Here is a 72089-nt window from a genome sequence, read left to right on the forward strand (position 1 = left end):
CATTCTGCTGTAGTTCTTGAGGTGTCCCGTCATTTTAGATATGGGGAAACTGAGGGACAGAGGTGGGAAAAGATGAAGTAACAGTCATTCAGGTGGGATTGCACTGAGCTCTTCCACTCGAACAACTATATTCTGGAAAACCTCCAGTGTAGGTGCAGGCAACTGTATTAAAGATTTGGCCGTAGCAAACATGTCGGTGTTGTTACAGGTGGGCCATGTCCTTAGTGAAACAGGTCCCTTCCCAGGGAAATAACCACAGATCGTCTCAAAACTCTGAATATAAAAAATACACTTCTGTGTGGTTTGTTTTCCCTCACCCTCATTTCCCTCATTTGGGCAACACAAATCCCCTATTAATTTCCCAAAGACCTCTTCCACCATGGGGGTTCATTGCAGGTTTGTATTAAGCATCTTTTGACATTTATGAAACCCAGGAAGAGTTTTATGCACTTGCGAAGGCCATGTGGCTGCCAGTGAGGAACTCAACAGCTCACAAGAGCCCTAATTAGTGCCAATTACTTTTCTGATTGAGCCTCCTTGTCTCTGAGGGCCATGTTGTCATTGCAGAGTGAGGCAGGAGGTGCCATTGAGGCATCCCTGTTGACATGGACCAGCCCTACATCACCAGCCTATGGACAACACTGGGCCATGGAAGGCTCTGAGCACCCCAGAACCTCATTTTACACCCCACTGAGAGCTCTTGCAGAGCTCCTCAGGTCCTCTGGCCATGCAAGAGGGTCACAGGAAGGTAACAAAGAGTCAAGACATGAACAGTGTAACTTGTATTCATATAATCATAGAATAGTTTGGGTTGGAAGGGACCTTCAAAGCCCATCCAGTCCAACCCCTGCCATAAGCAGGGACATCTTCACCAGCTCAGGTTGCTCAGAGCCCCGTCCAGCCTGGCCTGGGATGTCTCCAGGGATGGTTCATCCACCACCTCTCTGGACAACCTGGGACAGTGTTTCACCACCCTCAGTATAAAAATTCCCTCCTCATGTCCAGCCTCAATCTGTCCTCTTTTAGTTTAAAACCATCACCCCTTTTCCTGTTATAACAAGCCCTGCTAAAAAGTCTGTGCCCACCTTTCTTATAACCCCCTTTTAAGTACCGAAAGGCTGCGATGTCTCCCCAGAGCCTTCTCTTCCCCAGGCTGAATTCATCCTCTAAAACAGGCTGAGGTGCTGTAAAGCTTTCCTCGGTATTGTAGGAAAAGATAAATAACCAGTCTGTGAAGGAAAAATGCACCTAGGAAAGAGCAGGGTGCTTGTTTGTGTGTGTGTGCACACAGACAAAGAGGGAGAAAGAACAGAGAAACAACACAAACCTCACCCTGAAAATTAAAGCAAAGTCCTTTTTCTGGGGGTTCTCTGTCCTGTGCTCTGCTGTGGGGAGAGAAGTGTGACCGGTGCTCCACAAAAATGGTATGCACAGCATGGGAGAGATGTTCCCTGCATCCAAACCTACCCGACTGTTTGCTGCAATGTTTTCCTGGTGACAGAAGGGCAGAGCATCAGCGATTCTGCTTCTGCTCTGCAACGCACAGCTCTCACCGGGCTCTCTCTTTTTGAAACATATGATGCACTAATGACGCCACCCAGGGATGACAAGCAGCTTAAGACCTGGCTCTATGCTCTGGACACCTGGCACATTAAACTATGGAGCAAGTAGCATGTGCTTGCTTGGGAAAAAGCCATTACCACTTTGGATGGCCACCAGACCCAACTGCTAATCCAGTGCCTTCATATCCCTTAATGCTATTAATATCAGAAAGGAAAGGAAAAAAGATCCAGGAGGAGGAATTGACTCAGGCATTGAAGCATGTTATTAGATTACCGATTCGAACCTCAGATGATGAGCCATGATAGGATAGAGTAAAATAACAATTAATTAAGCCAGGGAAAGCTCATGCAATGTCTAATCATTATAGAATAATTATATCCATCCCTAAATCAGCTCAAACTTTCTTTTCTGGGACTTGAAAATCAAAACTTGTCACAGATGTAGGAGAAGCCCCGCACACAGCACCCAAACTTGGACACCACTTCTGAGGAGCTGCTGCAGCAGGTCAGGGCTGGGTCTCCCTGCCTGGCACTGCCAGGGCAGAAGGACCTGGTGATGTGAGGGTTTGTCCCCAAGGGAGATCTCCTTGTAACTCCCAGAGCTCAAAGTGTGTTTCCTCCTCACACATGAAGGTTGATGTCATTTCCATTGCCTGTATTTTCGCAGCCTTCATTTAGTGTTTAATTCAATGTTGTTGCAAAAGGCCTCCAGAAGGGTTCAAAATCTGGACATTAGTTGAGAGGATCTGTGAGGAAGTCCCTCCTTTGACACAGAGGAGGGTCACAAGCTTAGGTTACCTTGGACATGGACTTCTAGAGTTCTTCAGCAAAGGAAGCTAAATCCTTTGTTATTTGCAGAGACCAACACCTCAACACTTCATCACTTCACCTGCAGAGAGAATTGGGTCCTGCAGAACTTCAGGGCTGCAGAAAAGACAATGAGGAAAAGTCACTAGACCCAGCCATGAGGGGAAGGGTGAGGGAGAACAATCCTTACACTGTTGTCTACATGAAACAGAGCCACAGGGCTCTGGAACATCTCTGTTCATTAAGCATACAGCTATCCTTCCTCCTCCTCAGCAGACCTCTGGGGTCTGCATTTAGCGTGCTTCTGCAGAGCCACCCAGAGACACCACACACATAAAGAGCAAAGGTTGCATATTCATCAGAGGTGGCTTTTGGACTGAGAGTGCAACTGCAAGGACCCTCAGCTTTTATACTAGTGTCCTAACCATGCACAGAGAAGACAGAGCTGCTCCGTGCGGATGCTCAGGTCAGCCACACAGCAAATACTCCAATGTCACCAAAGCCATCCACACTTGTGCAGCTGCCTACAGAAGTAGTGTCAGCACCTGGTCTCAAACTCTGCCCAAGCACAAGAGGAACATGTGCTGCAGTCTCCAGCACACAGACAAACCATGAGCTACTAGGAGTCTAAAATAACATTCTACCACATACTGTGTAAAAATAAATAAAACAAAGCCCTTTTCTAATTAAATAGATGATGAAAGGGAAAGCTAAGAAGAGGTGCAGCTGGGAACCCTTTGAAATAATTAGATCTACCTACTTGGCTCTAAAGTTTTTTTACTATCAGGAACATCAAGAAGGGTGTCAGCAAGGGACCTCCTCATTTCTTAGGTGAACAGCACCGAAGGATTTAAAAATCTATTGAGAGAAGCCTGGGATTCTTTAAATTCACTGAAGCCAAAGTAATTCACCCTGAATGCGGGCCCCGAAGGTGACTGTGGAGCTTAGAATAAGGATGTCAACACGATGCTTTCATCGTTTGCTAGCAGAGCTGGTACTGCACATGGAGCTTGTCTTGACCATTTAATTAATAAAGGGACCCACGCAGCTGGAATTAACGTGAACTTTCAAAGCATCAAAAAGTCCAGCAAAGGATCAAGCTGATATTTTCATTTATATATATTAGCTTATTCTGGGCCATTGTTGCGCTCCTCATTCACATGATACAGCAGCCTCTTATTCACACACACCCCCTTACATATTTCCTTTCATTTTACCTCCACAGTGCTTCTGTGTGATGGGGGCTATCACCAATTAACACTGACAATGGGAGCTGGAAGGGAATTTTAGCAAGCACAGCAGGGATGTTTTTTCTCCCCAAAATCTTTGAGGAAAGGGATTATTTCTCCCCTGCCTTTCTCCCTCAAAAAATTGTGATCTCCATGCCAAAGTTTTTCTCTCATCTTTTTTTTCTATTCTTGGTTTTACTCTCTTTTCCTTTTTTTCTTTCATTTAATGCCAAACAATAGCAAAAACAATCTTTCAAAAATATTTTCATTGTAGTGTATCGAACAGAACTGACTTCAACTCTGCCAGGTCAAAATGTTCACTCCTCAGCACTCCACAGGGTCCTATAAATTAGCCTGTGAGAATCCAGCATTTATTGCTACCTCCAGTCAGTGTAAACCCTGCCTTTCCCCCTCTTCCTGTGCCAAGGGGAAAAGGTCTCAGTTAATATGATCACAAAATAATATTTGATAGCACACTGGTCTATTTATAGACTCAACAGTTGGCATTTTGCTCCTGTAATTCTCAAGCAAGATAGGACTTCTGGTTAAAACAGTCTGCAAGCAGGAGTGACAGGGATTTTGAATTGATGTAGATGGTTTAATCAAACATGAGAACCTGGGCTCAGTGCAGGCATTACTGCATGACATTTTCTACCCTGTATGTTCATGAGAACAGAACATAATTTTCTAATTGTCTCTCCTAGCCTTGAATCCTACTGACCTTCGGTACCATGCATTCATCAACTATTGTGGCTTTCATGGTTAAGCTCTGTAGAAAACCATCATCAATGCCACACTGGATCGCTATTCCAGATGCCGAGAAAGCATGCACTTTAAATACATCTTCGAGTTAGGTGGGAAAGCAAGTAGAAATTGCTTCATATAAGTCCCTTGTTCTAGGGAATGTTACCTCTTTAACATTCATGTCTTCTTTTATTCTCAATGAAACAGCCACTGAGGCCATTGCAAAGATTCCTTGTGATACAAGTTTACAGACCAAGAAACTGATTCCCAACCAATGTCTTATCAAGTAGAGGCCCTTTGGATGAGAAATAAAGCTGAGACTGTAAGCAATTGTGAGCACAGCAAACCACAAACATTTTCTGAAGAGCAGGAGAGCTATCTTTGGTGTCCTCATCACTTTGCTTGTGTGGTGTTCCTCTTGGCTTTTCAGGTGGAGCTTCATTTCTAGTGCTTCAAGGCCATTAGCCAAACCCCTACCTCAAGGACATGCCACATAGGTGCTGTGATCCATGTGCTCATCAGAGCTGCTACATTTCACCACAGAGAAGTAAAGTCATAGTTATTCACTCTTGTTCAATAGCTGCATCTTGGGAGAGAGTGCCAAACACAGTCTAGGGCTGGCACTAGATCATTGGGGATCTAGAGGTGACAATACTCTGAGAGCAGCTGGGGCACCTCATAGAAATATAAATACAAATCCCTTGAAGCAGATTAGAAAAGTCAAAGAGAACAAGAAACCAAAAGAGTAAATGCAACTTGCTTAGCCTACTGATTTAAACTGTTAAGCATGCATCGGATAATTCCGAAACACAGCTGTTCAGTGAATGGATAGCACTCCTTCAGGCATTGGTGTGAGACAGCACCCGACAATATCCCAACTGAGGTGCTTTGCAAATGCTAGGTCCTGGTGGGAGCAGATTTAACCCCCCACATCAGTCGTTAAACTATGCCCAGCTTCCCATTCCTTCTACCTCTTTCACCTTTGATGATTTTTCTTGCATAGGCTGTTGTCAGGTCAGAGCCACAACTGAACTGGAGCCCAGTTTAGGTCTTCAGTCACTCATCCTTCCCTAGGTGGTCAGTGAGGAGCATGGAAGTAGGATGATTTTCCCTCCACAGGGCATTTATTTGCCCCCGGGGAATACTTTCAAGGCAGACACTGAGGAGAGCATGGAGTTTAGCACACCAGGACGAGGCAGAAGCTTGCTAGGGGGTGCAGTTTGCAAATTGCAGGGCTAGAGTTGAATGTCCCACATCCAACTGGAGCTGGATAGCACAACACAGCTCCCCTGCACCCTGAACATTAAATACTTTGCAACTGTTCAGATACCTCCCAATGATGTCTCTCTGAAGTTTGAACTCAAGGAAGTTTCTGAATAAAACACTGCTCAGTGTCGAATGCCACTGCAGTATCTTTTAGTAGAAACCCAATGTCTCTCTGAGAGTCTTAGTTAAATATTTTGGTAGCTATTCTAGTTGTTCCCTTCTACAGCCCGACAAACATTTCATACTGGTTGCACGGCTTTTGGTTGGAAGAAATCCCAGCTTTGTTGACACTGACTTCAGTCAACTTCAGAGAGCCTCTTAGCTCTGCTTTTGGGCTTGTCAAAACGCAGTGAACTGAGACACACTGCCAGCAGGCAGCTCCTTCTAGAAAACATTATTTGAATCCAAATTGTCTCCCAGGCATTTTTTTTTTTTTAATTTCATATTGTGCGAGTTACATCCTTGTCAGAAAAGAAAATCTGGGTTAATCCTTCATTGTTCACATTTACAGAAGATCATCCCCCCATTCCTGCCCCACTGACCCCAAAAATATCCCATTGTGATCATCCAAATGGCTTCCACATGGCAATGTGCAACCAAAGCTAACGTGGTGCTGCTGAATAATAACCATATGCAAAGACAGACGAGCACAATAGCACTTGGTAATTATTTATACTTAGGAAAATAACTTCATAAGGGGCAATTTTTATCTTCTTTTACCTGAATGATCAAAGGCTATTAAGTGAAAAGCTTACACTCCACCTTCTGCCTGTAGTCTCCAGTAGCAAAGCAACACCTCTACTTTTACATGGATATTGATATATTTAGCTCTGCTTAATCAATGCACTCCTGGGGTTCTCAGGTTAGATCTCTTTAAAAATAGTCCACCACTTGCAAAACAAAAAAAAACCCAGAAGAAGCACCCTTTATACATCCTTCACATGTTTTCCACTTTATTCAAAGGAGAAAGCAGGGAAATAGCATAAAAAAGAGAACTTTGCTCTTCACTCAGTAAGACCAAAGACTGATTTTATTACAAGCTCTGATTTACCAGAAGAAATTTATCAAGACCTAATTGAAGATGCTGTAGTTTATAGAAATTATAATCATTTGCTTGTATTAAAGAAGAACCTAGAGACCTCAAGAAGGTGAAAGATCCATGGTACTAGGCTTTGTACTAACAGTGGAAGACATGTAGGTTTTTGAAGAAATTCTGCTCTAAACAGTCCAGAACCAACACAGGTGAGAAAAGAAAATAATTGGAGAAAAAATGTTTTACCCAAGAGCTTAAAAAAGTCAAGAATAAAACTGCTTTTCCTGCCACAGCACTTGGTGCATTGACAGAGCTTCAGGTGGATATCTGGGAGGTAAATATTTGTATTTACTCAATGGTTTAGAGTTACCTACTGATTCAGCTAATTCATCCTCAATTTTTAATTAAGAGAATCCAAGTGTAACTTGGCTGGGGAATGGCATGTTTGTACAGAAAACCCAATAAACTCCAACACATGAAAGGTCCATCCTATCACTGAAAGTAGAGGTGGAAAGAGGAATAGAAAGTCTGGAATAAACATATTGTAATCTGGTTTACCCCTCCAGCTTGTCAGTTGGTAGCTCAGGGCTTTCTGAGCTGAAACTTGGGCATGATCCATCATGTTCAATGGGTACCGGTAATGCTATTCTTCATAACTGTTCAGGTATTTTTAAGTATACTTAAACATTTGTTCTCTGCAGCATCCAGTGGCAACAAGTTTCATAGCTTATTAGGTGGAAAATACTGTCTTTTGGTTGTTTCAGGTATGTCACCTGATAATTTCATTGGCTCAAGGTAGGTCTTGCATTTTGAGAAAATGTGACTAATTCTTCACTCTTTGCTTTCTACTTTCCATTCTTTATTTTGGCGCCTTCAAATTTATTCCCTCACTGTTGTCTGCTTTCCAAACCAAAAAGACCTGGCATGACCAGTCCCACCAGCAGTTCCTTGTGATGGAGAACAGGATATGAACACAAGTTGTCTCCTTCCATGAGTCAGCACCACTTCATTAGTAGCTTCAGCAAATGGCTTTAGCACTGTGCCCACCAAGAGAGGACGGAGGTCATGGAGGTAAATGTCAACCATGCTGGGGAAGCAGGATGAAAAGAGTTCTAAAGAATGCATAGCTCTGAATATTGTGTCTACTTCAGATGTAAATGCTCTCCAAGGCATTAATGGGGGGAAAAAAAGTGATTAAAAAAAATATTGCTTGCTTTTATCATGGGAAACCGAAGCTTCAAGTTTTTGTCCATCATGAATAAAGAGAAAATGGGATCGCAGTTTGCAGAGTGTTTTGAAATTTTCTAATTATTTTTCATTAAACAAGGTCTAGAGTAAGCTGCTGTGTTTTTTCCCCACACTTCAATTTCCCTTATGTCAGCTTCATTTTTGCCTCCTTTTTTCCCCAGCCATTTCAAAAATATCTGAAGATAAGTGGCTGAAATTGAAAATGAAAAGGAGAGGATGAAAGACAGAAGAGGCAAAAAGAGAAAAAAGGAGGGGAAAAAAAGCTTGAAAATAATTTCTCCACAATGCAGATGACAGGTATTTTCAGTGCTCCTTGAAAACGTCCCACCAGGTTGTGACCTCAGCTCCCATGGCCACGCTCAGGGAGCATTTCCCTTTTTCCCTCTTCTTGCAGCCCATCAGACTCAAAGCACCATATGGAAATGACTCATGTTTCTCTGACTGCAGATTTGGGCTGCGATTGCTCTTCTCTAAGCCTCATCAGAGACCAGGAAAAAAACTTCTTTCTGCGAGTGCCAGCAATGGTCTGTACCTACAAAGCAAACACCAGACGCTAGAACGATGGGCAATAGTCCAAATAGATAAGACAACCCTAATTAAAAGAAGTTTTCTTGTGAAAAGCTGGAGATTATTAACAAAGAAATGCTTAGCTGGGCAAAACCCACCACACTGCTATGCAAGAGTGCACTGTACTGTACCATGAAGACATGCAGAAGTACGGTTGTCTGATGGCAAGTTGCAGCAAAATCTGTTATTAACTTGCCCCATGTTGTCAGAACTGATCAGTCACTTAAAAAAATTCTGATTTCTGCCTCTTGCCCTATGTCTGGCAAACCGTCATGTCAGGAAGCTGTTCCCATCCCAAACAGCTCTCAAATTTCCAGTTCATCTTGGCAGAACTGCAGGACCTTGGATCCAGACTGTCCAAAGTCAGTGTCTGCTTGGTTCTCCAAAGCCCATGGACCTCTCAGCCCTGCAAGGGAAAACTTAGTTTAAAAGGTGTTATTTTTCTCACCAAAGACAGCTCCTCAGCTCTTGGAGATCTGTGTTGAAGTGGATTTTTTGCTCCAATGGACTACATTAACTCTTTTCCAGTATTTTGTTCACCTCTGCCAATGGACACGGGTTTTCTCCATAATTGTTCAGTATGCAGGGTGTGCTGATGAGTGCTTTCTGTCTCGGGGCATTTCCTTCCTAACTTGGAGTCAATCAGGGATTGAAGACATCAATAAAGTTTTGGGGGCAGAAATCAAGCTCTAAGAAAACTGGATGCAAAGAAAAACTTCTGGGCTACCGAGAACAATGGTACAATATCACAGAAATCTCCATCAGCATCTTCAGATGTTCATGCAGCAACAGTGAGCAACCTAAATGTACCTGAGTCAGCTGCTGTTCAGAAGAGTCCAGTATAAATATTAGAACTGCACAGATACTGAGAGTGTTTGTGAAGAGTAAGTATTTTTCCCAGGATAAGAAACAAAGCCCTTGAAATACTAAGGAAGCTTTTTACAAGCTTCAGGCTGGTATTATACAGACATAGGATGATTAAACAAGTTACCCTTTAGTGTGATTCAGTGATCAGAAGAGAGAACTGGGAGTCAAGACTTTCCACTTATTCTTCTATTTACCTTTAAACAAATTCCCAGTGGCATCCCTGCTTTTCACAGACATCAAATACCCACAGCTCCTCTACACTTCAACTCAAACTGTGTGTGTTCAGCATCTTCACAGTGTGGACCTTTGGTCTCTCTGGGACATTAAATTAGCCAGTGTCAAAATAGGGGTTAACGCTACTGACCTTCTTTGGTAGATTTTGCACCTTAACTTGCAGAACAATTTGAGATCCTAAAATTGGCTGCTCTAGAGGTGCAGAAATGTTGCAGTGATGCTCCTAAACCAACCCTGTGACAGCTACCACACAGAGAGAGCTGCCCCAGAGCTGAAGGAGCAAAGGGATCCACAGTTACGGCTCCAGGCAGCCTGGCAGGCGAGTTCATAACACAATCAGAAATGCTTTTTTAGCATTGTTTTATCCAAAAATCAATAAAGGAACTCTTTCAAAATAGAAAGAAGCAGCACAGTCCTTTGCTCAGTCTTTGTGCACTTAACACAGTCTGTGCCATCAGAGGCAGAACCTGTACTCTTGTAAGCAGGTGACAGAAGAACACAGAATTTATTTGGGCCACAAAATGTCAACTCTAATATATGTAAAACCAACAGCAAAAGAGCTTCTGATTTCTCCCATGGGGCACAAAAAGTGGAAAAAATATCAGCAAGTCAAATGCAGAACTGACACAGGAGACAGGGCTAGGAGTTGGGAGAGTCATCTTGAGAAAAAGGATGTGGATGGAGAAAGGAGGGGGACAGACAAGAAGTTTTAGATGATTGCTTTTCATTGGCCTAACTAGCAACAAAAACAAATTGGGCAACCTCCCAAGAATTCCTTTTGGATAATCAATCACACATAACAGAATTAGGCAGAGGCACTAAGCAAGTGGCAGGATGCTAATTCACGCTACATTTTTAACAGCCCTGGGTGAATAACTCTCAAGAAAGTATTTCCCAGCTGGAGTTTATGCACTTCTCTTTTCCAAATTTTTATTTGCCATGTGGCCACATGCAGAATACCGTTGTCTCCAAAATTGCCCATTATTTGGAATTCTGCACTAGATTAGTTCTTGTCACATGTTTAGGATCAGTAATGTATCAGCAAAGAGCTTTGTTTGGTGGCTGGAGGAGGCTGGGAGGTCTGTGGGAAGGGCAATGCAAGCAAAGCAGCAGCAGGTCAGTATTCCTAAATTCAGCTATCCAGATCCTAGACTATGTTCATCTCTGCTTCTAACCTATTCAGTCTCTGGTGTACTCAGCAGCATCCTGCTCCTGGCAAGCTCCAAGCAGTGCTCCTGTAACAGCACCACACACAAATGCTCTTGTAGTCATACTAATATTTCTCCTCTCCAGTTGGAGAAAGTCTGATCTTAAAATTAGGTTTTTGCTGGGAACAAAAATAGTCACTCTGAATATTCAGTGTTTATGTCTCGCTGCTTACACTAACATTCCTGCCATTTAATTTGTTTGAAAGACTATTCAGAGGAAACTAATATGTGGCACAAAGACAGGAAGAGCTATAAAATGCTGAAATCCGAGCACATATTCAGTGATGTTATCCACATTATTAGCCTGGCTCTACTATTTAAAGTTCAAGTCAAAGGGGAAGTTTTGTTTTTAAGAAACAAAGGCTTGCACATGTATGGACTGCACTGCCTTTCCTCGGAAGCTCTGCTTGAATCAGACAGGTTCAGCAATCTGCATAAAAATGAAGAGCAGTGATACTGCACTCACAATTAGGCAGATTCAGATCTGATGCAAGCACAGCCAGCACAATTCCTGGCTTTAATGGGAGTTGTTGCTGTTTTTTCCAGACTTGTAGCTGTTTCTAAGTTTGCTAGCCTGTAAGTGTTATCGACCCTTTTACTTTTGGAAACACTGACTTGCATTGGAGTTTCCAGCTTCTGAGACCTTAGATTGGCAGCATTTTCAAATATGAGATCACTCCTGTAGTCTGAAATAGGACAGAGAAAAATCAAGTTTTGACTTAAGTCAAACGTAAAAACTTAAGTACAAATACTAGGAAAGAAAATATATACCACAGCATTTGTATACAACACAGAGCTTTTACATTAAATGTACTACTCTTAGTGGGATATGGTGTTTTCTGTGGATTATTTGCAACATTAAAAGACAAAACATTAATATTGCATGACCTTTCTTTGGAGAGAATAAACAAACAGAGCACCTGAGCTTCAAGTGTCTGTTATTCCTGATTGGCTTGCTGTAAAATTTCCCTTTTAAAACTGAAATAGTGAAATCAAAGTAATTTTGCTGTGAAGAATGTGTGTGCTAACAAAAAATAGATTCCCTGCATAGTGTGTACATAAATAGAAGAGATTTAGCCTAACCTTCTGATCTCAACTTTTGTATCTACACAGTAGTTGCTCAGAATGGGCACTCTATTGTGAGTATTAACTGGAGTGGCTAAGGCAGGCCTGGGGTTGATAATAATAATTTGGTCCCCTGGATGATTGAGAAGCCTTCTGCAGGACTGTGCAGTGCAACTTTAACAGCCCTTTCCGATGCCTAACTAGAAAATCTGTTTCAAAGGGGCTCCATGAATTGTAGGGTACAGTCAATTAACTTGAATATTAATTATCTATAATGAATGTACCCTTCTTCGGGGCTTGAAAAGAAGCAAATTACTTGGAGAGGGACTAATTAAGATGATGTAATCTTGACCATGAAGAATAACTCCTTCCTAGTGACAGAAATGATCTAATTGAAGTATCTCATTAATTAATGTCTCATGAAATTGACTGATAAAATGCCTCTATGAATGTCTCCTGAACTCACGGCCGGCAGAGCATTGTAGCACATACACTCCCGCTCCAGACCCTATCGCTGACAATATAATTAGGCCTTAGAAGCAGGCGGTGCTCAGAAGGATTTATAACTCTGTGGTGTGGATAATCTACAAATGCGAAGTTAAGACAATGCAGCTTGCCACTGCGAGACTTCTGAAGTCAATGAGCGGGACCATAAATCAGGTATAACCCAATGGATGACAAGCGAATTCCCCCTCCCATTGGCTTTGTTGGCCGGTGCTGAGACCAGGCCACAATGGGCCGATAACCCTGTACCAGGTGCCGGCAGCTCCGCACGGCTTCTTAACGGCACCACGTCCACATCTGTGTCGGTTCCCAGCTACATAAAGTTAAATTGCAGGCATGTTATTTTCACTTTTCCCTGTGGGTTTTAACTAATGATGCTACAAGCACTCTTTGAACAATTGGCAGCCGAAACACTCTTCCCCAGAAGGACTTGATGGGGAGATTGCCATGGGTGATAATCAAAGCTTTATCAAGAAGACTTCAGTGGAGAGGCCAACACGCATGACCTGTCTTACTGTCTTTTTTGGAATTTGAAGAAGAGGATTCCTGTTATTCAGGAGTCATGGAAGATGCATGATTAATTCATGCAAGTAGATGAAGTTCACCAGTGGGACCTCAAAATGAGGGAGACTTCACACCTGCAAGTGTCTGTGGCCTTATCAATTCATCTCAGTGGGATGAAACACCCCACGGTGCCCTCTGTAGCTGGGTTCTGGTGTGGTGACCCACACCCCATGGATGCCCAGAGCCATCTCACATGCCAGAGAACGGTGTGCTGAGACATCCGTAACAGCAGCAAGGAGAGATCTCTGCAGAGCTGTCAGCTTTCAGATGTGCAAGGTGCTGAGATAGCACAAATGCTATACAAAAGCTGAGGAAAAGCAGAATATTGTGTCCATTTCTGGGCCCCTCAGTTCAAGAAAGACCGGGAACTGCTGGAGAGAGTCCAGCGTAGGGCAACAAAGATGCTGAAGGGAGTGGAGCATCTCCCGTGTGAGGAAAGGCTGAGGGAGCTGGGGCTCTGGAGCCTGGAGAAGAGGAGACTGAGGGGTCACCTCATTAATGTTTACAGATATATTAATGGTGAGTGTCAGGAGGGTGGAGCCAGGCTCTTCTCGGTGACAACCAATGATAGGACAAGGGGTAATGGGTAAAACCTAGAACACAAAAGGTTCCACTTAAATTTGAGAAAAAACTTCTTAATGGTGAGGGTGCCAGAGCCTGGAACAGGCTGCCCAGCGAGGTTGTGGAGTCTCCTTCTCTGCAGACGTTCAAACCCGCCTGGACACCTTCCTGTGTAACCTCATCTGGGTGTTCCTGCTCCATGGGGGGATTGGACTGGATGAGCTTTCGAGGCCCCTTCAGTCCCTGACATTCTGTGATTCTGTGAAATGCAGAAGAGTTTTAAAGGGGATGTTCTACACCTCTCCAGTGTGCCTGGACTTTAAAACTCACTTGCCTCACATTAGTTTACCATAAAGCAGAAATAATAACCAGAGCTCCAGGACTGCTCATTTGACAACCAGCAAATATGCTAAAAATCCATTTTTTTTTTAATCCTGGTGTTATTTGCAAATTTAGGTCTCTGATTCAGACAGAGAAAATTGAAACTGAGCCTCTGCACAGAATCACAGAATGTCAGGGTTTGGAAGGGACCTCAAAAGCTCATCCAGTCCAATCCCCCCGCCGGAGCAGGAACACCCAGATGAGGTTACACAGGAAGGTGTCCAGGCGGGTTGGAATGTCTGCAGAGAAGGAGACTCCACAACCTCCCTGGGCAGCCTGTTCCAGTGTTCTGTCATCCTTACTGAGAAGAAGTTTCTTCTCAAATTTAAGTGGAACCTCTTGTGTTCCAGTTTGAACCCGTTACCCCTTGTCTTACCATTGGTTGTCACTGAGAAGAGCCTGGCTCCATCCTCGTGACACTGACTCTTTATATATCTGTAAACATTAATGAGGTCACCCCTCAGTCTCCTCTTCTCCAAGCTAAAGAGCCCCAGCTCCCTCAGCTTTTCTTCATAAGGGAGATGGTCCACTCCCTTAATCATCTTCATTGCCCTGTAGTTCTGCAGTTCAGGTGAACATCTCTCAGTTTATCTTGCTGGAGTTGGTCTGCTTTGAGCAGGTGACCCTCCTTCTAGGCAACCAGGACACCCACGTTAGCAAGTGGTAGACACATATCCACCCCTGCTCCTGTGAATGTTTGATGGCATAAAGTGGAATGGAGCCAAAGAGAAATACCAAGTGCATCTCACCCAAGAACAGCTTCTCTCTCAGTGATTAAAGTCATCATCAGGGAGGTGCATGAGCAGCTGCTGGTTTTCTCAGACCAAAACAGTAGCTCAGGTTGGGTCTCCAACATCTTCTGCAAGTCTTCTGAAATAACCACAGCTTTGGAATGTTGGTCTTTGAGCCCTTTATTTTCTGGACAAATGTTCAAACAAAATGCATTCCTCCAGGTTGAATGGAATGTTTTGATTCACGTAAAATGGCATTTAGGGTTATTTATTTTGTCCAGATAATCTGAAGGAAAACATAATTTGGTTTTATCCAAATGGTATATATTTTATTTTTTTCTGTTCTGCACTTCGAGTCTTGAGCAAGAACCTCTAAAACTGGTGGAGGTTCCTAGGTTCCAGTGAAATATGATAAGCAGTAATAAATGCTCTGTGGATGGTATAAAGGTAAATTTGAATCTTAGAACTAACAATGATCAATTTACCACAAGCCTGCAGGAGCTAAAGACCATATCAGGAAACCCTAGAAACACAGCAGCCAGGCAGGCAAACGAGATGAAACTAGGCCAGTCCGAGGATGCAATACTGTTATTTGTTTATGACTTTTCTGTTAAAGTGAATTAAATGCCCACAGCTGATAAAAGGTTCATCTACCAGTACTGGAGCTCCTGAGTATCTCATACTATTCCAGCACTAATTACATTTCATAAAGCTACCAAATATACCATAACTAACATTTATTGGCCAATGAAATGTTGCTGTAAGTTAATAATTACGGATATACGTAGACAATAAAAAGAGGAGCATCAGCCTGGATGCTGGATGGGAGATTAAATGCTTCTGTTCTTCCTGAGTGTTGCTGAGAGGCTAAATTTAAGACTGGAGGCCCTAGTTCCACCGGAAATCCTGCAGAGATAGAGGAAAAAAAAAACCCAAAAACATGACTTTGGGGAATTATGCAGGAGAGGGATATTTGCTGCACCCATCTGGAATATGCCCAATGCTCTGAGACTATGAATCCTTCTCTGTCTCTGAAAGAAGAGCTCAAATGGTAGTACTGGGACTTCTGCTTACACTCAAGCAGAAACACCCACAGCCCAAATGACAGGGGAATGTCCCATGTAGCTGTGAGCAGATAACCCCAAACTCTTCCCAGAGCGCTCAGGTCTATACCACGCACAGCACAAACATCTCTACATCTCTTCCTTGCATTCCCAACACATCCCTCCAACTCTGCTGGTGATGTGGGCACGGATGGTCTCCTCTTTTGGGGCACGTTGGGAGTGGGAAGGAGCCTGGCCAAAGCAGAGCTGCCATTCCTCCTGTGAATGCAAAGCAAATGTTAGACTTGCTGCAGATTTTGCCATGAGCCAAATCAGCCATCAGCAGTTCCCTATAGAATCAGAAACCAAGAGGTCACCTCCTCTCTGATGTTTCACCAGGACAAGTACGAATCCTCATTCTGGGAAAAGCCCAGGAGTCAGTGGCTGATTCTTGTTATTACTTTTCTTTACCCAGATGAATTGGAAAACATCTGGTTAAACCAAAGGGAAGCAGAGGGAGGTATCAGCCTCCTTCTGAGTCTTTATGTCACTTGGCTGCCAGGTCACATCTTCACTCCTGTTGATTCCCATGTAGCCAGTAACCAGATACTGGGGTTTTTTCACCCTGCAGTGCTTAGAGCTTTATCTGAGCTGGCCTGCTTGGGCACAGATTCTCCCTCTAAGGCTCTTACTTCCTTATGTAATGAGATCAAAGCAGACTTAGAAGAGCAGTAAGTAGATGAGGAAGGTCAAAAATGCCATTACCTATAAATAAATGTTCTGTCACTCTGAAGGCACAGCACCATCATGGTTTGGGCAAACCTTCACCTGGCTGAAGGGGTAGTGTTGAGGAGGCTGTCACTCCTTGTGGATGTGTCACCGTGCATGGGAGGGAAGGCTGGGAGAAGAGGGAGAGATCTATAGGGCACTGATAATGTAGGACAATGTTTTCCTGCTCTAGCTACTTTCTGCAAGTAGAGACAGGATCTCTGAGGGGCAGGCCAGGTTTGGTTGTCATCATGACTCCTGTGGTCTTAAAGGTTTTGAACAGAGTAGATGCACATTCTTGGCATCTACTATCACTAAAGCACTAACAAATCCCAGCAAAAGGCAACCTGGATTGTCTATGCCAGGAAAGCACAAAGTGGTGCAAAGCACCACGACAACACAGCCCCCAAATTTATGGGCATTTTGAGGCTTAAAAGATCACAACCACAAGACTAGTCACCCTAACTAGTATGACAGGGGCAAAAATGAACTCGGGAGAAGACAAAGAAAATTAGATTAAAAATGTTTAGGGAACAGCACTAAAGAATTACAAGAAACCACCTTATTTTCACTAATTTTATCTAACTAATTTTTTAGAATAACAGATTGTTCAGAGCTATGTCTAGAGCTGTACTGGTGATGTTGAAGGGGACACAAAGTGGGATCTGCTTTAAAAAATGAACCATTGCACAGTTACAATTGGACACATGCACATGCCTATAAGGAGACACATATCTACACCATCGCCCTGCCTGAGGCTGGGCCCAGGCTTGGTCTGCTACATGACTTGTGGGACACACTCTCTAGAGGACAATATGCAAGTTTCCACCCTGCACGTGCATCTCCCTGGTCAACGGGACAGGTAAGATGCTCCAGACTCAAGACAAAATGAAAATCATGTATAGTCACACTGAGGTGCAAATAGGTCTCAACTGTGGAGCTATGCAGTTATGGCTGTAGGAGTAATGTAAGAGCAGATCCACCAAGTCCTCCTCTGGAAGTCCTCCTCCTCCACTGTCTTTCAAGGCTTGCAGGGAGCAGTCTTCTCCACAGTTGCCCCTTGCTTTTTCACACCTGTGGTCATGAGTATTGTTCTGTTTCTGGCTGACCACTCTTCCAGAGTTGAGGAAGCCACAAGACCACAGCACTCCTGAAGAAAAGAAATAAGTTGGTCACTGATTTGTATTTATCTTGGTTATAGCATAGATATGTCCATAACTGCTCTGTTATCCACAGCTTGTGTGTCCCGCACCAAGGAGGAGGGGACACAGAGATGTCCGTGGGCTCACCCTGACGCACCCTGAGGAGGGTCCCATCCTTTTCATATCCCACCCCATGACTGCTGAGCAGGGTAAAGTCCCCTCACAGAGGCTTCCAATTCTGTACACATTTGAATTCCCAAAGTGACAAGATTTCCCCTCTTAGAGACTGTTCTACGAGCTGAGAAATGCAACAGTATGAAGTGTGACCTAATATTCAAACTAAACTCCCCTTCCCCTCCAATTTTATCCCATTACTCCTAATTAATCCCCTTTGCAGCAACTGCTCTTCTTCCCTGGCATACATAATTGCTGATTGTTGCCACAGGGCTAATTCTTTTTCACGTAGGGTTGGCATAAATCTATTCTATGGAGGTGTCAAAGCATTTGGGAGGTTAAGTTTTGTCTTATTTCAATTCCATGGGGAAAACATTGTAAAACTATCTATTAGTTGTACTATTAGCAGAGAGAGAACAAAGATGCCCTGGGCCAGGCACCATCGTGGTGTAAGAGAGAAAGGATCTCCGGTCTATGTGTAACCATGGCACCATGCCGGTGTATTGGCGTTCACTCCTGACTCCCTCAATTTTCAGGTCATTTCAGTATCATAAATGATGAAACAAGATGTCAGGCATTGGGGAATAGCCTCCTGTGGACGTAAGCACATAACTCCCATTAATGTGGACAAGAGTTATGCACACGCATTGAGCTGAGGATATAGTCTCCAGCTGCAGAGCACACTCGGCAAGTCTGAGTAATCTGTGGTTGATTTTAGTTTTCTCCCCAGAGCTTCCGATGAAGGGTGATGCATGAGAAAGCCGGTGTACAAGGCATTAGCATCAAGGCGCAAGTGAAAGGGCGCTCAATGGGATTATTAGTGCTTATGCAACACAAGTAATGGATGGTGTCCTATAGGAATACTTTACATTCAGGAGTCATGAGTTGAGTCCTTCTTTTCAGTGCAAATCAGGAGTGGTGGTTAAAGCAGAGGGGAGCAAAGCTAAAAGCAGAGGAAGAGCTTTTTTTCCTTCCCTTTTCATGGTCAGGAGAGGTTGTTTCTTGCTCCCTTCTTCATTTAACTGTTGGCTGAGAGCTGCTCACATTGCCCATGTACTCTGCACACTCACATCCTTTTCTATTGACAAAACCCCAGCTCTCTTGCTGCCAAACCAGCTCACCACCAGTGCTCTGGCAGGATCTGGTCATCACCCGCGTGGAGAAATGAGGGTCACATGTAGCAAAGAGAGAAAGAGCTGCTGGAGAAGAATCCTCACCTACATGGGATGAGAAATAACAGCAGAAGATGGTTGATGTATTGAGCCTACACTGAAACACTCAGGAAAATTAATTCATTTTCTGTTCACACTTTAAGTTAATTTGGATTATTTAATCCACATTAGGCTCCTTTATGCACACTCTTATTCAGAATTAAAGTAACGCTAATTCAGTTTGCAAAGTAAATTAAGCTCAGCCAAATTAATGTGATGTTAAACTTGAATGAGGGTCTATGAAGAGATTTAACGTGGTTTAATTATCCACTTTACACATCAAAAATTGCACAAAATATCACATTAATGACAAAAACAGCCCCTGGAGCAGGAGGGACTGGAAGCCAAAGCTCCTCCTCCCAGAAAAGGGCAGTGGATGACAATCACAGAACCACGACTGGTTACGGTTGGGAGAGACCTCTGGAGATCATCTGGTCCAGCCCACCCACTAAAGCAGGTTCACCTAGAGTAGATTGCACAGGAAGGTGTCCAGGTGAGTCTTGGATGTCTTCAGAGACATTCTCTTGGCTTGGGGAATCTCCAAATTAAACAGGAAGCGTGGAAGCCTTTCAGAAGCTGGAATAGAGCAGGCCAACTCCCCTGACCCTCATAATGACTGTGAGATAACTCTCCAGAGACACGATGGATCAAAGTCTCCTGGCTGCTGAGAAGTGCTCCAGCCTTTAGGTGAGACCACTCACCTCTCTAGTTATGATACAGACTCTGAATACATGCTCCATGCATCTCCCAAGGATTTGCGCAGCAGATGAAGAGTATCCAGCAGCCAAGAAGAGACAAAATGGCCAAGAAATCATGACATTTCAGAAGTGGGCTAAATGATCTTAGAGCTTTTGCAGGGCTCAGCTGGATCTCCTGAAGGTTGGTGGTAATTACAGGGAACCAAAAAAAGTCGATGTAGAAAGAAGGGAGAGAAAGAGTGGAAAAGCAATTTAACTCAAATTTCTATAAAAACATGAGCACAAATGATGAAGCTATTTGCAAATATCTAAGCCATACCCAGAAACACTGAGCAACACTCAAGTTTGGATTTTTTCTTAGATGAAATAATTTCTAAATCAATCTGATGCACTTTGGCAGGGTGAAGGGAAGAAGAGCAGTAGAGATCGTATCTCAACTTTAGCAGCTCATAGCTTTTCATAAGGAGGTACAGATATGTGGTATATGTGAAACTGCTATTAGAGTATGCAAAATTATCTGGAATAAAATATGTATTAGCATAGTAGTAATCAGCAGCTCACTTGCAAGAAGGAGGTATGTATCAAGAAAAAGTCGTCAAGGTTCTGACTGTGATGTCACACTACGCAATATTTTCCTTAACAATTTGGATGACAGCATAACCTTATTGTTTACATATTCACACACATCACCACAGAGGGACGGGCTACCAGCATGCCAGAAAACACAGCACTAGAGTTCAAAATCACCCTGGCAAACAAAAGAACCGGTCTGAAAAAAAAATAGGATGCAAATGAGCTTTTGTCCTTAACAAATATCAAGATCAGAGATGAACAACAGCTGCACGGCTGAGAGCCAGGAACAACAGACCGGGTGGCAGCTCCGTGGAGAAAGACTCGAGGGTTAGAGTGGATCAGCAGATAGATGTGAATCAACAGGGTTACGCTGTAAACAGCAAACACCATGCTGAGGCATGTAAAGAGCACCGTCATGTTTGAGATGTGTGAAGAAAGCCTTCTGCTCCGTTTGCTGCTGGTAAAGGAATTACTGGAGAACTTTTCCACGTTTTGGCCGCTGTATGTCAGGAGAAGTTAGATTAATGGGTGAGAAAGGAGATTTAAAATATATATATATATACATATAAAAATAAAATAAAAATTAAAAAAAAAAAAATCCAAACCATTACCGGAAAACCAGAAAATATTATTTGTGTAGAACACGACTAGGGGAAATCAGAGAATATGGAAAAGTAACATCATGGTAGTTTCAAACAAATACAAAGCAGCTGCAAAGACAAAGGGGATAAAATTTTTCCCATGACCATGATGGATAGGAGTTCTAGACTCACAGGTCAGACTAAATTAAGCAGGTTTTAGTTTGGGCAACAGGATAACTTTCTCATTCAGCAAGTGCAGGGGTAAACTTTGAAATTATCCTCACTAGAGGATTTTAAGAAGAAGACAGAAAACTTTTTGTTTGAATTGAAGGGACACAGTGACTGAGGAACAAATTAGATCGTCGGTTGGGGTCCCTCACAGTCTTTTTACACCAGAGAGTTTTTAAGTTGGTTCCCAGCTTTGGGATTTTGGCCAGATCACTACATTCCTCTACATATCAATGTTCCTATAGGTAAATATATAAAGACAAAACTCTCATTCATTTCCAGAAAAAAAATAAATGCAACTAGAAAATCTGTCTGTTTATGGATCTTTTGGGATGCTACTGACTTCTGAAAACAGGACCTGACCCACCCTACTATAGATGGAGATAATGTAGATCAGAGTCCTCCAACTAATTTTGTGTATCTGCAGTAACCATAAAAGAAAGGCTTTGCAGACTAAACAGTTGCCTGGTTTTAGCCTTAAAGCCTCATTTCCTGGGAGAAAATCATTGAATAAGTATAGTTCCTATAAAGATTCCACCCATTTGCAGCAAAGCAAAAACAGTTTTAAGACCACAGGACTGTATAGAAGTAACCAAGTGTAACATTGAACCTGCACCCAACTGCTTCTTGCTCAAAGGGCAGGAAAAAAAATGTGTGTAAACACAATGAAAGGAGGATTGTTTATGTGCTACCCACATACTAGCAGCCATGAACTCTGGCTGATTTTGCTTATCTTCCATTAAGGGAAACAGCTATAGGTCATCTCCGTGATTACCTAACACTCAGGAGAAGCAATAAAGCTCAGCTGGAGGTGTCACACTGCAGCAAAAAGTAAAGCAAGCTCAACTCTCATTTTTGTTTTTCACTACATTACTTCAGTTAACATAGTGCACTGTTAACATTAACTCCTGGCCATATATTGCTTTATAGATAGACAATCAATACTGCAACTGAAATATGATTTTGTTAAAACGGCTAGGGGGCTGTATGCATTTAGCTTTCACACTATTTTCAGAAAATGAACATCAATATAAAAATAATGAGCCTCATAAAATAAAGCCTAGTTCATGTGGCTGAGCTGGCTTTTAAGAAAGGGGGCAGAGATTTATACTAAAGGCATCACAAAAGAAACAGCTTAGAACAACATCCAGCATCTCTTTCAACCCCAGTCGAAGGACGTTCAAGGCCATCACTGGAAGACAGTTTGCCTTTGCTCACTAGGGCATCCACTGTGGTGGCAACACTTGGCAGGAGTACATGGAAACACCAGCAAGAGGAAACTGCAGCAGAGCCTTTGACAGGAATACAAAATCACCTCTGATTTGGAGATCATCATCATAAGTCACATGCCTCATTTCTGTAGTCAAGCTGCTTTTGCTTACAAAAGAACTGAAGAAGGTCAGCAGAGCCCAGCCTGGTTACTGCAGGGCCAGCAAAGAGGATAAAAGTCCATGGGACTGTAAGGGTGCTGGTACCAGAGGTGGCAACAGAGGGAAAGTCCTGCTCTCCCTTGGTGAACCAGAGCCTTGGACAGCAGTAAGCACTGTTGTCCTATCATATGCAATTTTTGTTAGATTTTCCCCAGGACAAAAATCCTGGGGGTAGCGTTGGGGTTGAAACCAGGTAAAAAGGAGCATTTCATCTCTTTGACAGGCAAGTGATGTAATATGAACCTTCATAGGCTGCATCTCAAAAAACAAGGAGTGTGGTCATGAAAACATGAGTGCCACATGCACAACACAGTCTGTGCTAAACTGCTTGAGACACGAGCTATACATCAAAGCCAGGAGGAATTAGTACACATACATTGAAAATGACATCCTCTCCTTCTCATCCCTATATTTGTCAGGATTTCATGATACTACTTTTTTTTTAAACCTTTCTGAAACATTTGTAGTGAATGAAGAGGTGACAGCATTCCAGAAAGTAATGTTGAAAGGGAAGCCTGTAAAAGCGTTGAATGACAGTAACCTGAATCCAAGCAGACAGGGGACAGGTCCCTTTAGGATCAGATCCCTTTTAATTTATCTAAAGCAAGTCTTCCTCCAGCCCCTCCAGCTCTTTTCACAGGATGTCTTCATTCAGAAAAGAAGGTACCAAAACACTTTCTTAAGCCGTGAGCAACCTTCTGTTCATGGCTTTCCCTTTCTACTCAGGGGATATCACAGGCTGGGATGTCCCCAGGGAAAAGACAATCAAATGTGGAATACAGCCGGGACATTTCGAAGTTACACCTCTGACACAGCTAACCCTGACCATGTAGTGGTCATTGGTGTTGGCAGAACAGCAGGAAGCACCACAAGAAGCTCTGCTCAAGGTGAGATCTAAATGTGTATTAGCCCATCAGTGCTTCCCTTAGCAGCAAAATAGAGGTTAAAGGTGTGCACATATCAAGAACGAGCAGACTGTACTTTGCATCAGAAGAGTTTGAAACAAACCGATCATATCTTACATATTGTAGATGTTCACCCGAGCTTGGTTTTTTTTCTTTTTTGGGTGGGTGGCTGATACAAATTCACAGAAACTTTCATTTGTTTCAGACCAAATAAAACATGCTGTAGTTTTTTAAAAAACAATTAATCATTTTGAGTTTTCAATTAGGCATGTGCATAGACTGAACAACTTGCAACCCCAGCCAGGCACAAGGAGATTATTAAAAACCCTTCCTTTTTGCAGGTGCTGTACAGTACCAGCTGGTTTCTGCTTGCCTCAGGGAAAGTCCTTTCATCTATCACATGCTGTGTTAGGGGTGTATTATGTCATATCAAATCCAATTACCTCATATCGTGTCAGCTCCTTACATAATGCAACAGAACATACATGTGAGGTGCAGCTCAATGTAGCAAGATGCATCTGAAATGTTTAAAAGACACAGCATTGCCTGCACCCATAGGCTGGCTTGGTGTGTTAAGTGTCTCTCGGCACCTTTCTTGCTTGTGTCCTTTGCAGGAGGAAACTCTGACCTCACTATCCAGCCCCTACATGGACTCAAAAGCTGTTGTGAATAGTCAAACATCATATCCAAACCTGTTTCATAGAATTATCAAATCATCAAACAATCAAATAGTTTGGGTTGGAAGGGACCTCCAAAGCTCACCCAGTGCCACCCCTGCCATGAGCAGGGACATCTTCACCCAGATCAGGTTGCTCAGAGCCTCATCCAGCCTGGCCTGGGATGTCTCCAGGCATCCAACACCTCTCTGGGAAACCTGGGACAGAGTCTCACCAACCTCATTGCACAGAATTTCTTCCTCATGTCCAGTCTGAATCTCCCCTCCTTTAGTTTAAAACTATTACACCTTCTCCTATCATTTGCAGAGGAACTCTTACCAGAAAAAGTCCCACTCTGACTTCAAAATTTTAAATTCACTGTACAGCTCAGGCACAAGGAGAAACAGTGATGAATACAGAGATAAAGACGTAGGGAGCCTGCAGAAAGGCTAACGCAAACAGAAGTAAGCGCAGAAACTCAGACACACATATCTCCTTCCAAAGGCAAGCCAAGCAACAGCCCAGAGCCTGATTAAATCTGGGAGGCTGGTCTGTCTGTTTAATATTTGTTTACATGTTTCCTTTCCTTTTTTCATTTGTCCCAGAAAGGCAAGCTCCCTGGGAAGGAATTTAATCACTATCCTCTCTTATTTAAAAGCCTGTCTGAAAAGAAGCTCCTGGGAGGATGACAAGACTGTTGTCCTTTCCTGCTGAGAGCACAGGGAGTGGATTCCCTTTAATCCTCAGTCCTGCTACTCCATGTGTTCTACACCAGCTGCATGGGCTACTGTGGATATGAAGCTCTGCCTCTCCCTCCTTGCACATGTTTGCCAGCTCAAAACTCACCTTTTTTCCAGATCTGAAACCAGACACTACTTTCCCCCCCACAAAAAGATGTTAACCAAGCAGGACTGTACAGACCTCAACCTGGTTCCAGTAAGGTCTGACTTCAACACATATCCTCCTCTTTTCCCCTTCACCTCCCAGAGCTGGGTCCAGGGTGCAAATTGCTGCCTGCTTCCTAGCTGCAAGGAGTCACCAGATCCCAGCTAGCCCACCTGCATGTAAATGTGGGTACCACGAGAGTTTGTGATGGGACCCAGATGATCTTCATGCAAAGACCTAAGGGAACAGCCCTTGGCTCAGGTGAGATTGCAACATCAGGAGAGTAATGCTCAAGGCAGGAGTAGACTAGAGAAAAGCATGCACCATTTTGGAGCAATCACAAGGTACATTATTTCTTATCCCTCTGGAGTTTTCTTTCAATTGTCTTTAATGTACCTTATCCTTCTGTTCTGGTCCAGAACCAGAGCTGACATACTGGCTCCTTCCCATTGTGCACAACAGTTCCCATAAAGTAACTTTTATTCCCGTAAAAGTTACTCTGAAATTTTTGGAGGTTGTTCTGGTGGTGTAGGGAGCTGAGGAGTGATCCCAGAGATGGGAAAATGTCATGGTTTGCCATGGAGGTTCTCCCACCCAAGACAGCAGCCTTTGCCATGCATTACATGCCTTGCACGTCTTGCAAATTCTCTAGGGCAGGAGATACAACTTCACTTATTTGTGCAGTATATAACACAACATGGCCCAATTGTTCCTCATTTATTTTGCAGCATAAATATTAAGTAAGTAACGTTATGACCTTTTGCTGATTACAATACCAGGGTGATGAGGCTTTTGGCACAGGATGAGAAATGTGTCCTAGATGATTTTCATTATACCCCTGATATTTCATTCACTCTACAAATGGCCACCTGAAGAAATCTGATCTTACTAAAGATTTGGACCCTTACCAAAGAGATTAAGTCTCCTTCCCATATGACACATACCTTATATACTCATGTCCCATTTTGGCTGTTTTACAGCCACCACTAGGACAACTCCAGAGAGGGAACTTCAGGTCCTCAGCAAGCACTCAACTGCACTATCAAAGCCATCCTCTAAGTCAATGCTGATGGGTAAAATCTGACTAGGCAGAAGCTGAGCTGTGTTGAGAAGAGTAGAGACAAGAGAATAATAGCCCAGCCTGGTTAGTGAGTGACGTTACTGTGCAAAGGTTGATAACAAAGCTTCTGCCCAAAGATACATAGAGTTTCTGACACCTTGAAGTGCTTTGAGGTGTATGTCAGGCCCTACACACCACACAAGGCAGTTTTATGCAGATGTTAAAGAAAAAGCTCCTGATGGGGAACAGTGTACTGAGATCAGCATGAGACTATATCTGAAATAATTAGTTGAGACACTTTGTACAGGTAATGACCTTCTCAATCATTCTTCAAGACATCTGCCTCTCATCGTTGTCTAAACAGGGACATGAGGAAATAGTCTGAGTGCAGAGGTTCAAAAGACTTACCATCTTATAAATCATGTCCTCCCTGGAATACCTTGGATTATTGCAGTTTTCATGGCTTTGGCCAGCAGACTCCCAAAACAGCAAAAATCATGGGCGAAGATGAACTGAAGGTAGAGCACACGAGAGGTGAATATAGGTTCTCACAGGTCTAGGGATAATGGAGAGAATACACTAAGCTCAGAAGATTTACAGATTTGGCCTGATATCCCAAACTCATCTGACCTTGCTAATCTTCTGCATTTCCACTATCACTTATGATAAAGGGGACCATGAATTAGATGGAATAGTTTCACACACCTTTCAGTAGCAAAAGATACCGTAATTTACGGAGTCTTTTCTTTCTAGTGGAACAGTGAGCAGCAAGACTATGGGGCTTTGACAGGTTCCATATAACATTAAAGCAAACAGTGAGATAATAGAAATCACATTTAACTGCCAATGAAGAAGAGAAAAGCCCTGCAGTTCTTATCTCAGCTTTATTGGTCCCTGCGCAATGCTGTTAGCTTTTACTGTTGTTGAAGCACCCAATGTCCATTCCCATAATTTGTGCTGCATTGCTTATCACCCGAACGAGAACGTGAAAGGAATCTAGGTGCATCTGAGGCACAGAAATTAAAGCAACTGGAGAGAGGGAGCATCACTGCACACAAGTTCTCGCTGTGTATTAGAGCTGGAGAAAAATCTAGTGATAAACTTACATGGAAGGCAGGGTCCCTTGCACCTGATTTTAGGTATAAATCTAATCTATACATGTGCTCTCCTTTCAATGAACAAAACTGTGATAATTTTCACAAAGAGCTTCAAAATACTCACCTATACTCTGAATTCCTGGCCTATCAAAATCACAGTTATATCACAATGCCCTTTTCAGGCAAGAAGTCTCTAAGGTCCTGACTTCAACACACACAAAGACATATATCAGAAATCCTCCAGTGAGCACTGAATGAGCCGCCTCAGAGCCAGAAGCCATAGCTGGACCATCGTGAGTCTGCTAACTAGTCTTGCTGAGAAATGGGGCTTGTTAAATTGGGCACAGCACCTCATTAATGTGCTCTTGGATGCCAAATAGATCCTAAAAGTGGTCCAATTATTGAATTGCCCTGCACAGATCAGGCCATGCTGTTCTGGTTAAAGTAAACCAGGTAAATAGGACAAGCAAAAAGAAAAGAACAAATATATCTGAAACATCAAGATGGCACAGCTCTCTGCTACTGCTGGGTCACAAGTACCACAAGGGCTACTGGAATAAATTTCGAGCCCTCATATAACAAAAAAAATCAAATTCACCACATCAGAGTGATCAGCAGGATATTTAGAATAAAGTCTATCCTGCCCATCTAAGCCAGGGCTAACACCTCTCCACAAGGCCCCTTTTAACCTCCACAGCAACTGGCTTAGTTCAAACAGTAATCTTGCTGATGGTCTCCTGAGGAGTCCCAGCCGATGGACTCATTTCCATTTAGATGCCAAAGCAGCAAAGTATCTATGAACTTCATAATCTTGATCATCTTCAGCCCAGGGAGCCAGAGACAATTGTTTCTGTTCAAGCAAGAAAAACGCTTGAAACACCAATGTGGGGAAAAACACTTAACTCTCTAAAGTCCCGGTCAATGTCCAATGCCAGCTGTCATGTTTCACACTGTTCTTAGAAACAATAGGTTGGAAGGTACTTTTTTTAGTTTAGAAGCAACTGTAAGTGCTGAAGCACTGAACCAGGAAACTTTTGTTTCCATGCATACAGGACATGGAAGAAAAAGCAGACTGTAACAAGGTGTACTTGACATCTCTGGTCATCCCAAGAACCTCCAATAAGCTCCCATGTCATGGAAGACTTCCCCCATTCCCACCTCTCCCCAAGCAATGTGCCCAATAGCATCCTGGGCCAGGTACAGATTTATTCCCTGCAGAAGTCATGTGAAACAAAGCAGAGTTTTCTAGTCCATGCGGTGGACTGCTTCTCATAGCATGTCACATCAGACATTACTAATGAAGTCACTGAAGATACTGGAAGCTTAGTTAACTTCATACTGGCGATAAAGAAATTTCTGACTTACTAGGGACCTCAGCTAAACAGTCCCACTAATATGTCTCTTTCACATACAAATTAGAATTAGAACTACTATATGACCAGCCCTGAAAGTGCAGCCTGGGGCCAGTATTTGAACTCCAGTCATGCTCCTTCACCATGGGATCTTCCTGTCTACCTGGCTCTCCCTTACTCCTAGATGCTACAACCCAACTAGTTCTGCTGCATTTCGAGACTCAATGCTCCACAACAGCATTTGGCTCAAGGATTCAGTTTTCAGGATTAGCAAACAACCCGGTGTGAGTCACCAAACGCACCAGACAGTACAGACCTGGAGTGTCATCGTGGGATATTTTTCCAGACACGATTGTCAGACAAACTCTTAGAAGCCTAAAGAGTCAATCTGTACAGCACCTATGCGCATATTTCTGATATCTAAGAAAAGGTCTGACTTGGAAAGAGCCTGAGCTGTCTGAGGTCTCATTAGTGTTCAAGGCTTTGAAAAATCAAGTGAAAGTTGCAGGGGAGCTTGAATGGCTGATTTCTGTCTCCAAGTTTCCTCCCTTGGGTGCTTAGTTTTAGAAGTTTTAGAAGAGACCATCATCAGCAAATTTGCTGATGACACCAAGCTGGGAGGGAGTGTCGACCTGCTGGAAGGCAGGAGGGCTCTGCAGAGGGATCTGGATAGACTGGAAAAATGGGCTGATTCCAATGGGATGAAGTTCAATAAGGCCAAATGTCGGGTGCTGCACTTTGGTCACAACAACCCCCTGCAGCGCTACAGGCTGGGCGCAGAGTGGCTGGAGAGCAGTCAGACAGAAAGGGACCTGGGGGTGCTAATTGACAGGAAGCTCAACATGAGACAACAGTGTGCCCAGGTGGCCAAGAAGGCCAACGGTATCCTGTCCTGTATCAAAAACAGCGTGGTCAGCAGGACAAGGGAAGTGATCCTTCCCCTGTACTCTGCATTGGTGAGGCCACACCTGGAGTATTGTGTTCAGTTCTGGGCCCCTCAGTTCAGGAAAGACATTGAAGTGCTGGAGCGGGTCCAGAGAAGAGCAACACGATTGGTGAAGGGACTTGAACATAAGACCTATGAGGAGAGGCTGAGGGAGCTGGGGTTGTTTAGTCTAGAGAAGAGGAGGCTTAGAGGTGACCTCATCACTCTCTATAACTACCTGAAGGGAAGTTATAGCCAGGTGGGGATTGGTCTCTTCTCCCAGGCAGTTAGCAATAGGACAAGGGGGCATGGGCTTAAACTCTACCAGGGGAAATTTAGGCTGGATATTAGAAAGAAATTCTTTACAGAGAGAGTGATCAGGCATTGGAATGGCCTGCCCAGGGAGGTAGTGGACTCGCCGTCCCTAGAGGTTTTTAAACTGAGATTGGACATGGCACTTAGTGCCATGATCTAGTAAACGGACTAGAGTTGGACCAAGGGTTGGACTGGATGATCTCTGAGGTCTCTTCCAACCCAGTCGATTCTGTGATTCTGTGATTCTGTGAAGTGGCAACAGAGTTTGATTCATCAACATAAGGCAGCTTTGCAACATCTCAGCACCTCTTTCTTATACCCCTACAGCTGGGCCACCGTGCAAATTGTCTTTTAAGGTTATGCCTGGGCATTTTTGAACTGTTACCTCCAGGTTAGCCCAACCGTACCAGCTCTGTATTGATCATTTGTCAAATATCATGCACATAGATATGCAGCTGGTTACGAAGCATTTCCTCTAAAAGTCAATATTTATTCATTAACAACCTTTTAGCTGGTTAATTGAAAGTGACAGGATGCATTTTGCTTAACAGATTGCATTTTACTGAGTAATTTCTAATTTACAGTAAATATGATTGAAAATAAAAGTTCATTTCTGGTATCAGTTTAAAAATGGTTTGTGCTTCCAACAATTGTACCACAGGGAACTGCTGGGCACCGATTTATTTGTGTGTGTGTATGTGTGTGCGTGTGTGTGTGTGTGTGCATGTTTTTTGAATTGCAGCAACTTAGCTGAGTTTGTCTCTTAATTCTGGGTATCAGAGCAAAGGGACCTTGTGGTGAAGGTGACAGCAAATTGTGTTAAAGAGTGATTATTCTGCTATTTCACCTTCTGGCTCTTTTTTAAGCAGGATTAGAGTTTTTTTCCCCTCTCTCTCCCTCTGGCTTCTCTTATGCATTTAAAAACCTAAACACCCAGGGGTTAATATGCTTCAGATAATAGTGTAACAGAGATTTAAAAAACAAGCCAGACGCAGAGAACTCTGAACAACACTACTCGCATTGTGGAAACACTTATAAATGGGTACAGAAAGGAATAAGAGGTGCAAAGAGATTTTGTTCCCTCAGTAACAAAGGCATGAGGCTTATTAGCATGCTGAGCTCCTGCCTTCTCCTCGGCTCCTCTCACTCTTGCAGGTGAAGAGCATGATCCCTTTTGCTTCAAGTGTGTATCACAGAGCAGAAGACATACTGAAGCCTCCCAGACTGTATTCCCAGCTCAGCCAGGCTCTTGTGGTGTGCAGGAGCTGCTATGAAGCCTCACTCTGTAAAGATACCCCCGTTAACTCCATTTTATTGTTGTCCAACAAGGTTATACCAAATGTGCTCCATTTCCAAATAAATTGATAAAGGGAGGGTCTCCCCTCTGCCTGCCACCTGCCTTGCAAACCCATCCTTGGTTTGGGATGTCCAGTGGGTCATGTATTGAGGAACAAATAAGCATCTAGAGCTTGAGGTCAGGAAACAAACCCAACAAGGAGGCAGCACCAGCTGAGAGCCCCTCACAGGGGGTCCCATGGCCCAATTTGCATTGAGGGGCATGTCAGGGTGCAGCCCGTCTACCCTAATTTAAATATCCAAAAGTCTAACCAAGACATATTCACCCTTGGCCTTCTCTGCAGCTGACGGCAAGACGGGAAGTGATCTCATCCTAAAATAAGCACATCAGAGAGGCCAGAAGAACTGCCCTCTAGAAAAGGACATGTTTTTTCCACTGAGAAAATGTAAAAGGATCCTGGTGTGATTGTTCCAGTGAACACAAAAGAAACCTGCAATCACCAACTTTAAACTTAAGCACCTCTAAACTTCACCATCGAAAGCTTATCTAAAGCAGATTAAATGACTCCTGCTTTTAATTGATCATTTATCCCACTGAAGTCCTTTGAACCCGAGCATAAATTCATCAGGCAGCTCCCGTTTTGAGGTTGAGCTGCAGAGGGAGAAGCTGCCCCCAGCTGATGGAGTGGGCAGATGTACCTGTGACTACAGGTAGCTAGCAGATCAGCGCAACAAAAAGATTATATTTTTTAACTGAAATATTCCTTGGAGACAGAACAATGCTTTTTGATCTCTGTAGGAATGGATAATGGACTATGAAGATAACCCATGCACAGCATTTAAATACCAGGCAGAATTGTTATGCAATTTAATTAATAACCGCTTTGTGGGGTAGGAGGGAAGGCATAACTTAATTGCAATAGCTTTACATTCCAGTGGAGATTGCTTAGGAGTGACTTTTGGACAATTTTACCTAAGACAGCAAGCATGGATGTCCCAGAGGAGCCAAGGAGGCTAGCTCTTCACAGGACAGCTTGTCCCCTGTTCTGTGTCCAGGTTTCTAGGAGTTCCCTTTCTTCTAGGGTGAGAAGTAGAGGGAGAAGGTTGTGCTATGCAAATCCTAGGAGCATTTAACCCATACATATGCACTGCCACATCCCCATCACATAACCACTAACATCAGGAATGCACCATAACAAGTACTTCATATATATATCAGTCCTAAGACAGGGTAACATTTATCAAGCAGAATTTCTTCTTTCTTCATCCAGCTTCTATTAGGTTTCACCATAAATTTCTTTGATTTTATGGTGGATTTGTCAATAAGTGAAATTATAGAAGGCAAGATACTTTTTTTTTTTTAACTTTTTTTTTTTTAAATTTATTTTTGACCCATTTTGTAGTTGCTGTTGTTATTTTAAGACAATCATGAAATATCTCAAGCTGGAAGGAATCCATAAGGATATTGACTCCAACAGCACTACCTAAAACTAAACCATATGACTAAGAGTGTCATCCAGGTGCTCCCTGAACTTTGACAGGCAATGTTTTCACTAGTTGTGATCTCAAAAAAAAACAAACCTTCTTATCATTCAGTCCAAGGTATGTCTTTTCCTTCTAGTCCAGTCACTCACACCAGCAGAAAAGAAAAATTAACTCTCCATCTGGCTGCAAACCACATTTCCTAGAGTAGAGCTGATGTGTTCACCCTTCACCTAAGACACAAGCACCCACAAAGGTGTTGTTATAAATGGATGGAGGAAAGACCTAGATGCTCCTTCCTTGGCATTTTGGGGGCTTATAGAGGAAAAAGAAGATGAAGTACCAGCCCTCCAAACCTTCAGCACAACTGTCTCCGGATCTTCAGCAATCAGTGTTGTTTATTCACAGTTATTTTGGTGAACATTACTAGGGCTGACTGTCCACTTATCTCCTCTTCCACAGACCCCCAGAACATATCTTCCTCCCTTTCAGAAGGCAGCTCTACCTATCACAAAGCCAATACCCAGACGTGTCCCCTCCAGGTAGCGAGGGACATATGTCAGCTTTTGGGGATGAAAATATGTCCCTTAGGATTGTTTCCACTGTGTGAATCCTGGATGTGGGCAGATAAATCCTTTCGTGCTTCTGGGCATCCAACACTCTCTATTCACCTCTTAACTTATGACCCTATTGTAAAAGTAACAGGTATAAATATGTCTGTCAGTCCTATAAAAAAATTATCACTAGTTTTCAATGGCTTTTTTTTAAATAATGAGAAATTCTACTTCAACATTTTGCTTCCTGAACAATGCCCCGAAATGGTCACAGGACAAGGTCCCATGTGGACTAACAACCTCATTCAAGGACAGTGGCAGCTTGAATACCTCATGCAGTATCTTTTACGGCTCAGAAGACAAGAAATGCTGCCCTTCCAGCATGACATTACAGGGAGGGGAGCAGTATGTTAAAACAGCACGTTGGGCTCAGTGGAGAGTATTATCGTTGCCAAGTATCACAGCTCAGCCTGGAGACAGACCACTTTTGTTTTAAATCTCTCTGGCTACATTTCCTTCGGGATGATGCAATCCTCAAAGCAAATTAGCGTACACAGGAATCTCCATTGCATTGGAATATGCCATTAGAAATAACTATTTTTAACAGCGTTTTACCATGGTTATGACAGAGTCAGAAAGTCATCTGAATACAAAGATGTTGCTCTTCTGCAGTAGCCCAAGTGGTGCCAGAAGTCCAGACTCTGTGAATAGTCTTTGAGCCTTTGTTGTTCTTTAAATGTCCTCCATATGGAAGTGGGGAAAAAAAAGAGAGGGAAAAGAAAAAAAAATGTTCTGATTACAAGCCAGTCTGAGTTGAAGGTTACTGTTATTTTTGCTTTGCTTATATTAGTCCAGTTGCGGAAGAAAAATTTAGCTCCACTGCCTTTAAAGAGGTTTGAAGAAATGAGGGTCTGTACTTGGAAATCCCTGCTTCTCTCTCCCATTCCTACAGAAGAGACTACCTATTATCCTCTGTTCAGGGCTCGGCCATGGGACTCAGGAGACCAGAGTTCAGTTGTCACTGCCACAGATGTCTTGGGTGACACTTGGCAAGACATTTAGGCTGGCTTTTTAAGGCTCATTTCAACAGGAGAATATGTCTGAAGTCCTGAGCTTCAGTGGATGCTTCAGTTGGTCATTGCCAAATGCCTTCTGCTGGCTGCAAAGAGTATAATTACATGATGTTAAAAAAACAAAGCCACATGATGGGCCATAACAGGAATGTCAGCAGTCAGGTGAGAAGTAACCCAAACAGCAATGCTACTGGCTGCCACAAACCGTTGAAAGGAAAACAATAGACATGTGAGCTGTCAGCTCATGAGAGATGTAATTCACTGCGGTTTGTGTCTAACAAACTCTCTGGAGTTTCCTTAAACGGGACAAAGCGCTTCCTCAGCAAGCAGGCAAAAAGGCTGATTTTTCTCCTGATATTGGTTACTGTCTCTAGAGCTAAGAGAGGAGTCATCATATCCAGAGGAAACTAGAGGGAGGTGGGAATGTGTTGTCAACAGAGCTGTAAGAAATTAGGGAAAATCTGCCTGAGGAAACAAGATGACCTGTATGTCTTCTTAGAAAGGTCATCAAGATTAGGAGTCTTGGGAAAGCTTCATTAAAGCCAGTAGGAAAAATTACAAGTGGGGAAATTAATTCAGGCAGCAAGAAATTAAACATATATGGAATGAGACCTTGAAGTCAGTCAAAAAGGCTCGAAGAGAGAGATGCTGGTGCTGCTCACCTGGCTGCAGGGGTGCAAGAAGTTAAGGGCAGGGAAGGTCTCCTTTAATGTGGAATAATGAGGTACATGCCCTCATTGCTGGTGCACACCCTCTCGCCCTGCAGACACGCAGATTGCTGCAGTGCTTGGAAACTGAACCTGCAAATCAAGAACCAGGGGAAGGAATCCCTGCCCCATAGTTTGGGCCAGGTGTGTGTTGGTTAACTGGACACTCCGGGTCAAGGCCGGTTGCAAACTGATCTTGCCAAGATGTGCAGCAGAATCTATGGAGGAAAAATCTCTCTCTCAGAGTAGGGCTACACAAGATCGCTTGGAAGTAGAGTTGCAGCAAGCTGGTCAAGATATGAATCTTATCAAGTGCAACTCATTGATTAACAGATAAAGTGAAAGCCTCCTGGCCAGGGGAAGAAGGTTTGTAAAATATAAACGTGTAACTTGGGAAAGAACTGTCTGCATTGAACGATGGGGCAAGGGATTGCTTAAAAGTCAGGCAGACTAAAGAAATGTCGTCTGACTTGCTCTTCTTCATGAGACTACTGGAAAAACCAGAGGTTATGATGCTGGGCTTGTGACAGCTCACAACCCAGAATAGGGTCTTGAACACAATATTTGCATGTCTAAGCCAAGTGTCTTACACATAGAATTGCATATTGGGCAGGAGTTAGTATCCACATGTCCCATTCTTATTTTATATCATCCTTACCTTGAGAAACTCACCCTTCAAAAGTCTCACTGATGTATATTTTTTTCTGGGAAAAACTTGTGTTTGAAAGATGGGTGTTTCCTGAGTGGAAATTTCTTTCATAATCATAACAAAAGTGAAGAAGAATCTGCATTTTTAAAGTGTAGGTCCTCTGCATGCCTTCAAAGACAACCGCTGAAGATGTGTCATTCTCATGGGTTTTCACTGCACAAGTGAGCCAGGACTGAAACTTGTACCAATACACCATTGCATGTTACTAAGGCCCCGTTTCAGCTGGATTTCAGCTTTGCTGTCTAAGCCTACAGCAGCTTCATTATCCTAGGTGGAGCTTAAAACAGCAAAAAATGTAAGAATAGATTATGACCTTAAGCTCCTCCTGACCATTTTCTCAGGGGATTATCACTTATAAATAGAGCATCCCTACTAGAAAATACCAAAGAGGCCTCTTCTCCCCAGGAAGGGCAGGAGAAGACCTTCTGCTCATCCCAGGGCAGGATCAGGCTGGCACGGAGCAACTGGCACCACCAGAGCTGGTTTATACCAGCTTGTGAGCCACAGCCGTGTGATGCTCTAAGAAAAGGTACAGGTCAGACGACTCCTTTCTTTTCATCTTTGCGATTTCTAGCACTACCTAAAAAAAGAGTTTGACACCAAAGAGGTGTGAGACAGCATGTCAGAACAGAGGCTAATTTAGGACAATTTGGGGCTGTTTTCTACATATTCAGAAAAACAAAAATTGAAAATTCGAGAGGGGTTGATCATGGTCTGTTAAAGTTTATACTTTGCTCTGTTCTGGCAGGGGACCCAAAGGCAGCACAGGCTAAGCACTGGCATCTCAACACCCTTTCCACCACCCAGCAGGATCAAGGAGCCATATACTCTGTCACCTTCCACTTCCAGATTCACATACCCAAGGCAATAATGCGATACCTGAGCCCTGGATAAAAAGGCTTTTAGAATCACAGAATCGTTTTGGTTGGAAGAGACCCTTAAGATCACTGAGTCCAACCATAACCTAAATCTAGCGCTAAACCATGTCCCCAAGTGTCCGCTCCTAACTGCGCATGCTCATAGCCATCGTTTTCCATGCATATGGGTAGCAAAGATGTAAAAAGAGCATTTGAGGAAGTATAATAACTGTGTTGCCCGAGAAGAGAGTTGGAAACTCTTTAGAAGAGGCCATCAAATCTGTGGTGCACATGGAGACCTTTAGTTTCTTCTGCTAGGTGTGCATTATTACTTTGGCCTGACTCCTACCTGCCTTGTGCTTTCCAGCCAGCCCTTACCACCGAAAAGTTGCCAGGCACCTCCTCTATGTTCATAGCAATTTGCAGCTCTGATCCAGGGGATCTACAAGGGACAGGGAGCTCCATCCGCTGTTTTATAGGGCACCGAGAAGAAAGCCAAGTCATACAGAGCTGGGTGACATAGTTTCCTTGCCAGTTCCTCCTTGCAAGGCTGCTGTGTGTTACAGAGTGATTAGGAAGACAAAAATACAGGTACTTTTGTTTCAAAAAGAGAACAAAGCAGCAAAACTGTTTGGAAAAGCTACTTTTGTCATGAAAGAGGAACATAATTAACGGCCTTTTATGTGGTACTAAATATGGAGAATAAATGAGCACCCTCTGATCTCCAGACTTTTGTGTTTACTTCTCTATTTTGCTATTGCTGGGGGACAAGAGTTGCTTTTCCCAACAAGCAGGGACTCTCACAATAGCAGGTAATTAGTCAAGGGGCCCAAAGGGATCGAATCTTGTCAAGGGAAACTCATTTATACAGTCAGGTGATTAAGCCACATGATTGCGGCTGAACACTGCAACGGTCTATTGAGATACAACTGCAGACTTGTTGCATGCCCTCGGTGGCGTTGAGAAATGGCTATTTTCAGACATCCCCTTTCCCCTGCAAGAAACCAGAAAGCGCAGCAATAAGTTTGGGTACCCAGGGAGAAATTGCATGCTGGGGTAGGGGAGGGATGGGGAGATGCACTTGCTGCTGCAGGGGGGTGATGCTGCACAGTCCCTGCCTGGCAGGGGGAAAGCATTCGCACAGCGACGTTCCCCATGAAGGCTCTCCCTTTTCCTGGGAAGAGTGTAGGTCTGTTTATAAATATTGCCTATAAATAAGCCTCGTGCTACCCCATGTGAGCTGACCAAGGGCTATAATTGGGGCTGTGATGAATCTACATTGTTATGGACACGCTGGACACCAAATATCAGGCCTTAAATTTCCACGGACGCCAAATGCAAACGTGGCGGATCAGACACCCTATCTCATTTGTTGAAAATAAATGTCTTATTTACGTTGCCCTGGTTGTAATCTCTATCCCTGAGCTGCTATTATTAACTAACACGAGTTTTCTTGCTGAGCTGCATCGGATAGCTGAGAAGGAGACAAAGATCTTCAGGGGGCAGGAATGTCATGGGTGAGGCAGGATTAGGAGCGCGCTTTATGCAGAGAATTATTTTCAAAGCCTGTGAACATTTAGGCCTTTATTATCTCCTTAAGAGCAGCACTGTTTCTCTCTGCCGCTAGAAACCAAGGTGCGACCAGCTGCTTTTGTAGTGTAATTCCCCGTACACAGACAGCACAAGCAGGTTCATGTGCTGAAACAGGAGAATATTCTGCAGCACCTGGTACTGACATAACTCAAATCCTCCCATGCACAACTAGTCCATCTCCACCACCTCTGAGCCCACTGTCCAGTCCAGGTCTACCCAACACCGATGTGGTTGCACATAGTCCTGCGCCTAAGCTCTGCTCCAGAGGGCTCTGGCAGGGGATCAGCATGGATCCAAAACTCTATCCATGCAGGCTGGATAAATGAAATCCAAGCTCAAGTCTTCCTAACCAACATGGGGGTGTTGAACTTAAGCTACCTAACATGGGTGACACAGACCGAAGGTGGAAGAGTCGGGGTATTGTCACAGCTTGTAGCTTTCTGCGAGGCTGAGCATCATCTCACAAGGCAAACAGCAGCCCTGAGCTTTGCTCTGGGACTAAAGTGGGGGTAATTTTTAGCATTTTCTAAAAGCCACCCTCAGCTTTTACCTCCTGACACCAGAAGCTGAAGCTGCAGCATCAAACGGGGAGTGAGAATTTGTGCTGCAGGCACCTTCCCACTGTGTGCTGAAGAGACTTTCCTCCAGGGTAATTTAAAACTCAAGGCTGATTATTCTTTGCTTTGGGAACCATCCCAATTAAAATGGTCTAACTGAAACTAAGCTATGAGCTTAAAGCCTTTCCATCTGGGACCACGGCATGAGCTTTTCCTCTCAAACAAGGGTCCCAGGGAAGCATTCCTGTCCAGAGGAGAGCACTGCTAAGTACAGTTGTATAGATGGAGAAAGGCAGTGTTGAACTCGCCTTCACCTTTGTATCTTTAAAATGTCTAACTTCATGCATAAGCACCCTGTTTGTGCAGGCAAATATGGATTTAACATGCACAGCCAGGCTCCATGAAGTAATTTTACAGTCAGTATGTACGTGCCAACCTCTGAAAATCTGTCCTCAAACATCCTTTAGATTCCAGAGTTTATCCATCCAGGAGTCAAAGCAACTTCTGTATTTGCACTTGTCATGAAGTGCCTCCTCGGCAGAAATGAGGCAGAACCAATTTCGTCCTTTCCTTCTTATTTGCCTGGACCTGGAAAGACTTAGAGCTGGAAATGCTGGTCACCCGGGAGCTCCATGCAGCCCTCAAGCACTGTGATGAAATGCTGCTCTAATGCACACGCAGACCACAGCCCAATAGTGTTGAGAAGCTGGCTGAAAACCTGCCTCACCAGCCTGGGGCTCTGTCTGCAGCTGGAGGTATGCAGGTATTTTGGTGGGACGTGCAGAAATGTAGGGTATCGCCAGCCATGCGGGCTGGGGGATGGCAGGTCAGGCTGAGGGCATCGGGAAGGCTTTCTCCGTCACTCACTTTTAAAATCCCCTGTCAAGCGCAACCATTCTCTAGCTGTGCTAATAAGTTCCCAGAGGCCATGAGAGGCCAGGGAAGCAGATGGGTATTTGGGTTAAACCTATACGGCATGTTTTTGTGAAGTCTTTACTTCTGTCCTTTATGGTCTCCCCTTTCCTTCCCATAATCTCCTTGCCACTCTCAACATCCTCCATCCCACTGGGCTCACCGGAGAGGCTCGAGGAGGTGAAGGATGCATTTCTTCATCTCCTCTCCTGCTTTCCTAATGGCCTCAAAGAGTCAGAGACCAGGAACCTCAAACGCAGCCCAAGTTGTTCTAGTGGTGATACTGCCGAGCTGAAGGCAGCAGTCTCGTGGTGGAGGCTGTTGGGTAACCAAAGCTCAGCCCTGGGGACCAGCAGTCCAGCTCATGGTTGCAGTGATTTCTGTGCAAGCAGATCATGGGGTCCAATGTAAAGGTCACACAACCATAAGTATCTTCTCCCATAATAAAAGAGAAGAAAGAGACTACAGATCTTAGCATAGACATGTATTGATGACTGGTTGACATCGAGACACTGACAACACCAGAGCATGTTATTTAGGATATTCAAGCTCCAGACAACTAGCAAAAGGGACGGTAATAGCCCATTCTGAATTGATACAGTCTGTCTAGTCAACACTAACATAAAACCAAATTCAATAAAGATGCTTTCTTCAGCATGACTAAAGCTTACATCAGGTAACGTATTAAACTCTGTAAAGTAAAACCCCCAGCACACAAAGGTTTAGTAAATCTGACTGGCCTGCATCATTACATTGAGAGACTGGGTATGCTGCTTCAGATCCTACCTGGAGACCACAGTCAGCCAAGGGGACAGAGTCAGGCAGCCCAGGGAAGTCCTCACTCCGCTGAAGTCAGTGGCACATCTGCCATCAATGTTAGTGGAGGCAGGATTACACCCTTCTTCTTCTAAGGGTTGCACAAATTATTCACCATTAGCCATTGAAGTCCCCCCATACAGATTTACGTTTTCAACTGCTGGAGTAGAGGCAATCCAGCCTGAGGCATCTAGCGATGGTTTGATCCCCATAAAGCATCAAGTACCTCTCCTGGGTCAGGGCCTCCAACAGGTCACCCTAAAATTAACACCACTCTGAAATGACTAACCAATGTGGACCACATTTTCCATAACTCTGCTCAGATGGAGTGCCCAGTTTGCAGCAAATGATCCAAATCTACAGGAAATCAGCACATTTTTCTCCTTCCCTTGAGGATCATACAGCCCGTGTTCAAACTGTGGCTGGTGGGAGTTTTCGCGTTTAAAAATACACGTCCCCATCCTCTCACATACGTGCACGGCTTGCGCATGATGATCACTTATTAAAACTCCTCACTTGGAGGCGAGTGGCTGTTCCAGACGAATTGTTGCAGGAGAGCTGGCGACGGAGGAGGTGAGCACATACCCACGCCATCGTCAGAGGTGCTTCTGCAGAGCTGGGCATGGCAGGTGGGATTTCGCTCCCTTCTGGACCCCCATTTCTTGGAGGAGCAGCAGAAGGAACCTCACTGGGGCCCAGTCATGGTCCTTATGTTCTCCCTCCCAGTTGCCATCCTGTTTCCTCACATTATTCTGCCTCTTAGTTAATGATGAGCTCTGATGCAGCTAAACACTGACACAGTCAGTGATACTGACTACGGTGATATATTTTTATTATTTCTTTTGTACAGCACTTCGTTTACAGTGGTTCGTATTACACCAGGAATCAGTTTTAAACACACTCCAGGGTGTCTTCTTCCTATTCACTGCATCCCATTAATGCATCCTGAAAGGGTTTCTTGCATGCACATACTTTCTGTGGTTACTATTTTCTACTCTTTCTTCCCTTTACCAATCTGCATCTCTCCATCCTGACAGGGAATTAGGGCCATTGTTGCTATTTAAAACAGGTTCGCTTTGGTCTGTGCTCTGAAGGCTGCACGCTGGCCCATCACTTTCCCACCTGCTTGCATAGTGTCTGCTTGGTACTGAAATCCCTCATTATGTCCTTCACTTCAATGACACAGATCTGCCGGGGAATCAGGGCCATAAATAATAGGCAACCTCTCTGGTCCTGCCCCTGTAAGTACCAAATCAGTGCAATCTTTGAACCAATCCAGTTGGCCCACTGAAACTTAGAAATGATGGCTTTGTCTCCACCACTGTATAGAGGGTGGGCTTGGTTTCTCCTCTGTCTTACAGAACCAGTCCTGAGCCATGCAGGTACAAACATGCAACTCCACTGACTAAGCCACATCTCCACTTCCAGCTGTGCTCACCTTGGTAGAAGATCTGGGATGGGAGTTTGTGTGTTGAGGAGGTAAGAAAACAGCAATCAAGAGAAAAGTTTAAGCCTTCTTACATGTTTATATACCATATAGATATAAGATATGGGGAGGAAATCAGCTTCCATGCAGGTTCAGCAAGAGTAACCTCTACCAGCTGTGATTCCTCTCGAATTCAGCTCCCTCCAGCCTGCACACAGAGGAGATGCAAATAGGAGCTGCCTCATCTTTATGCCACCTGAACATTAAGATGACAAGACAATCTCTGATCGCAAGACTAAAGCAGCTTTCCATCCTTTTAGTGTTGCTGGAGCAGTTTAAGAGACAGATCCAGGTGCTCAGGTCCAGCCCATTATGTTCAATGGAGCTGCATCTATTTGCAGCCATGCTACATTTGACTTGTGTAAAACATATCAACATGGGGAATAAATGAGTTTCTATAGGTCTTGGAGTTGTACACAAATGCACAATGCTCTCAGATCCGTCTGCTCCCCAAGGCCTGAAAGTGAAATCTGCTTCCAGTCTTATGTTTTATGCTTATTGCTGTCATGCTGTTTATATACCCGAATGCTGCACATTCTCATTTTGTTTAACATAAACAACAACTATGCACCGTCTGCTGAAACTTTGTCAACTGCCTCTTCCTTCTGTCTGGATAATGAAAAGACACAATCTAACAAATGTATCTTGTTCTAACTGTTTGCTTCCAGACGTAATACATCAAGCCTGAACATAAGAAGCAAGGGGAAAAAATTCGATGGATGTGGTTTCGATAGATGTAATTCAGCTTAGCTTCACGGAAGTCAGTAGAGCAACACCAAGAAAGCATCAGCCAACAACATAATATCCTTTTCAATCCCATCCCAGAGCTTGCTGACATGTCAAGCCAGAGTGGTCCAGTCTCAGGTTTATGCCTCATGTATGAACACTGAATTCACTGAGACAATCACAGTATCACAGTATGTTTGGGATTGGAAGGGACCTCTAAAGATCATCTAGTCCAATCCCGCTGCTGGAGCAGGGACGCCTAGGTGAGGTCGCACAGGAACATGTCCAGGTGGGTTGGAATGTCTCCAGCGAAGGAGACTCCACAACTTCCCTGGGCAGCCTGTTCCAGTGCTCTGTCACCCTTACTGAGAAGAAGTTTTTTCTCAAATTTAAGTGGAACCTCTTGTGTTCCAGCTTGATCCCATTACCCCTTGTCCTATCATTGTTTGTCACCAAGAGGAGCCTGGCTCCATCCTCATGGCACTCACCCTTTATATATTTAAAGACATTAATAAGGTCACCCCTCAGTCTCCTCTTCTCCAAACTAAAGAGACCCAACTCCCCCAGCCTTTCTTCATAAGAGAGATGCTTCACTCCCTTCATCATCTTTGTTGCCCTGCGCTGGACTCTCTCCAGCAGCTCCCTGTCCTTCTTGAACCGAGGGGCACAGAACTGTTCGCTTTTAAGAAGTAAATCAAGACCTATATGTATGACAGCCTTCCCACATCTGCAGTGTTAGACCTTTCCCTGACATATCCAGTTGTGGGCTGCATGGACGTTGTCCAATGTAGAAATACAGGATACTGTGAACCTTTTAGCTACGGGATGTTTGAAGATTTGAATGCACATAGCTATTCTGCCCCATGATACATCCAGTCAACACATCTGCAGTGGCCAACACCTCTAGGGGAGCTGAAGCTATTGTTTTCCACATAGTCTCCATTACATCCAAATGTGCCATGCACTGTGCTAGGAATCCTGCTCCTCATAATTAGACTTAGCTGTGGTAATTCCCCTCTGAAAGTGAATTTTCTTCTAAATGAATTCTCTTATGGTCACAGTCAGGATTTGAGAAATTATGTGCAGAAGAAAAACCCTATCTGGCTGTCATTTTCCCCTGGACATCAGAACTGCAAGAATGTCAGTCCCATCCAAACAAAATGCTGTTCCCCCAACAAAATGACATCCAGCTCCTCAGCTGAGGCTGCAGAACTTTCATGAAGAACAACAGAAAATACAGAGAATGAGAAAAGAGAAAAAGGAGAAGAGACATTGATAAACTGATTTTAAACTCACAATGTGCACTGCTGTTATAAAACATATGTATCATCTTAGCTTCTGTCATGCTAACTGTGCCAAATTCAGAGGGGAAAAAAAATCTACTAAAAAGCTCAGCAAAGCCTCGTCCAAAAATACAGAGCCTGGAAACTTTCAATTTGGTCTTGTTTTCTTCTTTCTCTCTTTCTTTCTTTCTCTTTCTTTCTTTCTTTCTTTCTCTCTCTCTCTTTCTCTTTCTTTCCTTCCTTCCTTCCTTCCTCCCTCCCTCACTTGCTCCCTTCCTTCCCTTCCTTTCCTTCCTTTCTCTCTCTCTCTTCCTTCCTTCCTTCCTTCCTTCCCTTACATAGTTGTGTAGTTGCAACAAAACCAGTTGCCTAAAATTATGTCCACTGTGCTTTTCTTTAATTTTTAATGGCTGAAATTTGCAGAAGGACATTGATTTATACAGGTCTCCTCCTCTACTTACCTACAACATTCTTTCCTTCAAGATTTCCTATGGAGCTGCCCTCTGTTTTCAGTGACCACCCCATAGCTCTCAGGGTCCCCCCACTAGAACCTGCCCATGGCAGAGTGCTGTATTCATGACTCCTAGCATCCCTAGCCAAAAAGACAGGTATTTTCACCTAAAGGATGTGAGGATGCTCCCTGGTAGGTGAGCACGAGTCAAATACCCATCTCCACTCAGGCAGGGTAAGAGTAAACTTGGTGCCTTGCTGTTGCAGCATCCCCGGTACCACCTCTGTGCATGGATCCAGATTCCTGCTTTGCCAGTGCACTGCAAAAATCACTGTCTCTGGCTTACCACAGCCTCCAGGCAGATTGCAGCAGTGTTTAAAACATCCTCAGTGCATAGAAAACAAACAGAAACAGGCTATCAAAATGTTTCACAAACACAGAAAGACTCAGGAGTGATGGGGAAAGCAAGGGTATAAAGAGTCATAGTGATAATAATTGCTGTTTTTGATATCTACTAAGTAAACAGTAAAAAAATACAGCATTACACATAGCTCTTCTCTGAGCTGTTCAATAATTTCATTTCCATTTTTGAATAAAGAAAAGCTTATTTTGCTATTTCGGCTTCTGAACCAATCCAAGACATATGCAGGGATGCCACACGCGCAAAATAAAACACACACACACATCCTCCACCAGAGACAACCCGACATTTTCCAAACCTAAAAAAAAAATAAAATAAACTGTGAATTTATCCTGAATGTGGGCGAGTTCTCGTTTCACTGAGACAACTTTCTGGTGAAGATGGCTAAATAATCAGCTGGGAAACTAAAGCTACTAAAAGTCAGCTCACTGAAGGATTCCTGAGGCCCTGGATTTGACATAATACACAATTTATCCATACAGTTCACTGCTGGGATACATCTCTACAAGCCACATGCTCAAGGTAGAGTGGGACATTTCGGCAATAAGAACAGCAAGAGTGAAAAAAGCAAGGACTTACAAAATCCCCACCAGTTCAGCTGGGATATACAACCCCTTGCTTGGAGAGATGGGGGAAGGAGAAGAAAGCAAAACAAGAATTCGTAGAAAAGTTTCTGCTAAGTTATTCCACAACAGCAAGGTTTTTAGCATCTGCCCTGAATCAGAGACAGTCAGGTTGTGATGGGTACTAAGCTGAACTGGACAATAGATTGGACATCAGTTTGCTGCCTCCACAAGAAATACATATTCATCTCAAAAGAGAAATGTATCTGAAAGCCAGGAGATTAACTCTCAATCCTTTCGCTTCTATTCCAGCTATGTGTAAGTGTCGACCCTTATTTTGGCTAAAACCTATGTCTTCTGAGACCACCAAAGAAGCTCATGGTCCTTGACACATGGTGCTGATTTGGGCATGCAGGGACGAGCTGCTTGGAGGTTTCACGTCGGATGTGCTCACCAGGCTGCTCAGGTTTTACAACAACCGGTGCTGTGCACTCATGTTCCCCATGACCCATGTTTTGAGCTCAAAATCAGGAAACGGTGAGGTCAGTTCCTGAGGCAGCAGCCACAGGGCTGGAATAGAAGTGGCAGTAGCAAACCTGATTTGATCATAAAATCTCCTGTCGAGGGCTGTGTTTGCTGGCAGCAGCACAGTTGCATTGCTCATGTCTGGAAGTGCTGGGAATGACAATTTTTTTCAGCAAAAACCCATCCTGAACCAAGGTGCAGAAGCAAGATGTCCAGTCTAGCAGCTGCCCCACCTGGAGAAGACCTCAACTCATTGCTGGAGTCCACAGAGCACAGTGTGGGATGTGACAATCAGGCCCCTACATGACAAAAAGGAAGAGTTTGGGGGAACTGATGCCCTAAGACAAAGCAGTCATGAGATAAACGAGCCCAGCTCACCCTTTCCCTCTTCATTATGAAGAACAAGAGGCTGACCAAGGTGAGCAGGTGAGGGAGCAAGGAAATGCATTGTGGGAGCCTCATCAAAGTGAGCAGACATCAGTTTGTTATCTGGGGTGAAGCAATCGTTGAAAACTCCCTTCTGTTTGTGGCATTTTGTCACAATGAATATTTAATTAAGTCAAAACGTGCCTGACAGTTTACAGACACGTTCCCCCTGCCATGGGGCTGCTTGAGAGCCTCCAAGACAGAAGGGCTGCACAAAGGAGTCTACAACCTCAGGCCACCATTTCCACCCTAAGTCCCTCCTGTAAGCAGTTAAACCCTTGACCACCATTTGAATACTTGACTTACTGGCCAGAAATGCTACAAGCACCAATTGAGCAGGAAAAACAGGAGTTTCCTTATGCCTGAGCATGGCCAAGATTCAGAACTATCTCTTTTCTTGGCCGAAACAAGGATGTTGGTGCCCATTTTAAAAGCCTTTGTGAATGTACGTCTGTAAGCGTGAAGTTCAGGAGGCTTTTTGCTCTTGAAGAAAGCCCTCAGGAAGCTTCATTATACTGAAAACCTCATTAGTCTTCTGGTCCCATGGTGGGCAAAGTGGCACCCTGTACAGAGCCAAGGTTAACGTTGTTCTGCAGAACTAGATGTGGCTGTGGGGATCAAACATCAATATTTCTAGTAATCAGAATCCAAATACAGCCGCAGTGGCTGGTGGTGTCTCCAACACGTTAACGCCAGCTTTTCACATCTGACAGCAGCATCCAGCCTTTTCAAACCAAGGTCTTCAGAAACATGAGTCTCTCATCGTCCTCCTGCCGTTCCAATCCTCCCAACACTGGGGAGAGCAAACAGCACGTGTCTGCAGCCAGCAAAATTGCATCTGGTAGCACAAGCCTGGCTGAATCCTGTGCCAAAGGCAGCCACCATCATGAGGACGGTGGGCTTGAGGTCTCTGCTGGGACCTGAGCCTTGTCTAGGCTCCCTGAGAAATTCAGTCACAGCAAACTGGATCTGGCAGGATGGATAACTTGACTCCAGGTCACTGAAATCTCTCTCAGAGATCACCACTGTCAAACCAGCTCTCATAAACGGGTAAATCTCAGGCTTCCCTTTCACTTTCTCACGCCCATTTTCTGGTGTTAGAGATGAAGGGAAGCATCTTCTTCAGCGAAAAAGTATTTAAAAAAACAGGCCTAGTCTTTTCTCTTGGGCTCACATCTTTCCCATGAGCACATAAACCTCAATCATTCTGGCATTTTCATTGATTCCAATGAAAAGACAAATTAAAAGCTGATCATTAATGCACAGGCTCCCTCTTCCCCTCTCTCACAGAGGAATATGGGCTTATTTATGTCAAATATTCACTTTGTGCTCCATCCTTAAGCATGCCATTATGCCCCAGAAGTTTAAGAAAACCCTCTGAAATGTGGGGGCTTATTTGGGAACTAACTGTGTGTCACCAGATCCTCACCTGCCTGAGGCCTCCTCTCAACCACTCCACAATCATCATCACAATGAATTTCGACTTTTCCAAACATTTAACCCTATGATGACCCTTCATGCCAGTTTGGCTCAGTTTTGAATTCACAGCAGGTTTCCAAAGGAGGAAATGAGCCTTAGGACCCTTTGACTCACATTTGCCTGCCATAGTCCATTGACATTTACTTTTCAGTAGTGAGCCCTTGGCTTGCAACCACTTTGTGCAAAACAGCTTCCCTGCAGCATTGGACCTGGCCAAGAGCTGGCTTGAAAACTGCACTTGCACTAAACAGTCACTGGGGGAAGAGATCTCAGCCTATCTGGGGCTTCAGCAGATATGTGGACATGTAATCGCATTGCAAATAACTCCAATAGATGTGCCCAGCAGGTGTGAATCCTGACATGGGACAACAGCTCATGTTCCAAAATGTCTTGCTACCTGTAGCCTAACTGCTTCCCAAGTCTTCACTTGGCCAGCAAGGGGAGGAATAGATGGAGTGGGGCAAAATCCTGATTCATTTGGCCTTGAAGGCTGCATCTGCTTGTGCACAGCCCCTCACATGCTCCACCACCTCAGCACAATACGGTCTGAGCCTTTCCACCAAGACTTCAACTGCAAGGAGTTGGACTAATAAACAGGATTATCTCTCCTTCGCCCCAGACCTTGCAACTCTACATGTGGCTTTGCTTTTGCTTGGGTTTTCCAGGCAGAAAACATGGGGTGTGTTAAAGACCCCAGAGCTGCAGCAGGAGGAGGTCAAACGAATTAGGCAAAGTCACAGGAGAACGCAGATGAGCAGATAAGAGAGGGCACGGTCCATCTAAGGTCTCTCAGCCCTGTCCATTAACCACAGCCATCCCTCTGCTTACATCTCATTTTATCCTCTAAATGCTGGAGGCTGTTTAGTGTCTTTTTTTTTTTTTTTCTTTTGTATTTTTCTGTTCAAATATTACTAGCTGCACTGAAAAGAGAGCTACAAACAGTAGGGGAGAATCTCTCATGGCCAGAATACAATGAAGCGCATAAGTGCGAGGGATTGCTCCTTACAATCTTTGATTCAAAGATAAACATGAAAAGAGCTACCTCCTTAGAGCATAAAACAGAGGAAGACACCCTTCCCAAGGGAACCAGTAATGTCTTTAAAAAATAAACCAGCCACCTTGGAGGTCAGAGCAATGTGGGGAAGAATATTTTTTCATTCAATAACTCACCTGAATTTCAAATGCAGACAATTTTCTGGCAAACAGATTTTGGGAACAACACTGGGATACGAGACTCACTGCAGGCAGAGTCCATCTTCCAAGGACCTCAAAGAACTTTGCAGTCTTTTAATTAAGGAAACAGCATCATCTCTAGATGCTGGGTTAGAAAGCTCTCATCCTTAAAATAATGTAATGCCTGAATTGGGCTGGCAGATCACTCCTGGGCAGCTGTGGGCACAGTGAGCTCCTCAGCCCCAGTTTTCCAGCCCAGCATTGCCTTCTAGGCTTGGGCACCACTGTGGCAACCAGCGCTGGCTGTACCCTGGGGAAGTGGGGAGATTCATTCCCAAAAGCAAGGGCTGCCTTGGATGCCTCCTGGCAAATCCTCTGAAGGGCAAGGGGAAGGCAGCATTTTCAGATCACAGAATCATAGAAACATTTCAGTTGGAAGAGACCCCCAGGATCGAGTCCAACCATAACCTAACTCTAGCACTAAACCATGTCCCTAAGAACCTCGTCTAAATGCCTTTTAAATCCCTCCAGGGATGGTGACTCCACCACTGCCCTGGGCAGCCTGTTCCAATGCCTGACAACCCTTTCCGTGAAGAATTTTTTCCTAATATCCAAACTAAACCTCTCCTGGCACAACTTGAGGCCATTTCCTCTTGTCCTATCACTTGCTACTTGGGAGAAGAGACCAACCCCCTCCATGCTCCAAGCTCCTTTCAGGCAGTTGCAGAGAGCAATAAGGTCTCCCCCAAACCTCCTTTCCTCCAGGTTAAACAGCCCCAGCTCCCTCAGCTGCTCCTCATAAGACTTGTGCTCCATGCCCCCTCACTGGCTTCATCTCCCTCCTCTGCACTCAAATGCTTTAAGAATTTTAGCACTCAAAATACTAAAGATCCCTAAAACATACAGTTACACAAAATTAAGAGCCATAAAACAGTAACAGGCATTCTTAAATCACTAAGGTCCCACTAATGTCTCTCCAAGGGACCCCATTGCTCTAGGTGGATCTCACCGTACCAGCCTGGGTAATCCCAGCTGAAGCCCCCGTAGCAGCATGGTGCAGCATCCCAGAGGGGAGAGCAGCCCAATGTGCAATTCACTTCTACAAGCCCCAGTAGCCCTTTACCTCTGCTGGGGTCTGTGTCAGCATCCCCAGGCCCCAGGGCCAGCAACACAAAAATCACTCTTCAGCCCGTGGTTTGGGGTGAATCTGTTCCACGAGAGCATGGTTTTAGGAGGGGACTGCAGACCACTACCAGAGCTGCAGTAGGCTGAGGTCTTTGCTCCACTTGAATTTTCCAGCCAAGTTATCCGAGCAGTGAGACATTGGCATCAGGAAAAGCAAGCCTGAGGTGTCTTCAAAATGAATACCCTTCTCTTCTGCCCACCTGCAGGGAAAGACCGATATGTTTTGCATGTCTTGGCCTTATAAACTCATGCAACCTCCCAAAATATGGGAGCTTTTATTTGACTGTGGGGAAAACCAGAAACCAGCATCACAGCAGTTAAACCCCAGGATGAGATGGAGTGGCACCATGTGAAAACCAGCACAGTGTCCCAAAAGCATCAGGACACTTTTGGAGCCCATCTCATGCATTGTCAGCCACCCGAGTGAATTGTTGCTGTGTTCAGGGAAAATGGAGGGCTAATGAATATTTATTGCCCTTTGAGAAAAGCTGCCTATTGCTGACTGGTTCAATACACTGTCAGGGCTCTGCCACCATCGGTTGTAGATGTCAACTATTCTACACTTCCACCTAGCCTATAGCACTGCAACTACCGTCCACCAGGGTCTGCACGCCTGGCTTCTGTTGCTGCTATCAATACCTTTATTCTGCAAATCATAGAATCACAGAATTGTAGAATAGTTTTCGTTGGAAGGGACCTTCAAAGCTCGTCCAGTGCCACCCCTGCCATGAGCAGGGACATCTCCACCCAGACCAGGTTGCTCAGAACCCTATCCAGCCTGGCCTGGGATGTCTCCAGGGATGGCTGCTCTCCACCCCTTCATCCCCCAACCTGTATTGATACCAGAGTTTTCCCCAACCCTGGTGCTGGACCTTGCACTTGGCCTTGTTGAACCTCTGGGCAACCTGGGACAGTTTTTACACTGTGGGTGGTGAAACACTTTCTTCCTCATGTCCAGCCTGAATCTCCCCTCCTTTAGTTTAAAACCATCACCCCTTGTCCTATCACAACAGGCCCTGCTAAAAAGTCTGTCCCCATCTTTCTTACAGGCCCCTTTTAAGCACTCAAAGGTCACAATAAGGTCTCTCCAGAGCTTCTTTTCTCCAGCTGAACACCCCAACTCTCTCAGCCTGTCCTCCCAGCAGAGCTGTTCCAGCCTCGGATCATTCCTGTGGCTCCTCTGGCCCCTCTCCAGCAGGTCCATGTGTGTCCTGTGCTGAGGACCCAGAGCTGGACCAGCACTGCAGGGGGGTCTCACCAGAGCAGAATCACCTCCCTCTACATGCTGCCCAAGCTTCTTTTGATGCAGCCCAAGATATGATTTGCCTTCTGGGTCACAAATGCATATTGCTGGCTCATGGCCAATCTTTCATCCACTAGCACCCACAAGTCCTTCTCCACAGGGCTGCTCTCCATCCCTTCATCCCCCAACCTGTATTGATACCAGAGTTTGCCCCAATTCCGGTGCTGGACCTTGCACTTGGCCTTGTTGAACCTCATGAGGTTCGCATGGGCCCATTTCTTGAGCTTGTCCAGGTCCCTTTGGATGGCATCCTGTCCCTCAGGCACATCAGCCACACCACTCAACTTGGTGTCATCTTCAAACCTGCTGGGGGTGCCCTCAAACCCACTGTCTACATCACTGATGAAAATGTTAAACAGTACTGGATCTAAACAGGACCCCTGGGGGACACCACTTGTCACCAGTGTCCATCCAGGCAGCGTGTCGTTGACCATTACTCTCTGGTCATCTTTGCAAATGGTGAAAAGATGCAAGAATCAGTGTGGCGGGGGAGAGGCAGGGACAGGCAGCTGGCCAGGATGGACACAGGCACGCTCAGCTGCTGCAGGCATGGCCTTTGGAACACCAGCTCTTGGTGGAGAGGAGAGTGTTTTGGGGAGGAAAAACAAACAAACAAACAAACAAACAAAAAAACAAAAACAACAACAAAAAACCCCACACAGATATTAGAGAGCATGACAGATAAAATGAGAATGCACAGAAGGACTGAAGCAAAGCAGAGCTCCTTTCATTGGTATTCCCCTAGCACCCTGGGGCAGCCAAAAAGTTTTGGGGAGGAGGGTGGCGGTGTCTTTCAGTGTCTAATCCTTTGAGAGAGAAAATCAAATTGATGCATTGCCCAGGGAAAACAGGAGCCCACCACCAGCACCAGAGGAATTTGATTGTAGGAGGGCTAAGTGAAGAAATTATTTTTTACTTGATTTGAAAACATATTTTCCCGAAAAAGGGAGGGAGATCCTGTTGTTAAGTTACATTAATGCTCTCCTCAAGTCCTGTGAAAGCTTTCTGCTGACAACAATGACGTTGGGTATGGGTCATTTGGGGTATGTCACAGCCAAGGAGAGCTCCCCTTGCTGGATACATGCCAGACAGCTTTGGGTACCCCATGGGACACTTGTGCTTTACATTTCGAGTCTGAGGAGGCTCAGCCTGCATGGTTATCATGCAGTTATTTTGGACAATTTGTTGTCTTTTGATGGAAATTGAACCTTCTTGTCTTGCTCCCAGAGTGACAGCAGCCTTCCTTCTTTGACACAACCCTGGTCACCTCAGTGCTCCATCCTTGCATGTGCTACAATTTACTGTTTGTATTTCCTCTGATATATGATGGGCAAGGTGAATAACACTCATGTTTCACAAAGGTATATAACAGAGTTACTATAGTTAGTGCAAGAAACACACTGCTTTAGACAAGAGCAAGAAAACACATGTATATTTTCACCTGCTTCAAACTCCAGATTTTAAAACACAGGGCAAGGAGCAAAAGATAAGATAACCTTTAGCAGCTGCTGGCCTGCCAGGAAAACAACTCAATTTCCAGCTGGTGCCAGCAGAAAGCTGCTTCTGATCCTCGCTCTTACAATGTGGACAAGTAACACAACACAAAGTTGAACGAGCACTGAAATGTGGCAAAGGGGATGAGGTCCAACGTGTGCTCAAGAAGGGGTGAAAGTGTTTTGGCTTCAGTGTCGCTGGACTGATATGAGTCCATGGAAATGACTGCAAAGCTAATTTAGTCCAGTTCACCAGACCACTCATCTCTTGCCCCGTGCTTCTTTAACCTCAAGAGATATAAAAGAAAAAACAGTTTAACTACATTTATGGCAAATTCATTATGTTTGTGAGAGCTTTAGCAGCCCAACAGGCCAAGCACAAGCAAGTCTTGGTCTCAAGAAGGAATAAATTACCTTTGTGCTCTTTCCATGTGGATACACCCCACTGGGAAAGAGGGAGCCACTGGGCCAGAAGTTTTCATATTCTGGCTTGAAATTCAGTTTTGCTTAAATGGGTCCATTTTAAAGGCAACCTGGGACCGAGTACATGTCACAGGCACATTTTTAGCAATGGCATCATTGTTTGCGAAGAGCACTGGGGAGACTCAGGCACAAAAACACACATTCACCCAGCGTCCAGGATGCCCAATATTAAAAGCAGAGGAGCTCCCAAAAGGCAGCGAACGTGGTTGCCAGAGGCCACCCGTTTGGGCTGCTCCAGGCGGCTGGGTTCCCAGGCAAACAAGCACGGGGCTGCGGGAGTAGAAAGGATTTTGCACGGTTCATGTGTCAGACGCAGCCCAGAAAGGTCAATCAGTTTTGCATCGGGAGCCAAAGGGGAGGGAAAACTGCAGCTGATTAGGAGGAAGGGGGGAAGGGGAGAAGGAATCTGCGGCGGTGCCAAAACCTTTGTAAACAAACTTCACTGCAATGTTGCAGATGAAAGAACAACGCCTGGCGAGCGGGACCTAGTTCTTCGGCATAAATCAGGAGCCGCTCCAGCAGAATCAAGGAAGTCACGCTGGCACAAGCAGGAGGAGAATCACCCCCTCCTGCTCCCAAACAATAGCCCTGGGCCCCCAAACACAATTCCCCCCTCCCACATCAGAGCAGCTCGCCTGGGTGGTAGCAAGGCCGAGTGCCTCTGGTGTTGGTGGAGGAGCACTGAGCCCCCAAGTGTCAGTCCCTACCTGGGTTTGGGAACCAACGTTGCATCCACTAAGCCACAGCTGGTCCAGGGGGAGAGGGTTGTGCTTTCACCTCCAGCTTCTAGATTTCCTTTGTTCCTTCTTCCCTGTGGGTCTCTCAGATGTCTGTGCACACGCTTGCCCTGGAAGGGAAAGGGCGGTTGCCCAGAAAGCAGATGAGCAGTGACACAGTCCACAGCCCGCTGACAACACGCTGAGCCACAAGCCACTTTTTACACCCTTTTACAATAAATATTAGCTGGAGGGGGTCACTGCTTTTCCCACTCTCCTGCCAGCAAGGCCTCTTATTGTTTACTCTCCCCAGCAGTCCAGGCGCTCTTGTTAATGTGCTGTGATTGAGTACGTTGGAGGGGACAGGGTTTGGGGTTAGCTCCCGGCTCCCTTTGGAGAGATGTTTACTCTTTAGTGGTGCCTATGGCCCGCTGAAGACAGTGCTCCTTCACCCCTGCTGGGTCCATCTGCTTTGTCTGCCTGTTTTCCTGCTGCCACCGGCAGGCAGCTGGCCTGCGCGTTTCAGCTAGCTGTTCGTAAACCCCTGGAGGAAAAAATAAAATTAACCCTGTAAAGAAGGGGGCTGGGAAGGATGGGGAGGAAGGAGAAAGTGGAGCGGCTCTGCCTCCCAACGCTGGTCCCCCTCTGCAGCCACCAGCTCTCCCGCAAGGACAGGCACCGGCGCAGGGCCAAGCTCCGGCTGACGTCAGGACACTGCTGGTACCAGGTGAGGATTTGGATGGGTTTTCTGCCTTGTTTTGTGGTTTTTTTTACCTGTGGTGGACAGCATGCAAACAGGTTTTAGCTCTTCTCAGGTCCTGACTGACGTCCCCGCCCCACAACATGGGCAAAGCAAGAGAGCTTCAGACCCCATTGCTCCTGGTCATGACGTTGTGTCGTGAGTCTCTGCTGGTTCCCCATCCCCCCCACACCTTTTGGCCCAAGTTGCCAGTGGGGTCATTCCCCATCCTTCCACCACAAAGAGCCCAAAGCAAGAACATGACTATCAGACAGTACAATCAGGGCCATGGGGCCAGGTCTGCCCCCCACACCGTAACCCTGCCTGTGCCTCTGTCATCACCTGCCAAAATGCTGCTCTCTGGTTGCAGCCAGTGGTCTCTGGGAACCTGCATCTGCCCTGAGGGCTCCAAAAGTGGTTTGAGGAGAGCTGTGACCAGAGCCACAGCCGGCACGAGCCATGGGGTCACAGGCCACCAAAACAGAAATATCCTGACTGATGCCTTTTGAAAATGTCTCTGCATCCTTCTGCAAACCAGACTCTTTGCAGTTCAGGTGAGGGCCCAGGTATCTCCCAGGTTTGCAGCATCACTGAACACACCAGTACTCCCAGTCTCCCCAGAAACATGCATTGCCAGCGGCCTCAGGGGTCAGCTGCCAACCCACAGGGACTCTCCATGGCAGAGCCAAGGATCGTATGGAGTCACCATCTACATCCCGACCCTGTGGGGAAGGAAGGAGACATCTGGCATAAAGCTGGTGCAGTGCCTGGAAAGCTGAACCTCCTGCAAGGGGCCGGACTTTCAGGTCTGGTGAGTTCTGGGCTACGGGCTCACCCCTCTGGCCACCACAGCCTCTGCTAGCAGAGTATCCAGACCCCTTGACCTATCCCCAAACCCTCAGAAACAGTGCTCACTTCTGCACAGACTGACATGATTTGGGAACTATTTATCCAACAAAAGTTACAAATTATAAGCGAGCTAACAAGTTAACATGCTGGGTACATGCAGGCAGATGCAAACACATACCTGCATCCACACTCCTACCATGCAAACAGAGCTACTATGTGAATAAATGTACGTATGTCTGTGTTTCACATGCATATATACGCTCATGTAGTGCTCACCCATTAGGGGTTATTCACATGGAGTTTCCCCCAAAACGCTCCAGCTCTGAGTGGAAACCGGGGCCATTCCTGGTTTGCCTTTGTCCTCCCTTAGATCTGCAGGTGTGTACACAACCTGCTCCTCTTCACACACAACATTGCCAGCTAATAGGAAAAATAAGTGGAACCAGAAGTTAGCTACAGTTGTCAAGTCAATATTATATGCTGGGGAAACCAGCAAGAGATGCTAATCTCCAGGGAAAACTGTAAGCCCCTATGCACACAGATTCCTATAGATAAATAGGTATGTAGGATCTAGCATCCCCCAGAGACCTCAGCTACTAAGCCTGCTCCCTTGGGAGTCTTCAAAGCATCTTTTCTTCTCCTTCATGCCATCCACTAAACCCACTGAAGGTGCTGGCTTTAGTCGTTGCTCGGTGACACGTCTCCTGCCCAGCGAGGCAGCCCTGGCAGCGGCAGCGTACAGCGCAGTGCTGCTTGGCACAGGTAGAGCAGATGCCAGGTGCACATCAGCAGGGAATCACGCCTCGAGATCTCACGTGTGCACACCGCTGCTCGATGGAGCTGCAACCAAACCCCTCTGCAAAATGTGCCCCCCACCGTGGCCATGCCACCTCTGCAACAGCAGCTGGGCGAACAAAGCTGCATTCCTTGTCTCGCATTTGCCCTTATATCCCTCTCTCCAGGTGTGCGTAGTTCCTACTAACATTAAATGGAGACACTCTGGTGCCTTCAACAGGAAACAGGTAGCCCTCATTGTTTGAGACTGCATGTATAATGGTCAAAGGCTCTGTAAATTACAATCACGTGGAGGTTCTGCCACTGGTCTGGGTCCATTAGAGACACTTATTTTTCTTACCCTCATTTCCTCTCCCTTCTTCCAAGTAACAGGCTTTGCCAGTGCTAGTTCTATAGTGCTGCCCATTGGAAATAGCTGCAGGCGGGAGAGGCTGAGCGTATTTGCTCCTCAATGCCTTTGACTGTACAGCAAGGAGAGAAAATGCCACCTGCTACCTGATGGGGAATAATTTCCTACCAGGAAAAGCTGGTTGCTAAACATCTGGCCTGACAGTCTAGTGAGATGATTTCCAGCAGAGCTGGAAAAGGCAGCAGAATATGCATGTGCTGGACTGGAGACCCTGGCCACAGTTCAGCAGTGCCAGGCTGCCCGTGGCGATAGCAACAACAACAACAAAACTGAGTTATTCTAAATCTCTGGTTACCAGAATACACTGCAAACTGTTCAGGGAGCAACAGCACCTTTATGTAGGGGCATACACCACCACAAATAGTATTTTGTGCAAATTGGGACCTCAAGCTGTGGTGAACTACAGTTTAGCCTGGTGCCACCTACCAGGTGCATGTGCCTAGATTTTTCAATATGCCCCCAACAGCTGATATAGTAACAGCCACAAATACCCTGACTGCAAGGCAATAAACCACTGATCTGGGGACCTGACCCACTGAGCTGGGGCTGTTCAGCCTGGAGAAGAGAAGCTCAGAGGGAATCTCATCAATGGTTATAAATATCCCAAGGGTGGGTATCAAGAGAATGGACCAGACTCTGTTCAGTGGTGCCCAATGACACGAGGAGGGGCAACGGGCACGGACTGAAACACAGGAGGTTCCATCTGAATATGAGAAACTTCTTTCCTTTGAGGTGCCAGAGCCCTGGAACAGGCTGCCCAGAGAGGCTGTGGAGTCTCCTTCTCTGCAGACATTCAAACCCTCCTGGACACCTTCCTGTGTGATCTGCTCTGGTGACCCTGCTTGAGCAGGTGGGTTGGACTGGATGATCTCCAGAGGTCCCTTCCAAACCCCACCAGTCTGTGGTTCTGTGGGTAGGAGGTAATCTGAATTTTCCTTCTTCTCTCTGCAGCCCTTTGAGTGCTGACATATTAGCAGGGTTACTGGTTCCCTTTCATTATGGGATTTGGGGTCCTACTTTCACCCCAGGCTCTGTCCAGGCTGTTTCTGGGAGCCCTGGCCTGTTGTCTGATCCCACAAAGCAAAGGGACCCCAAGCAGCCAAAGATTTGTGAGCTGAGATTAATGAATAGCCTAGAAAGTAAATGCGCCTTTTGTATTCTGGGGAGTACAGCACATTTCCAAAAGTGAGCCCAAAATTCACCTATAAGGCCCTTCACACATGAGAACTGGAAGCAGACCTGGATGATGGAAGTCTCCTTCCCTGGGGGAAAGGAAAAAAACAGGGAAGTGTCCAGGAAATAGAAATCCCAGCAGTGATGGGACACCCTGGAAAACAGCTGTCGTGCAGTACCTATAGCACCATGGTACTCTGTCTTTTGCAATGTGGCTTCACACTGAGAAAGAAATGATCTTGAATTATGAATTATTTTTTGTAAGCAGTAGGTTGTGAGGAGACACTTGAGGAGGGAGGGAAGATAACGTAGCTCTTTCCATGGCCACAGAAGTTAAACACGAGGACCTCTAGGTGTTACAGCTCAGCATCCTGCCCCTATTTCTTCTTCTAATTCACAGCATCATAACAAGAAACATAACCTCTGTCCTGACTTCAGAGACTGATCTGATTTTGCTAATTTTTTTCAATATTTGGATGAAACCGAATCAGCTTTTTTAGCAGTCTGACAACAGAGGCTTGGCATTGTCAGCACAAAGAAAGAGAAAACCCATGAGCCAGGTTTGGAAATCATGAGATTGGCTTGAAAAGCAGAAGATTTCTTTTTTAATTTTGCATCTGTTCACAAACAGTACACACTCTCTGTGTTCAGTTCCAGTTCTCCGAAATGTCAAGGTCTGGGCTTTTAAGGAAATTTATCTTTTTCAGCCAGAAGGAATAAGAACTTTCTTTTTTTTCTCATTAGTGATTCTCGTGCAGTTGCATGACACTAAACTCAGGGCCTTGAGGTGGGGGAAAAAAGCTCCCAGCAACTTTCAGGGGGCTCCCTGTCAAACTAATGAGTGAAACGGCTGGTCATTGGCATGTAAATGCACGCCTGAACTGTGCTCCCACCACGTGTGCGTGGCCACTTTGCAGAGTTCACCTCCCATGCTGCACGGCTACATGAGCCAAGAGCATCCACCCAGGACATGTGAAAATCAGCTTAAAATAAGTGAGGTTATCCCCCCGTCCATTGCAAATTTCTGCTGAGGTTCGGCAGACTGGAGCATTTGGACATGAGCACCCAACCAGAGCACTCAACAGTTTCAAAGAGTAGGTGGTAAAACCCTTCTTACTGCTTTGATGGAAATCTCATGGTTGAGAGGCCTCATGATGAAATGCATTGGGTCATGCAAAAAATAAACTCAAAACATTTTTCTGCCCAAGGTAAGCCCCACTGTAGTTCTAGTGTTAGGCAGAACCTAACCCCTGATGCCAGCTACTGTACGACTGGTGCAAGCAAGAGCGGAGTCAAGCCCTTTATCAAACAAATGGGCAGTTTTCCCCAAGTATTACGGTAAAAAAACGGCCATTAGTTTGCATTAAAAAGAAAACGCAAACTTCGTATGAAGCGTTCGGCCATGGAAACGTGCTTATGTGGCTCTCGAGTTCCCTTTACTTTCATCAGAATTCACATGAAAAGCCCTCTCGCTGCTTCCTGTGTCAGCATTAACTCTTCCAAAATGATTGGCATCAAAGGTAGCAAACACTCCTTCCTGACAAAAGCCATCCCCTCGCCTCCCCCCGGCAGCCCCTTGCCCGCCACCATCCCTCTCCCCACCGCTGACAGGTCCCATTGTGTGTCCCTCCCAAAGCAGCTGCGCCACGAACAAAGACATCAAGGTGCAGGGGCCGGGGCTTGTTGAAGTTGTGGGAGGAAACACAAGCAAAGGAGAAAAGTGGAGCTGAAGGGAAGGGAGCAACAGTCGTTGACTTACAAGGGCGCTTGGGTGCATGTGTAAAGCAGCTAAAACCTAAAGGTTTTCTGCAAATGTACCTGCACAGGCATTTCTGCCTCTGATTATCCACTGCGCTGGGCTTCCAATAGCATTGAAATCGCAAAGCTAATTGCACTGTAAAAGTAACGGCCTATGAAATTTTTAATGGAGCAGATTGCACTTATAATTCTTTTCCTCTGTGGTTCAATATACTTCAATATCTTTCTCTCTTGCAGCATTTGATTCAGGCTGGCAGTGGGTTTATACAAGTGCATTTCTCCATGTGACAAAGACCGATCCACAGAACAGCAGTGGCCCATTTTCAAGCTGGATCCAGGCAGCCAGGGGCCACAGCTGGATACTCAAATATTTTGAGGAACATCTAAAAATACATCCTCTCCACCAAATCACTGATACGTAGATACACAGAGCAATCGCTTACTATCAGTCATAGAGTTTTGGCACCCTTCTGCCATGGCATAGCACAGGATGAGGACAAGAGTCAGTGGCCCTCGCACAGCAAGACGTGGCTACTGGGCTTCTACTGCTCTTCCAGGAAAAACATAACTAGGAAAGGGAAAAGCAGAAAATTTTTGAAGAGTCAGTGTCAGGGATAGAAGTAAAGCAGCATTTAAGGTAGGATGAGGATAAATTCTAAAGGCAACATGGGCCTCTGTGTTAAAATGCAGTAACAAGAGTACTGATGGGAGCAAAAATCAAGGGAAGACTGAAGGCACCAGGCATCATTCTGCACACCATTTAGGTCCAAAGTTGTCACATCTCACATTCACTTCCAGCCCCCAAAGCTGAAAAAAAGCCTTCCATTGGCAGATAGTTTGTTCCTGTCTTGTAGTCGTACCTCTTGAGCAGAAATGGATTGTCTTCTGTTGATGCTGATGTCCAAGAGAGCCAGAGACATCCAGCTACAATCAGATCCTACAGACCCATCTCATCCACTGCCACCTTCATGGAACTAAGGATATATGCTTCCATCTCCCTCTGAAGTTCATCACTCATCCAGAAACGAGGCATCCCATTGCCTGAGTCCCCTGAGGGACACACTCCATGTTCAGTTGTCCATGTTGCAAAAGGCAACAAGTCCTGCAAAAAACACAGCACTCAGGGTCACACGAGTACAAAAGCATGGCTAATGGAGAAGATGGAATAGAATAAAGTGACGTATTGGAGCTCTGCCTATGGAGCATGGAGAGCTAAGGAGTGCAGGGATCCACAGATGTTTTGCATAAGACATCAAAATGAAACATCCTCTCAGCTGTTTCATATCAATATCCTTAAATTCCTATTCCCTCCGAGATAACAAAATGGTCCATTTTCCATACTGCCTCAGAAAATTCCTGGGTGAAATATTCCAGTCCTAAATATTGGCAGACAGGTTGTAAAGCATCTACAGACCGCAGCTCCACTAGGCTAAATCCTCTTAGAAAAGATGGGATCCCCTGAATGGAGTGTGTCACATGAGGTAAAGAGCACAGAGGAAGGGCAAATCAAGACATCAAGAAATATGCCCACACCCCAAAATTAACAAGCAAGCCAAGGTGCCAAAAATAACTTGATTTCCTAACTGAGCCCACTCTAGAAATGATCAGCCATCGTCTGCACTGAAAAATCATTGTCAAATGAAGAAATACCACAGATACAGCGATGCCACCCACTTTCACATCTGCAGAGAGTATCAATTTTAACAGCGTTAGTGGTAAGCTCGTGTTGTTAGCTCACACAAACACACGCACAATTTAGATATATTCTAATAGACAGCTCTGGCCCATGACATTCCTGCAGGTCAGAATTAAAATAAAACGCAGAGACGCAGAGTGCACCTCTGGTTAGACTGTTGGCTGGCTCGGCGCAGAGAGAGCCTGCAGTTAATCAGCCTTCTTTCTCCACTAACTGTCACTGCAAACAAAGGAATTAGCAGAAGGTCTGCAGGGAGTGTTGAAATAATTTGGCTGGCTGAAGAAAAGAGAAAGAAAAGAAAAGCAAAACAAAATTACTGAGAAATTTACTTGCACTGACCTCTCCATAAATATTTAGATATAATCATCATTACCTTGGAGTAAATTAAGTTATAAACAGTCTTCACAATTGCACATGATGAATGCGTATCAGCATCAGAGAACACGTTATTGCAAGTTAATGTGGAAACAGAGCACCTCAATCAATCAGGATGCAGAAGTGCTGTCTGATGATATCAGCCTATCTCAACCTACTCATACTTGACACCATACACTCGCTCACCCACCCACGCCCATCCCCGATTCTTATTATATTAGCAAATACATATCAAACCGCGGTAGATCGTAAGATGTATGCTTGTGGAGCTGGAATAATGAGGGACGTACAGTACCTGTCCTCAGTTATGTTAGCGGTATTACTTATATTACAGTAACATCTACAGTGACGGAGGATATGGCCCCCCTGTGCTGAGCAAACACAGCCAAAAGCCATCTGGGTAGGATTCATCTGACTAGACACAGACATCCACAACAGGGACACTGAGCTAATCACCGTCAGTTCCTTTCACAGCCAGCAAAGAGAAATCAGCACTTTCTGAGCACAACTTCCAGACCTATTTTAGACATCTCGCTTAAGATGAGATGAATCATGCCCTGGACTCCTTCGGCTGCCTTGGCTCGATCTCTGCAGACCCTTCAGGAGCCCCGGGTGACTACTGCTGAAGTCAGCATCTACGCTGTGGATGCCAGTTTGATGAGATGAGTCCCATCCGCTCCAACCGAGAGACTTCAGAGTTTCAGAAAAGCAGACAACCGCATGGCAAGTAAAAAGGAATTGTATCTGCATTTTTGGATGTGAAACCCATGTAGCCTCCCAAGGCTGATGACTCTTGTGGCTTTAGAGCTTGTCTGTTGAAGAGAAGAGCAGAAGGGGGAGCATGTTGCAGAGACTTGTGCCGCTTGCACCTTGTCTAAACTTCACTTTCAATGTGAGAGCTGAGAGATGACAGACCATGAGCTTTGCCTTCCCTTCAAGACATAAAGGCTCATTCTCTGGCTCTACCTGGTCCTTTACCTCAAGCTCCTGCCCACCCCAAGCTGGGGCAGTTGCAACTGCACAGCAGGTTATCCAGTGGGCTCTGCCATGGCACTGCCAAGTACAGACAGGCCTCAGAAATTGGCTTCTTCACAATACCTACTAATCACCCATACCTTGGGTTGGGGAGGAGGAGGGGCAGGTGCCGATCTCCTTTCTCTGGTGATCAATAACAGAACCCGAGGGAATGTCAGGAAGATGTGCCAGGGGAGGTTTAGGTTGGACATTAGGAAAAGGTTCTTCACGCAGAGGGTGCTGGAAACTGGAACAGGCTCCCCAGGGAGGTGTCACGGCCCCAAGCCTGACAGTGTTCAAGAAGAGACTGGACAACACCCTCAGACACACGGTGTGAACTGTGGGGTTGTCCTGTGCAGGGACAGGAGTTGGACTCGATGATCCTTGTGGGTCCCTTCCAACTCAGGACATTCTATGATTCTGTGGTTCTACCTTGCTATTGCCACCACCCAACACATCCAAAACTTAGACAAGCTGCACACACAAGACTAATAAGGGGTTTCCATGCTGCAAAGAAGGAAGGAAGGCGGTCTAATGAGACAACCGATGATTAAAGTGTTTCTATAAAAGGAGCATGATCAGAGATTTTATTAAGGCTTATGACTTCAGCAAGGTAGTGAATCTTGCAAGAGAACAAAGATTTTAACTGGAGGGTATACGTGCCTAAACTTCTTAAGAAAGTCATTGAAATTGGCCTTAATAGTGTAAAGTGCTGGACTTGGTTCAGTTCAAGACACCAGTGCATCATGCTGTGCTAAAGGTCCTAGGAAAAACTGTTTCCATCCAGTTTTTCACTTCAGCGTTTTCTCTTGTAAACTTCATATGCATTTTCCCACATTAAACAGGATGCCTAGTTCATGGTGATGCAATTTACCATTGCAAAACAATAATAGACGACTCAACAGATTAAAAGTGCCAGACAGAAAAAATAATTAAAATGCAAACCAAGTGGGCTGAGAAGATACTTCTAGCAAGTGCGTATTTATAGCAAGAGGTGAAAGAGAGACAACATAGCACTGACTGTTTCTACCCTGTTACAAGGTGAAATAAAAATATTCCTCCTCTTACCCACCTTAGATATAGTCTAAACAGAGTAAAATAAATTTCAGCCTGTAGCTGCCTTGTTCCCTAAGCTGCAGGATCTTTCAAAAGGTTTCATAGATGCCTTTGCTGCTTTTGCACCAAGCCCTGCCAGATTCTTCTGACAAGACCCTATCTTCTATCAATGCCGTCCCTCAGTGCTGCAACACTGACCCTTAATCCAGTAATTACCCAGACCAGTAAATTATTGCAATTAAGCCCACTTCCCAGCTGCAGCCGAGGACAACCTCCCAATGGGGCTCTAACCACCATGACACGGCCCAACAGAGCGACAAAGCCCATTTTCCCAAACCCATCCCTACTGAGATTTAGTCTGAGGGGAAAGAAAGAAATCGCTAAATCTTTTGACACAAGGCGAAGATTTCTATAGATACAGAAAATCTATTGATGGGCTCAGATCAAGGGCTTTTTAATTGAGTGAAGAACGTTAATTAGTAAATCTACTGACTTCTAAACGCAGCAAGACCTAGGGCTTCGGATTACCATTGTGCAAGGACAAAGCAGCTTTCAAGGTCTAGAGAGCATTTTTCCTTTTCTGCCCTACCCCCAAAATACCAAACACTATTGTAGCTAATTGTGGAGATATTTGGATGGCATGGTGGCAATCAGACATGGCTTCTCTTTAGCTGCGGGAAGTACTCAAAGGAGTCATTAGGGATGGTTATCTCTGAAAGGTAAGGAAGTCTGAAAAAAACACAAGGTGTTGCTAGAAAACAGAAATATCAAAGTTAAAAGTGTTTGGATAGACAAGTGGTTGCAAAGGTTATTACTTCTTAACATATAAATTACTCAAATCGCTCCCATCTGTCTGCCTCCACAGCCATATGAAAGAGGAGACCAAAGGCTTAGCTCCCAATACATTAGATCCCAATAAATCCACCCATGTTTTAAGTTGTAATACATGCAGAACTTTTCCTGGGAAAAATGCCTGCAGACCAGCAGCAAAGGCTTTAAAACATGTTTGTTATGGAATCAGGAAAAGAAAGGATCAAACTGCAATGGCTCAGCAGTGAAGGATTGCTGGAAAAGCAGAAACTAAAAATATAATAACAAGAAGATGAAGACAGGAGGAAGCAGCTTACCAAAGGGAATGGCCTTCCTGGGGAAAGGCAGCAGAGTTTATGGCCCCACTTTTTATTAGCTTAGGAAGTCAATGCTGTCTTCTGGGGGGTTGGGGCGGGAAATAAGAAAGGAAATAAAAAGGAGTTTAAGATCATTCTAATGGTTTGAGGCCAGATTCACAGCAGACCTGAGTTGTGTCTGGGGATCTCACCTCTGTTTTTAATGTTCCCTCATGTTTTTCCATGAAGTGATGGCTGGGAGGCTGATGAGTCCCGTGTTTCTCCCGTGCTGCTCTATGTCCTTTGCCATGTATCTGCCACCCTGGCAGCCCACGAGATCCCTGCAGCAGCACTCAGCAAGTGTCCAAACCATTCTCCACTTTCAGGGGTCCTGACCCACTTTCTGGAGATGTGGGCAGCCCTTTCCCCAGCTGGTCACTGCAGCATTGGATGACACACCATGGCCATGCTTATGACCCATGTTTCCCTGCCTAGAGACAACACTTTGGCTAAACTGTGGTGTCTTTGTGGAGGAGGGATGGTGCAGGGACAGGTTCCTTCATCTCACCTTGGAAGCCAGCTGCAGTTTTTGACCAGATGTGCAAAAGGTGAGAAGGCTGGGAGTGTGCAAGGAGGTTGGGGAGGGAGAACAGGGGCTTAAGACACATTGTCATACACATATACTATCCAGACAGCTTTTCTAGGAGGAGCAGGATGATATTTTGGACAGGTTTTAGTACCTGGGGGAAAGTACAAATAATCCACCATCAATAGAATCATGCAATCATATAATAGTTTGGATTGGAAGGGACCTCCAATGCTCATCCATTTCCACCCCTGCCATGAGCAGGGACATCTTTACCCAGCTCAGGTTGCTCAGAGCCCCGTCCAGCCTGGCCTGGGATGTCTCCAGCAATGTGGCATCCACCACCTCTCTCTGGGAAACCTGTTCCAGTATTTTCTCACTCTCATTGTGAAAATAAGCAGCTTCTGGCCAAGTGCAGCAATGTCCAGCTTACACATTTTGCCCACATCTGCTCAGAAGAGGCCAGGAGTATCTTGACATGAAACTTCTACAAGGATGTGGATAGGTGGGGGACATGTTTCAGCATCTAACTGCAGATGTTTGCAGCCTGAAAATATTTAATGGCCTCAAATAGCCAGAAAACCTTTGCGTTTTGCTTCATAGACCAGAGATAGAGCACAGAACTTTGCAAAACACTCGTCCGTGGCTACAATACATTATGCCCCTAGTCCCTGCATGGTCAGCATTTAAAGAGCACAGCAAACAACGTGGCAGTCCCAGAGTGACAATTAGACTACATGTAGCTCTTGCAGCAATCCATTTTTGTCTTGGTAAAGTCAAGCCCAAAGCTGAGCCAAGATACCTCCTAAGTTATGGACAGTTCGCAGCCCCTGGTGGCATGGTGGCACATCACCAAGACCCACAGACATTACTTTATTTAAATTCTGCTTAGAGGGATTTATTTTCTTGACCAGCAGAACAGACACTGGCACAGTAAAAGGTTCTGCTGGCCTGTTTAGCATAATATAGAATTAAAACACAGAGGCAGTATTTCCAATGTCGGCTCACTGCTTCGAATCTTACCTGACATCCTGCATCATGTATGAGACATCTGCACTACACACTGGTGGAACAAATCTGTCAGCAGAACGAACATGCAGGGACAAATCCATCCCTGTTGCAACAGCAATGGTGTTAACCCAGGGGACCGTTTTTGGCCTGCTAGACTCAAATGGGATTCAGAGCAAGCAGGTCCCTATATGCATCTTAGAAGACAAATGAATGACTAAAATAGCATTAGGGGAAGCAGGAGTGCCTGTTCAGTATGCTGAGATACGCTGGCTCAACCGTGGCTGTGGCAGTCACACTACGTTTGGATTCAAATTACCACCAATCAGTTATGCCCTATACAAATCCGTCCCTTAGTTTAAAAAAAATTAAAAAAAACCCAAAACCTTCTTAAAACCTATCTTGTGTTATGCCTTCAGGGCAAATTTGCTTTTACGAGCATGAATAATTCATGCATGTTCATTTATTATTAATTAATATTCCATGAACATGCATGGTTTGTTCACCCAAACAAAGCACCGCACCCCACACGCTCTCCCTGCAGCCTGGAATTCGCTACTTGCCGTAGCCCAGCTGACCGAGGCATTAGATCAGTATCATTCATCACCTCTTTCTCCTCAGAAGCTACTGAGGACATTTTGACCCTTCTTGGTGGTCACTGGCTTTCTCCATTTCCAGGTCTGGAATAGGGGAATTCAACACTACTGAGCTTAAACATTTGGGAGCAGCTGAAAATGTGGTTGCAAGAGGGAGGCAAGAAGAGGAGGTTGAATCTTTTTTTGGTGGGCTGTACCAGACTGCACCCATTTCCGTTTTGGAGAAGCAATGCTAGGCAACCTGCAAAATGCTGGTCTCACTGGGTCATTGCATGGGTCACTGGTCATCAGGGCTGTTGGAGGACTTCTTATTCAGTGACACGTCACCAACACCCACAGCAGCATTTCCCACATGGAGGTATCTCCCATCAGAGAGACTTCATTGCTTACAGCAGGGCCCACACCAGCCACATTTCCCTGCTGTGCAGGCAGTTTGCTCAGAGCACACAAGGATTCCTCAGCAAAGCCAAGAAACTAATGAAAATCTCTCCCATCTCAATATAGATCACCACATGCATCAACGCTGGCATCAGTTCATGCCATGGTGACACAGCTATATTTTTCTTCTTGGTGTCCATCCTCTGAAGAACCCACAGTTGCTGGATTTGCTCCCACTGCTGGATCTGCCCCCAACACAGAAGAAATGCCTGCAGACCCCGTACAAATCATAATCCATCACTATTCATAGACAGCTGCAGAGGAACCCCAGCTAAGCTCCTCCAAGCAGCATCAAACCTGCCATTCATAGCTCTCTGCAACCACCACTATCTAAAGACTAGGAAACCTCCACATTTTTATGGTACAGGCAGAGCAGGACTATAAATGGGTTCATACAGACACCAACCACAACACCATCCTCACCGTTGTCTCCACATAGGCCCAGGAGGACTTCAGGTGCAGACTCCCTTGGGTAAAAACACCACCTGGAGATTCTCCACCCTCCCAGACAGTGCCCGCAAAACGCCACACAAAGGGCTGTTTAGCGCTTGAATGTTGACCTGGTGGGAGCAGCCCTGTCACAAGACACTCCTAGATGCTTCATTCATGTCCCAGGTCTCAAAATGACCACCTCACCTGCATCTTTTATGTTACAGACATAGGATGAACTGGATTTTCTTTATTTGGGCTGGAACATTGCAATATCTTTATATGGTCATATGAGAGTCCTGATTTCAAGTACAGGAATGCTGAGGGGAGATAGTAGAAAGCTGCCTATGTGTTAGACACTGGAACAGCTTCAAATCAGGAGTTAGCTGAAGCAAACAGAGGAGACACAATTTTGGCATTTACTAAGGGTTGAAGAGCAGCGCACAGAGGAGAAGAGAGCATCGCTTACATGAGATGTTCACACAGTGCTCGGCACAACAGTGTCCCTTGATATTCCTGAAGTGGCATGTGGAAGAAGAGAGAAATGAAAAGCAACAGCAATCTAATTGATTCTAAATAGTGCTGGGTCCAAATCATGGATGTAAAGGCAGACAAGCCCATCTTTGAGAGCCTGGAGAAGGGAATGGAGACAGGGCATGAAACGTGCCATGTCCCTCGTTTCTCTGCAATGGTTTGCACCACAGGCCTGGGTCCACGTTTCCCCGAGCATGGCAGGATTCAGATCTGGACCCGAAATGCCTGACTCCACCAAATACCCGGAGCACCCTCTTGTTGCCTCAAATTGTTTTACAAATAGAGATAAGTTCAGAAACACTCTGAGAGTTGCAGACAATTTAACACGCAGGGGCTGCTCTGGGAAAACTTAAAACTGTCATAATTCATCCTCCCCTTCTCCCAATCCAGAAATGAAAGATTAAAACTAGGAAGATTTATTAAACTGACATTTTAATAGAATTTTTAGACTTTCCCTGTTAATAGTTTAAATATAATTGAATTCCATGAAAGGGAAGAATACAGGATAGAGCCAGTGTGCCCCAACAATAAGAATGTTTTAAACACTGGGGCATCTAGCTAATGCAGATTTTAGTCTTATTTGCACGGCCCTTAGAACTGGGAGTAAAGAAAACACAAACCTAATTAGCAGAGTGAAAGAAATGCCTCCACCAGCAAACTTCATCACAAGCTCCACTACCGCACACCCACCCTCCCCAAGTTACAAACAAGAAACAGATGGCAAGGAGGAGAAAAAAATAAAAGACATCACACATCAGTTCTTGGAGAGGAAGAGGAGGGGGGAAGGAGGGAGAAAGCAGAAGGGACAGGATGGATAACTACACTACTTGACGATGCAGCAATTAACTTGCTGAGGGTGGAATAATTGTTCCCGTGCCTCTCCGGTCAGAGAACTCTCCCAACTTAGCTAAGGAGTAGATGTATTGAGTGCAGCAGAGAGTAAACCAGTTTTCATAAATCCCAGCAGGACTCCGTTTCGCTTTATGAGATCTATGTGAAAAATTGAAAATTCAGGTTTTTCCAAATGCATCTGTAATCAGCAGCCTGAGCTGCGCGGGTCCCCAGAGGTAAATGATCACAGCACAATGTAGGGTTTCACAGTCTCAGTGAGCTTCTCTGCTGCATTTTTAAAGGTTAGACATTAATTCCTGATCAATACAAGGAACAGCAGGCTATCCCCTACCCTCACTGCCAGAATTGTCTTACATTATTAACTGAGCCTTGGCTTTGTCCTAGAACTACTTCAAATCACAACTTGGGCCTATAAGATGCACAGTCCCTCCAGATCCAGAGCAGAGGGTGGTGAGAAAGTCCCTCCTCAACACCTTCTTCCTCCACGCAGAGACAAATTCACCCTGTCCTAGTTCTGACATTTACTTTTTCTAGCCCTCTTTTATTCGTTTTTTTTTTACCCCTCCATTAGCAAAATTGCTGAAAGGAGCTGCTGGGGTGGGTATGGTCCTCCCTCGCTGATCAGGGACAAAAAACAGCTACTGGTTCACCCAGGTCACTGGTGGGTTTTGACTTCCTTCCTCAGGAGGTGAAGGCAAACAAGGCTCATTGTGCTTGGCATGGCCCAGGCTGACATCTGGTTAAACACAGAGAGTGATGAAGACCTCTAGAGCTCAGCCATTCACCACAGTCCTCCTTCTAGTCAGTATTAAAACTGCCATGAAACTGAGAGCACAATGCATCCTATTCCAAAAGAAATGGTTAAGTTGAACGACATGAATAACCCCCCAAAAAGGTCTGTATTTCTGTCAATTGCTGATACATTTGGAATAAATATTGGGAAGCTTTCTAATTTAGTTCCTGGAGTATACACACACGCAGGCATGCACATCCATATGCACATATTTCATATTTTGCATATTTCAAAAATAAACACCAGAATTTGAAGCTTCTCCGTGTCTCGTTGGACTATGTAGAAACAAGTCATTCCAAATTAGTCTTCATGTTTGATTTTCCATCACTTAACAATGTGCCACTCTAAACTTATTTTTGCTGGGTTCCTCTGGGCCGTTACCATTACAAATTTAATTGACACCAAAGCAACGTCCTTGAGCTCTGAAAACAAACTCAGGGTGTCCCAAGCAGCAAAATTTTCAACAGCATTAATATAAAAATTTAAAAAAAAAAAAATAGAAAAAGAAAAAACTCCAGGCTACCCAACAGCCTTTAGAGATCAAAACATTTTCTGGTCTTCTCTACGTTTTCACATTGGGCTGTCATCTGCTTCCCGTTCACATGATGGGTGATGGCTGCTCTCATGTGAAGACCCAATACAGTTTGACATGACATAGGTCAGTGACAGGAAGGATGCGAGCTGGTTGGTCAATCAGATTTAGGATCAGTTTTTGATCGTTGGTCATGCCGGTTCCTCCCCTGCCTCTCTTTCCGTCATGGTAACACTCCTGCAGCACTGAAGGCGTCAGCTGCAAACTGGAAGAGATTCCTGGACTTCAGGCAGCATTTTGGGGAGTTTTCAGAAATCTTCGCAGCGAGGCAGGCCTGGGTTCATTGGCATGCACTCATGGTCTTGTATTTTTTACTGCCTCTCTTCAGGGCTCATTTATTCCATGGAAATCGAACACAAGAATTCCCCCAAGGCATCCTTGTCGGACACAAAGCGACTGAGCTACACGACACACTCTTTCCAGGTACTGCAGCAGGTACAGGAAGGCTTACAATGGTTTTCAGTGTTGTATCAATTCATTATCAAAGGGAAATTGACAAAAATCCACTTTTGCTGAGTTAGATAGAGTCCTGATGGTTAACAAGAATGAATAAAACGTTACGCTAATTAGTGGCTGAGAAGAGAATTCTGGAACCGAGCTTGGATATTAAATTGGTCATCAATACTACATGTTTTTAACATCTGATGATTGTTTCTATTGCTACGTTTGTGGTGAAAATATCTATGTTAAGATTCAGTGAGAAGAACATGAGATGACTCATGGACCGTCTGCCATGCTCAGTGTGAGAAAGCAGGAACGACTCTGGTAAATAGACCAGGTCCCTACTTCTAGTCTAGATTGCTATTTGTTCACCTGTTCAGGATACCTCAGTATTGTGTGTGCTTAGCTGGCTGTGCAGAGTTTCTCATAAAATATGAATACTTCGTCCAGATACGGACAGTGCCTAACTTGCATTTACTGTATGAACAAGTTTCTATTATTATTTATAAGCCTACAGTGTGATAAGCTTTTCTCTAATGTTTAAGAAGTGGCAGACAGACAAGAGGACACAGCAAGAGAAAGGGAAACAACAAAGAAGACATGTGGACAAGGCACATTAGATTTTCTGTAAGCCATACAGGCCCTCTAGGTGTTCAAAAACCATTAAAACCGGAACAAATTTGGGCTTTGTGGGCTTGGTAGTGTAAGGTGCTGTTTATGTCTTGTCCTGTTGGCACAATCCAGTCTGTCTGGGTTCCTGTGCATGGGGTTGTTTGGGGTTTTTTCCCAGGTTGAAGAACAAGTGCTGAAAGAGAGCAGGTAAAACAGGAAAAACCCAGTTTCTGCGACAATAATCTCTGGTGCTTATAGCTGCCCCAAAGGGTCTCTGACACATCACAGGAGAGGAGTGGTAAGAAGATACTTGGGGGGAGTGTGTCAATGGTCTTTAAAAATGAAAAATGAATCC

General features: G+C 44.8%; 2 long non-coding RNA genes across 2 annotated transcripts; both read right to left on the bottom strand.

Moving 5' to 3' along the window:
- Positions 1–6547: 6547 nt before the first annotated feature.
- On the bottom strand, positions 6548–13387 carry LOC135578394 (uncharacterized). The gene is made up of 2 exons (XR_010469924.1): positions 11381–13387; positions 6548–8862 (listed from the first exon to the last, which is right to left on the bottom strand). It is a non-coding gene; the product is annotated as an uncharacterized LOC135578394 (long non-coding RNA).
- Positions 13388–14733: 1346 nt separating this feature from the next.
- LOC110366215 (uncharacterized) lies at positions 14734–54825 on the bottom strand. Its single transcript, XR_002426396.2, has 2 exons — positions 53875–54825; positions 14734–17532 (listed from the first exon to the last, which is right to left on the bottom strand). It is a non-coding gene; the product is annotated as an uncharacterized LOC110366215 (long non-coding RNA).
- Positions 54826–72089: the final 17264 nt, after the last annotated feature.

This window comes from Columba livia, chromosome 2 (assembly GCF_036013475.1).
Source record: "Columba livia isolate bColLiv1 breed racing homer chromosome 2, bColLiv1.pat.W.v2, whole genome shotgun sequence".
In the NCBI taxonomy this organism is placed as follows: Eukaryota; Metazoa; Chordata; class Aves; order Columbiformes; family Columbidae; genus Columba; species Columba livia.